General features: G+C 31.4%; 5 protein-coding genes across 11 annotated transcripts in view; 2 read left to right on the forward strand and 3 right to left on the reverse strand.

Moving 5' to 3' along the window:
• Positions 1 to 3,799: 3,799 nt before the first annotated feature.
• Positions 3,800 to 8,290, reverse strand: LOC112012857 (uncharacterized). Of its 7 annotated transcripts, none has more exons than XR_010625862.1 (7): positions 8,100 to 8,286; positions 7,914 to 7,972; positions 7,766 to 7,806; positions 6,180 to 6,216; positions 5,978 to 6,034; positions 4,505 to 4,578; positions 3,800 to 4,006 (listed from the first exon to the last, which is right to left on the reverse strand). XR_010625862.1 is itself a non-coding variant. In XM_065765594.1 (6 exons), the coding sequence occupies exons 1-5, from the start codon at positions 8,181 to 8,183 to the stop codon at positions 6,025 to 6,027; spliced, it is 231 nt and encodes a 76-aa protein (XP_065621666.1). In that variant the 5' UTR covers positions 8,184 to 8,286; the 3' UTR covers positions 4,281 to 4,578; positions 5,978 to 6,024. The 7 variants fall into 7 exon arrangements, 3 of the variants coding, with proteins under 3 accessions (XP_065621666.1, XP_065621665.1, XP_065621667.1); XR_010625860.1 differs by having other exon boundaries at positions 4,505 to 5,006; XR_010625863.1 differs by lacking the exon at positions 3,800 to 4,006 and adding an exon at positions 6,393 to 6,421 and having other exon boundaries at positions 4,281 to 5,006; positions 8,100 to 8,290.
• A 6,880-nt stretch (positions 8,291 to 15,170) lies between these two features.
• Positions 15,171 to 19,017, reverse strand: LOC112012855 (G2/mitotic-specific cyclin-2). Its single transcript, XM_024045231.2, has 12 exons — positions 18,838 to 19,017; positions 18,617 to 18,683; positions 18,297 to 18,432; positions 18,168 to 18,200; positions 18,026 to 18,071; positions 17,786 to 17,935; positions 17,561 to 17,683; positions 16,694 to 16,783; positions 16,160 to 16,381; positions 15,978 to 16,076; positions 15,697 to 15,875; positions 15,171 to 15,585 (listed from the first exon to the last, which is right to left on the reverse strand). Exons 2-12 carry the CDS (start codon positions 18,672 to 18,674, stop codon positions 15,447 to 15,449), a joined length of 1,275 nt encoding a protein of 424 aa, XP_023900999.1. The 5' UTR covers positions 18,675 to 18,683; positions 18,838 to 19,017; the 3' UTR covers positions 15,171 to 15,446.
• A 3,012-nt stretch (positions 19,018 to 22,029) lies between these two features.
• LOC112012852 (U-box domain-containing protein 15) lies at positions 22,030 to 26,304 on the forward strand. The gene is made up of 4 exons (XM_024045227.2): positions 22,030 to 22,588; positions 22,724 to 22,840; positions 24,107 to 24,532; positions 24,954 to 26,304. Exons 1-4 carry the CDS (start codon positions 22,262 to 22,264, stop codon positions 26,007 to 26,009), a joined length of 1,926 nt encoding a protein of 641 aa, XP_023900995.1. The 5' UTR covers positions 22,030 to 22,261; the 3' UTR covers positions 26,010 to 26,304.
• Positions 26,305 to 53,790: 27,486 nt separating this feature from the next.
• Positions 53,791 to 59,017, forward strand: LOC112028133 (probable protein phosphatase 2C 60). Its single transcript, XM_024060789.2, has 5 exons — positions 53,791 to 54,181; positions 54,698 to 55,187; positions 55,783 to 56,150; positions 57,376 to 57,612; positions 58,493 to 59,017. Exons 2-5 carry the CDS (start codon positions 54,869 to 54,871, stop codon positions 58,760 to 58,762), a joined length of 1,194 nt encoding a protein of 397 aa, XP_023916557.2. The 5' UTR covers positions 53,791 to 54,181; positions 54,698 to 54,868; the 3' UTR covers positions 58,763 to 59,017.
• Positions 59,018 to 68,776: 9,759 nt separating this feature from the next.
• LOC112028150 (protein ALTERED PHOSPHATE STARVATION RESPONSE 1) overlaps positions 68,777 to 70,055 on the reverse strand; it is a gene marked incomplete in the record, with an annotated part of 5,952 nt that continues 4,673 nt past the window's right edge. The window contains 3 exon segments of the mRNA XM_065765606.1: positions 68,777 to 69,245; positions 69,248 to 69,337; positions 69,340 to 70,040. Of these exon segments, the coding sequence (XP_065621678.1) occupies positions 69,193 to 69,245; positions 69,248 to 69,337; positions 69,340 to 70,040 (844 nt within the window).

Consider the following 70,055-nt stretch of genomic DNA (forward strand, 5'->3'; position numbering starts at 1 on the left):
CCCAAGGAGCATAGTCCGAATTTTGGTCACTATAAGCTTGGTAACAACCTTATAGATTGAGTTATAGAGACTTATAGGCCAATAGTTACCTAGGGATTTCGGATTGGTACATTTCGGGATAAGGGTGACAAGGGTCCTGTTTAGGTACTCAGGAACCTTCCTTGAAGAGAAGACTGTCTTTACTTCATCCTTGACAGAATTTCCAACCAAATGCCAAAATCTCTGGAAGAAACCCGCATGAAGGCCATCTAGGCTCGGAGCTTTATAGGGCTTTAAGGATCAGAGAGCCGCATGGATTTCAACCTCAGATATTGGGCTATCTAAAGTTGCTATGTCATCTTCCTGAAGGCAAACTCTCCAGAGGGGGGGGGGGGGGACCACGCAATAGCCGGAACACTACACTGGTTGGATGAAAAGAGCTCCATATAGCCAGCTCTAATGAACTCAGCAATTTCACTATCTCCGTTTAGCCAATTTCCCATCCTATCTTTCATACAAGTAATGTGGTTTCTTCTACGACAAACCAGGGCAGAGGCATGATAAAATGTTGTGTTCCTATCCCCTTTTACCAGTCTAGAGATATGGGCTTTCATGGCCTAAAAATCCTCTTCTAGCTTGGACACCTCCAAGAATTCTATTCGGAGAGATTGCTCTAATTTAATGAGGAAGTCATTTGGATGGTTAGCAAGGGATGCTTGAATCCTTCTTAGCCTGGCTCGAATCTTGTTCTTCCTATAAAATATGTTACCAAAGCGAGCCTTATTCCATTCCCTAGCACGGGTAGTGAAACTAGCCACAACTATAGAAAGACCTAGTGCATCTAACCAAGAACTGCTAACCACCTCTGGGAAAGAAAGATCAGATAACCACATGGGTTGGAACCTGAAAGGTTGGTGGGTTCTCTTTCATTATGTGGCAACCCCAAGTAATAAATCAAGCATAATATAAATGGTTGGTGGGTTAGTGGGAATTCCTTAAAAAAGAAGTTATCGTATAAATAAGTGGATGCAGATGAAGTGGGTTGCAGTATGTGGATACGAGTATTAATTAATGAGTAGTTGTGGAGCCTTTATTAATTGCCTTGTTTAGATGAAGCAGAAGGTAAAAAGTTAAAAGAAAGGATGGAAAACAAAACTTTGAGAAGAGAGAAGGGAGAAAGTATAGCATGGGAAGGAGAGAGTAGTTGAGTACAAAGATTCTATGCTGAGAAAGGAGAAGTAATAGAGTTGTGTGAACCAATGCAGTGGTGTTCCAGTTAGGGAATTAATGAGAGAAAAACAAAACTATTCGACTATGCAAGTTGTGCAGATTGAGAAGAGCAGAGACTAAACAAGGAAGCAACCAGAGATGCTTCACAAACACGTTAAAGATGTGATGTGAGAAGCTGATGATGCAAATGAAAACAAAACATTTGTCAAATGCTTATATAGAAAACTTGGCCATTAATTTTAGGGTTGTGTTAACGGGCACTGTAAGGTGCCCGTTAACAACACCTTTTTTACTTTTTTTTTTATACAAAATTTTTGTCCTCTTTTCTTACTTTTTGCAACTTTATACTATTTTTTACACATTTTTATAACTTTTTGCAGCTTTTTGCATGAAAAATACATCCTTAACCAGCACCACATTGGTGCTGGTTAACATTTGCCTTAATTTTAACATGTAAATGCAAATGCAAACAAAACTTTTTTTGCCAAAAAAAAGTGGTCAAGGGGTCACAGAAATAGATGCAGAGCGAAATGCTCCAAGGTAATAGACTCAACTCAAGCCATGTTCTTCAGCTAGTTGCATTAAGGAAAGTGGGAAAAATATCCCACATAAAGTTATCTCTGAATTAAGAGAAAGTCACAATGTGATGATTATGTGAAGCTGTAAATACGATGAAGATTAAGATTAAACTCAACTAGGTTAGGCCATAGGAACAACACTGTGGAAGTCAAAGAGCATTTAGTAGTTAACTCTTTTGTGTGTCTCAAATCTCAACAGTAATGGTCCCAATATNGTGATAGATGGAACTGCCATTAAATGACTTATTAATAGATGAGTAGTTCACTTCTAGCAGATAAAAAGTTCACTGTGGAATGCTATATACATCATGATTAAAGCATGTTACCAGATCCTTATAATTACATAATTATAAGCAAAGTTGAAAAACAAGATATTATTTTTCATAATCATTTGTCTACAACTCTAAAGTCCCTCTTTGCGGCTCCACCCTCGGATGCAAGAGAAATTGGAACAATTTTTAAAATTCATTACATAAGAATTACATGTAAAATTTTGATTAAATTGTATATGTATTATATGTGATCAGAGAATTATACATAAATGAGATATATTTTGTTTAATCTATATATAATTTACAAGAAAATGAAAGTTTTATTTTTTAAGAAATGGAAATGAAAAGATTTAGTATCAAATGAAGTAGTTTTATTTATTTATTTTAATGAGTACTGCATTGAATTTTTATAAATTAAATTTGTTCACCTTATTTTACTATGTTATTGAGCTTTGAGCCATGTCTGGGAGCACCCTTGAATCATAATTGTATTATGAGGCCCCTTTCTTTTCTTTTCTCATTTCTAATCTTTGTCAAGACATGTTCTACTGCTTGGGCCCAATTTGCTGGGTTTTCCCGTGTATGCATTTTTAGTAAATCACAGATTATGAAAGAGCTTATGGAGAATACAGATTTCACACTTAGATTATTGACCTGGAAGATAGCAAAAAAATTCAAATTCTGTTTTACATTGGTTCTTTAATGTCACATTTGCATTGATTATGGGGTGACCAGCTTGAGACATTCTAAATTCCTTCTCATTGAAAATTGGAGTGCCAACACAATGGTATTTGTTGAAGACAAATGTTACACTGGGTGGCCTTAGGTTCATGATACAAACTCAACCATATCATTCCTCATTTTTTCATTATCAAGACTCGTGTTTTTCTTCACGTAGTTCCTATCCTAATTGGTGGAATACGATTACTGACTAGAAGAATAGGCCATAACCCTATTAATGCAATTTTTACTGAGAAAGTGAGAATAGCTGTGGATTAGCTTTAATGTGGCGTCAAGAATGCAACTTGGAGGTGCTAAGCTTCTCCCCCAACCATATTAATTAATGCAATTTTACTGAGCAGATATGGATTCAAATGGAGATTAACTGGTGTTTCTGGGCATCCCGAGACACATCATCGACAACATACTTGGGCTCTTTTAGATAATCTAAGTCAACAAATGGACCTTCCCTGCGTCTTGCTTGGCGACTTTTTACTGTCATCTTTAGAGAAGTATAGGATGAATGAGCGACTGTTTTACGAGATACAAGCATTCAGGGCGGTATTGGATCTTGGACTGGTACTACTTTTAATTGTGTGGCAAAAGTGGGCGAGAGACCACTTACAGCAAGCATATATTTGGATCTTGGACTAAAGACAATTGACAAAAACGAGGTTAAATGCCCAAGCTACTTTGGTACCGATCGGGAAGATAGAGAAGAAAGCCAAATTCTCTTGCACATTGCGGTCTTTAAATGTCTTGTATCAATCATGGGGTGACTAGCTTGAAACAATCTGAATTCCCTGTCATTGAAAATTGGAGTGCCAAGACAAAGCTATTTGTTGAAGTCAAAGGATACACTGAGGTGGCTTTAGGTTCATGATACAAGCTCATCCATATCATTCCTCATTTTTTTCATTATCAAGACTCATGTTTTTCATCATATAGTTCCTATTTTAATGGGTGATACTGTGATAGTAAGATTACTAACTAAAAGAAATATAAATCATACAACACAAAAAAACAAAGACATGAGATGATATACATAGTGGCCATAACTAAAGCAAATCTTGCTTGGCAACATCATTTCAAATAAGCATTTCTCAGTATCAACAACTATATTAAAAGAACTACACAGAGCCAGAAAAATGGAATATAGTATAAACATCAGACAAAAAATGTGTGGAGGCAATGTACCGCAACTGCTAGTCACCTTCGCCTGGTATTCTGGAGTTGATTTCATATTCAAAGATATTACTTAACAATGCATATATCACAAAACTAGGACACTTTAAAGCAATGTTTTGGACTCTTTTTAACAGTTATGGAGAGTTTCAAAATCAAGAAAATCTTTTTTTTTTTTTTGATAAGTAACAAGTTATATTGATATAAAAAAGGAACACCCTAGTACACAAGAAAATCTAGGATGGGATCAATGAGATTGCAGAGTCCCAAACCAACCCTCCTCCCTCACCACAAGAGGCAGGTGATACAAAGAAAATTTGAACGATTTTACAGTGAAAGTCACTAATATATCAAGGTACGAAGTTTATAACAGAGACTTTTTTTAAGGGATGAAATTCTCTTTGGTTTCTTCTCTCACAGAGCTTAATCAGTCTGTGAACACTAAAGGGGTCATGAAAGGTCACAATGAACTAAAAATTAACCATCATAATGAATCAGGGTACTTTTAAATTTCTCTTGTAGAGGAATCAGTGTACTCACTACAAAAGACAAACTGGTTGAGATCAAGAGTCACCCTGCCTTGCTTTGCAGTATCAAATGAACTGAATAAATTCCTGCAACAAACAAGATTAGGAATTCATAGTAGCGCGATAATATTTGAAGACTAGTATATATAGTTTAATGGATATAGCTTATTTATTCCAGATTTGAGGAGTCTCAATTCAGGTAATGTGTCATATGGAGTAGGAGTTTACATGTGCTAGGGCAGACCATTTGTCAGAATCAAACCTAGAAGACTATAACGACTTAATGAGATCCATCAAATATAAGTCCAAAACCAGCCCATGGGCACCATGCATACCCACCAGTCCACCATGCCCTAAACTTGTACTGTTGTCCACATTTCACTAAATCAAAAAGGTACAACATTAAACATGCACTTTTTGCAAGTATAAGGGACATTTACCAGGCAGACTGTAAAAATATACAAAGAGATATGAAGTCATCCAGCCGAAATCTCCCATTCTTCTTTTGATCAAAGCTTTGAGCAACCATGGAAAATCGTATAAGTATTTTCAACTTGATGAAACCAACTGAATACCTCAATATATAGATAATATCATACTACCTCACTATTGGACTTAGCAACATGGAAGATTCTCCCCCACCACCCCCCACCAAAACAATAGACAAGGCAAACAAGGTATTATTCTAACATAAGCATATTAAGATTGCATAACAGCAGAAAGTCTATAATGCAGAGAAACAAAAAGTGGAGCATTAATTACTTAATTGCATGATTGGCAAAAAATAAAAAAGACTCACAGAGGTAGTCACATGTATATTCAACGAGTCAGAATGACAAAAAAAAAAAAAAAGCATTACTAGAAAACAAAACTTTAGCTACAAGTTATTATATGCCTTAAAAAAAATATGAGTACCTCCCTAGTCCTATCTTCTTCATTGAATAAAAGCTTAATATACAGGTCAAGAAAATTTTTATTGAATAACAACCAATTAAGCTTCTGAATTGTGATTAGCTGAACTTAAAAAGCTATTATATAAAGAGACGCCAAACAGGTCAAGAAAATAATTATTGAACTATCACCAATTAAACTACTGAATTGTGATTTTCTGAAATTTAAAAGCTTATAGAAAAAAAGATATGCCACATGAAGCACCAAAAGATGGTGCCCACCAGTTTGAATGCGAGCCACATGCACAAGTCTGTTGTGCAATGACTAATGCCCCACAGACGTGTATTTATGACTTTATCATTCCAAATCCCTAGGTGTTATTAGTCCAAACTTTATGTAACTGAAAACATAAACCTTCCTAATACATTTGCTAGAGCAATTAGGAGAAATTTAGTAACGGAGAAAATCAGCCCTGGAGATCAAAGAACTCTGAACATAATTTTCATAATAAAAGTTTCTGGCACTCATCAAAAAACCAAAAAAAAAAAAAAAAAAAAAAGTTTCTATTCTTATTTGTCAAAAATATAAGCTTTACCTCACAAACTGTGTAAAAAGCAGGAGAGTCCAATGAGAAAACAATCTTCACCAACGCCTGTAACCATCACTCAGAAGTTGAGGAAAAAAAAAGGATACTTAGGGTAATTACATGGTTTCTCATCAATAGTATTGTCAAATAAAAGGAAACCTCATTTATTCATCCAAACATTCTGGATTTTCATATATCTACAGAAAACTACCTCATATACGTCATCCAGAACAATATAGCCACGACCCCTGTAATGATGACAAAACATGAAAAGATAATTAAGGTGAATAAAATACTCAGTTACATCACTTAACAATCACATCATGTGAATTTATGAACATGTAAATACATAAGAGGCTTAGAGTATATAACTGAATAGCTTGTCAAACCAAAAAAAAAAAAAAAAAAAAAAAAACCAAACCACCTCTCTCGGTCAGAGAAAGCCTGTTGAACCTGCAAAGAAATCGAAAGTAGAAAAATGCAAATGAATAAGAAATAATAAAACTTAATGATACAATTGATTCATCTACTCTTCCTAGGGGATTCATCATGGAAGATGAAAAAAAATTGGGTACCCAGAATCTACCTATCAGAAATGTTACATAATATGGCCTGCAATGACATTTACTCAGAGATACATAAAATGCACACGTTTAACCCTTCAGCCAAAACTTGGCAGAAATTGACATTGCAGAAATTGGTCTCTAGCACCAGCTAAATTTACCTCACACAGTTCCCCGAGAACCCAATATTTCATCATAACAATAGTTTTCAAAAACAAAGAGGTACCACCACTATGAAAAACAAGTCAAAATAAAACAACTGCTCCTACATCTCATTGAAGGGCAAAACTACCAACATAATCAGTCTATAGCACCAGCTAAATTCACCTCTAACAATCTATCCCTAACAACTCAATATATCATCATATCAGGATTGTTCAAAAACAATGACCACACCACCACTTGGAAACAAACAAATTTATAATTTTTTTTTAAATGCACATTAAGTCCCTAACATTTTTGGGTAAAGTTCTATTTTAGTCCTATATTTGAATTTTTTTTTTTTTTTTTTGGCTAAAAAATTGTAAACATACCAGGTTTGTCATTCTGTAACCTTAGCATTTATAATGCTCGCTTACATGGCAAAATTCAATAAAGCCAAATGGCGCTCCGTTATAAAAGCAAGGTTACAGAAGGACTAACTTGGCAGGTTTACAATTTTTGAAGAACTCTATTATAGCAGCAAGGTTAATAAACAATAACTCAATAATTCTATTTATAGCTGATAAAGTGATATAAGTGGGACCCAAATGAGCTTGCTAACTCAACCGTTCAGCTTTTTTTTTTTTTTTTACGCGTTTTCAGCCCTTTTTTATTGTAACAGTACCGTAGCGGTTACTGTTTAATAAACAGTAATCGCAATAGTTGACTTGTCAGAACAAATTTCACAGTTTATAGATTACAAATTTCACTTTCAACAATTTTTTCATTAAAAATTAGTCCATTAAAAATAGATCTATGGAACTATTCATACGTTAAAAAAAAATATATATATATATATATATTTTTTTTTTTTCAGTTTTTAGTTTCAGTTTTCAGCTGATGCAAACCGATACTAAATTTGCTCTATTTTACTTTCCTCCCTCTCCCTCAATCTAAACGGATCATAGGAAGGAACTTGTTGAGTGCAACGAATTCTGACAAAAGAAAACAAATTTAACAAAATCATGAACAAGTTTTCTAAGCACCCAAACAATCAAACTCAACCTAAACAACGAATTTGAAAAACAGTTACCATCGAAGCCCAAAGTGCCATTTCTGTCAAAATCGTACATCCTGCAACATGTACCGTACAATACACACATCATCAGGTTATACAGAATATACGTATGTGTATATATATATATATAAATACGTATGGTATACGTATAGACTAGAGAGACCTGATCATTTGCTGGACGACGGAGAGAGAGAATTCGAGGTTTCCAACGGAGAGAGCGCTCTGATCGAGTTGGGAAAAAGGTCAAAAGTTGTCGTTTTTTTTTTAGGGCAAAAGATAGAGAAGAAAGAGGGATTTTTGGAAATTGAAATAGACAAAAAGGAGATTGAAGAAGAAGAAGAAGAAGAACCTTGAGCTGAGGAGCTGTGATGGTTCCGGTTTTCTCCGAGTCGACTCGCTCGAACCAGTCCTTCAGCATCGGTGTGTTCTCCATTTTTTCGATTTCTACTTCCACAAGCTCTGTGCTCTCTGTGACTCAGATCAACTCGTTCGCAAGTGAAACAGTGAAGTGAAAAATGGTGGCAAACTGGCAATTGCCATTTATAGGACTTTATAGACACGGCGTCGTTTTCAATTGTAAATATTTTAGGAAAGAATAATAATATTATTTATTCATCTTAAACTTGAGTTATTACGCGGAGTCTAATTAAATCCATTACTAAAAGTCATTTTACTTGAATAATTAAATATCATATCAAGTCAAAATTACTCATATCTTCAATCATTAGTTTGAAAGTTAGTAGGTAGGTTTCCAAAATAAAAAATAAAAAAAGTTGGTAGGTCAATATTACTTTTGAAATTACTTGTCTAACTAATCTGTAAAAAAATTAAATTGTTTTTTACGGTCTATATAGCAAGTTGAAATTGCTAATATTTTCATTCTTAAATTTAAGAATATGTTTAATTACAGCTTATTTTGCTGAAAACTGAAAACATTATAGTAAATATAATTTTTAAATGTATGAATAATATCGTGAGACATATTTTTAATAAAAATTTTATTGAAAAAAGAAGTTTGTAAGTCTTATAAACAGTGCATGATAGCCCCTAAAAAAGTCATCACAATCACAAAAACGCGCTTCAAAAAAAAAAAAAAAAAGACAGACGCAGATACTAATAATCAGTGTCCAAACGAGTACTATGTGTATTATGCCAAGAGATGTATTGCATTTGACTTTATAAAATTATGCTTTCATTGATTTTACATTGAAAATTTTGTACGTACAAATTACTAATCTGGTGAAATATTCAAACGCCATATGCATCATGCTTGCAAAACAATCATAGACTTTCTAAAAAAAAAGATCTTAGTTTTGACCAATACCTAGCAAATACGTACAAGTATTGCATTATTTTATATTGGGTGAGTACAATTATTTAAAGGTTAACTATACATGCAATTAGCTTGTAACCTCATATATATACATAAATATACTTAAAATATATACATTAAAATATAGTTTAATTCTTACTTATATAATTTAAATATTATTGATAGTCATTCTTATTTTTTTTTTTTAACTTTTTAAAAAGTTTTGTAAGAATATTACTCCATTAGATAGAAAATGTAAATAGTCCAAATTTTTAATAAAATTTATGTTCATTAATTCTAAACTTTTTGGTTTTTTGTATGGTACTTTACTTTCAAAAAATCAAGTACTAGGTAATTTTTTTTTCTTTTGTAAATTTTATATTATTAAGTGGATTATAAATATTTAAAATAGTAATTAATATTTAGATTGTGGATTGTAGGGTGTTTATCTTTTCTTTTCTTTTTTTCTTTTTGTATGGCACTTTACTTTTAAGAAATCAAATAATGGGTAATTTTTTTCACTTTTTTTTTCTTTTGTAAATTTTATATTATTAAGTGGATTATAAATATTTAAGATAGTAATAGTATTTAGAGTGTGGACTGTGGACTGAATTATATTTATCTTTTTTTTTTTTCTTTTTGTATGGTACTTTACTTTCAAAAAAATCAAGTACTGCATATATATATATATATATATTTTGTAAATTTTTTTCATTTTTTCATTTCTAGGAACTATATTTTTCAAATTCTCAACCACTATATTTTTTAAATCTCCCAAGGTTATCATTTTTTGTAATGTTTTAATTTGAAAATTATCGAATCTATGTAATTTGGAATGAAATTATTCATCACTTTTTCCCTACAAAATTCATTAATTTTTTTTGCCTAGTTTTATTTTTTAGGCTATGATTATTATTCATTAACTTATCATTATCCCTTTCTAATTTTTCTTTTAAAAACCTATCAAATTTTAATTTAAGGGATTATTATTATTATTTTGATTGTTAAGTTTGGATTAAAAAAATAATTTTGTTTTAAAAAATGATAATGATGAGTTTGAGTTTAAGTTGGATTGCTTGTTAGAGAGATGGAGTCTCATTCATTGTTAAGTTTGGACTAAACAAAGATAATTTTATTTAAAGATTGTCTAACATGGAAAATTTTGAGAGTTTCAAAGGTTTCAATTTTATATATATACTAGTCGCTACCCCTTGCGATACACGGAAAAACTATTGCCTCTGAAAAAAAAATCCAACAATTTGTAAATAGACATTTTGAAAAGAAAAATATAATTGAAATTGTAGGTGAAGAATTTGTTCCTCCCCACATCTGATTGTATCCTACCGCGGTGCCTGGCGCGGTGCGGTTTTGCCCCTCGTCCCCGAGTGCAAGACCAAGCAAGGGCTAGACCTTGTACTTGTAATCCCACATCGGTTAGAGAGAGCGCCCCACTACCCTTTATAATGCTTCTGGAGCTTGGGTAGTGTACCACTACTCACACGAGTAGTGGTACACTACCCAAGCTCCAGAAGCATTATAAAGGGTAGTGGGGCGCTCTCTCTAACCGATGTGGGATTACAAGTACAAGGTCTAGCCCTTGCTTGGTCTTGCACTCGGGGACGAGGGGCAAAACCGCACCGCGCCAGGCACCGCGGTAGGATACAATCAGATGTGGGGAGGAACAAATTCTTCACCTACAGAAATTAATCTAAACAAATAATTAATCAACCAAAAATATAGCTTTTAATAATAAAACAAAAAATCACATGAACCTAAATAAAAAACATTTAAGGTGAAGAATTAAGATTAACCTACTAAGATGCAAATACCAAAGATCCCAAGACTTAAAACTTCAAAATTTATTGAATCCCTAAATTCTACTTCAGAACCAAACCAAATTCAACAAATTTATATATAACATACCAAATAAAATTTTATCGTTCTCTAGGTTGGAAGACATAGGTTGCATCTTTGATTTTTCTCCAAAAGAATAGAGATGCTTTATCTGCCACGATTATCAACATGAGTTTTTTTTTTTTTTTTTTAGTCTTATCATCAATTTTTTTTTTTTTTTTTTATATATAGATTATCAACATTTGAGTTTGAGTTTAAGTTAAACTTGTTAGAGAGATAGAGTTTCACTCATTATTAAGTTTGGATTAAATAAAAATAATTTTATTTTAAAAATGTGATAATGATGAGTTTGAGTTTAAGTTGAACTTATTAGAGAGATAAAGTTTCACTTCTGGTTAAGTTTGGACTAAAAAAAATAATTTTATTTAAATAAAATGATTTTATTTAAATATTGTACTAACGCGAAAAATTGTGAGCTTCAGAGACTTTGGTTTTTATTTTAAAAAAAATGATAATTGTAGGGTCACAATTTGTAGCCCAAGTCCAAAAGGTATGGGATATGAGGCTAATGAGCCCAATACAATAAATTTGTAGAGAGTGGGTGAAAGAGCTGGACTTTTGATGAATTGGACAACGGTTAATAAGGATTTCAAATATGAACAAGTGTGAAACACACGTAAACCTCAATGAAATGATTGTCCGAGGAGATAGATTATGAATTAATCCAACAGTTCTGAAAGTTAATGCAGTTCTTAGTGCTAAAGTAATTCATTTTCTCTTCTCATTTTCTCTCATCTTTTTCTCTATCCCCACTCTTATGGGAGGTCTTTTACATTATATAGTTAATTTCAGGCCATCCTGATCGTACACTTGTTAATCATCTAAACTTTCACTTGAGTGCATGTCCCATCAAACATCTTCTTTGGCTCTCTGTGAATGGTGGTAGCTGAGACTGCACTGTTCAGGAGTTTTCTCCACATAAATGCGACCAGAAAAGTTGCTGCAGTGCATTTAATGTGGTGGTAGCAGCTTTCTTTTAGATATTTCTGTGTCCTTATCACCTTTGTACGTGCTTAAGGTTCATCCTGATCGTTGAAACTCTCTGGAAGGTCACCTAAAATTTTCAAATGCATGCTTGACCGATATTCATCGTATACGAGAAGGAGGTACTCCTCAGACTATATTCCTCTATTCTTTACTTACATGATTCTCAACTTTGGGACCTCTCCCAATTATTTATTCCTTCTTGGACATATCCACGTTTTCGAATAAGGCCCAAGACCCAATATACAAATTTGGGTTATTATTCCCATAATAATAATGAGTTTGAGTTTGAGTTTAAGTTAGACTTATTAGAGAGATAAAGTTTCACTCTTGGTTAAGTTTGGACTAAAAAAAATAATTTTATTTAAATATTGTACTGTCGTGAAAAATTGTGAGAGTTTTAGAGTCTTCGATTATATATATATATATATATTAGGCATTTGGCCTTATCATAATTTCTTTATTATAAACTTTATCCACATTATCTCTTTCTCTATCTTGCATGATAATTTGAAAGCGATTTCCAATTATTAGATGGTTTAAATATTACGAGGCAATAGCATTATGGATATCAGTATGAGGCTGAGGAGAAGGCAGCTCAGGAATCATTATGGATATCCATAATAGTTCTAAATAAACCAACTTTCATTATGATTGATACGAATCTTTCGGGTTATGTTGACAATTCTATTATATTCTACCTATGTGAAAATATTTTTGTGCTAAAAGCTTTTTGAACCATCAAATTGTGGGTTTCAATTAGCTCAACTGGTAAAGTCTCTGATGGTTGAATAAGAGATCTAGGGTTCAATTTCCGCCTACACCAAAAACCGATTGGTATCTTAGTCTGATGATAAAGAGCATCATCAGGAACGGATGCTATAGGTTGAAACTCTTTAAAAAGAAACCATCAAATTATGTAAGGATAAATTGAAACAAATTAAAAGCTATCTTTATTTAGGGGGTTTATTTTTTTTATAAGTACTGTATCAAACTATTATACTTTATAGTTGAATATTTGTATCAAACTGTTTATACTTTATAGATTAGTATTTGTTAACCTTATTTTCCATTGCGTGGTAGTGTTGTTCCACTTTGGGGGCATCCTTGATTCGATGTGGCAAAAAGGGTTGGAATTCGCTGACCCTACCTGAATTCGAATTTTTTGACATGAAGTAAAAACGGTTTAACATTGCACAACTGAAACTCAATTAAACAAAAGTTAAAAAAAAAAAAAAAAACTTTGGATATTTTTTTTTTTTTAAAAATCACATGATAATGCCATTCAAATACAATGGTTTCAAGAAAAAAAAAATCCATACTTTTAAAAAAAAAAAAACTTTGGATATTTTTTTTTTTTTAAAAATCACATGATAATGCCATTCAAATACAATGGTTTCAAGAAAAAAAAAATCCATACTTTTATCTAGTTGCCTACAAATGAATTGAAAAATGAATTATTGAGCATTCTTCTTACTTGAATAATGCAATATGACAAAGTATATGTCAAGATAATTTGGTTGCAATAAAATTAAAAATATATATTTGAAATTATAGATACATGAGAGAGGAAGAATTTGAATTTTGGTTCACCTCATAAAATGAAACTAGGCCATGTCTTTGAATTACAAGGCTCTTGCCGTTCCATGCTATTTCAAACAATTTACAAATGTGTATCCACCGTCATGGTGAAGAAAGCATCCAACAGGCTTATAGTTGTCCGCATATAAGCATCATTGCTTAGAAGTTTTGTAACAGCACTTATATTGCTTTTGAAGGTGAAATTTCCTTGATTTTTAGACTTCCTCATAATCATGGCAAGAAAAAGTATTCAGGAGGAGGCCAGGGAAGTTCTTGTCATGTGCAGTGGTGAGAGAAGTTGGTCCTGAAATTTCACTATTCAACCAGTTGAAATTCATTGTTGTTTTCTCAGGTCTACCATCTCCGGTGGGTTTTCATACCCTTCCCCACACATTTGAGCAGGCATTGCTGAAGTTGTGGAGGTGGCAGATTGAAGCTTCTGATAGACTGGTCGAGCATATTTATCAGCTCAAAGCTTTTAGGGGCTAGCCAGTAGATATCTATGCTAGTGGATCTCCTTGAGAGGGACAAGTGCTGATGATTTTTTAACAGGAAGAAAGGAGAAGCTGACTGAGATTTTGTTTGGCTTGCCTAAGGTAGCTATCCTCTGATGGTCCTACACCGTGAACTGGATACTATCAAAAATTGGCTAAACTTCAGCTGTTTAAAAGAGGGTTTATAAGGTTTAATGCCTGTCTGATTCAGTAATGGTGATATTAAAAACCAGTTGCCTAGAATTTGATGCTATGGTTGATGTTCTTGCTTTTTAATCATTAATGTGTATTACTGAAATAGGTTGAAGTTTTTTTTTTTTTTAATTTTTTTTAAATTTTATTTTTTTCAATATATGCTTAACGAGTTGTCTACAAATTGATGTTGTGGTTGATGTTCTTGCTGTTTAATGTGGCTACATGAATACATGTGCATGGATTTACACATTTTAGATTATCTTTTTAACTAGTATTTTTGGACTGCTGATCCAGCAATAGTTTAGCAGTAAGTGTTCTTTTCTCCAATTTAAGACTGGATTGTTTTATGTTCTATTTCATTTTTGTGTGTGTGTGTGTGGATAAGATGAACATTTATAAATATAAATTCAAGCTTTTCTTGTGTGGATTTAGAAAGATCGAATCCTGGGAAGTGGGGTTGCAAATGAAGAGTTTATAAGAGGAGAAAAACATCTTTTGGAGAATATTCATTGATGCAGGCCAGCTCATAGTCATTTACATGCAGTATTTCAGCCCCATTAATCGAACAGAAAAACAGTATTTTGAGGTGAAAATTAATAGACTGAAACACAACAACCACTTGCTTCACTTGGACCTACATTTGAGTTTCAATTATGACTTTAGGTGAGAAATTGTGGAATATGGAACAAAAGACAGGCAATATGACTCTACTTATTGGTTGTGGTAATTATGGCATATTATGTTTGTTTACAACTAGGAGTAAGCTAAATTGTTTTATTGATGTAAATGGTGGCAACTATATACTAGATATTCTTGTTTTTACTGATTTAATTTTTTGACATTTGTGCATAGGATATGTTCCTTTTTTTTAAGTGGTTTTCATGCATATACATAATACACACTAAACATTAGCATCAAGTGTGAAGATAAAATACCACAATGAAAAAGATCTAGAAATCAATCATTGACATTAAAAAAAAAAAACCCATTCAAACAAGACTTTAGCATCAACTATTTACATTGAAGCATCACCCATTTACAGAACATTATCCGGAAAGTAACATAATTTTCTAACTAAACGACAGAGTTCTGAGACGTAGAAGCTGGCAACAGAAGAAACAACATGCTTGACTTCTTAAGGCAACTTCTGTTGCTCAGTTGCACACACAGAAAACACAAATACTAACCTAGCTGGTTCAGTTATCCTTGCATTCTGTCAAGGATCCAGAAGAAACCGAGCTGGTTCAGCTTTTGCTGCATATCCAAACTTCCAAGTACTGTACTTTCTATATGCTCCAGTGAGTTTCCCAGTTCCAGCCTTCTGATGGCAAGTAACCATCAATTTGGAGCATTCTCTATTAGCACATATGAACATCATTTCATTGTTAAGCAAAGGGATTAGATTGAATTTCCACAAATAATGTGTCCCAAAGTAAGAAAGTTCAAAGCTAGTAAAAACAACTCACAGAAGCTGATCTTCTGAGTAGTTTGTATACCACTCAATAGTTCTGCTCCATTGCTTAAAGCAGTGAAGACTACATTGAGCTGTGTAAACTGCTGCAGCAGCTAGCAAAGACGGGGGGAACTTGAGCATTTCGTACTCCACTAGGCATAGCTCAATGATAAAGAAGGATAGGAGCTCGAGCTGATTCAGTTTCATAGGTGGAAATCTAACTTATAAGTATCAATTTTGACCATAAAAAATCTAATTTAAATCAAGATGATTCTATGACATTGGATTATTGACCTTTTTGTCAGATTGAGCTGCCTTAAGGAATCTCCTCATAAACACATATGGGGTAGGCACAGACAACTTAAATTGTAATGTGTTCACCATAAATCTCTCCTATAAGCAAGGGAAATCATTAAATTTAATTTAATAGTGAAAGGGAGGAAAGGAAACTAGTGAGAACCAATTAAGGATATTACCATATCAAGTACTTCTTCTCTTGTATAGGCCTTGTCTGATATCATAACAAGATCCTCCACAATAGGGACAGAAACTTCCTCATATTTGCAAGCTAATAGCATGGCTGTCAGCCCAACCAATTGAAGCTTCTTTCTGAGAACTGTTTGATGCTCTAAGAACCTGTCTATAAGGTTGACAGTGAGGAATAAGGTCTCATCCATAAGCTCAAATTTGCAGTGAACCTGTTCATACAACCAATTTCATTAGTCAAATTTCAAGTACAAATTTTCAGCATCACTCAAATGTCCCTACAACTGCCTTAATCAATAAAAAGTAATCCCTTTCCGAAAGGATGGTGAAATTGATATTATTCTGTCTGAAAAGAACATGAATATGAATTCCAAAACACAGAGATTTAGCTCATTATAAACAATTATGCAAAGGCTTTCAAGTGCTATCCAGATCGAATGTAAATTTTTTTATTTCTTTATGATGACCAAAGTACATCCTCAGTATCTCCCTCCACAGAAGCAAATCGGTTTAGAATCATTTACCTCGATAAGCCAGTCAATGAGGATAGCCCTCATTTTCTTGTTGATGTCGAATTGATGAGCCATGTAATTTGGAGAAACACAGCTAGAATTCTGCATGATTGTTTAGAGAATCAACTATGGATGATCTAACCAATTAGCTACATTCTTATGGCATATAATAACTCTCATAAGTTGCTAAACCTCAAGAATGCACGTCTTTGCAAAACACAAGTGATTGGCATGATGACAACAAATAAAGGGAACTTCCACAGAATAAATGGATCCACTTTAGTATACAGTATACCTCAATATTTGAATGTGAGGGAGTAAGTAAAGTTACAAGCCTACAACAGATTCATGGGTTTAAGTCATCCCATAAAACAAGTAGGTGCTTTCATATTCATACTTGTTAATGTCCACAAAATCTTCATTAGTAAGCAAATGCTCAAAAGATTTTACATCATTTAATGACCTGCAAATAATCAAAATAGGACCTTTCTTAAGTTCTGTTGTTTGGTTGAAAGATTTCAATTTAGGACTTGATGCAGAAAATGCTGTCCACCTAATGTTGGTGCTAACATATTTACAACCTCATACCTCTCAATCACATCATATTGTACATCGCACAATCTCTTCTATTTCCAACCCTCAAGAAGAGTGCACTTCTTTTGCAGAAACAAAACTTGTATAATTGATATCTAAGTCTATGATTAATCATTGATCATTAATTCAGAAGACCCTATATGTTGTAGTAATACTACTAGTATAGTCAAATAATTTGAACAATTAGCCAAAAGAATTGAACATATTAGTAGTGTAAAGTGTAAACTATTCGAATATCAATCAACACTTGTACAATTTGTGTGTTTCGATAACAAATAAACTTGCCTCAGTTTCCCTGTAGTAAGCAGTTATATCATCTATGTACTCGGCAACTGCAAGTGGATCTTTCAGATCACTGCTGTCGATATCAATAACTGGTTCCTCCACATCTTCCATGTCAATCTCTTCCTACAGTAATTCAATGTAAAGTTATAGTGATGCTGCTTGGCCAAAAATATACCTTCAATCCATTTCAACAAAAAAGATATGAGGATTACTATATACGCATACCATTCGATCAATTTCATCTAGCATGGCTTCAGTGTGCTTCACAAACATCGGAACTTGACCATCACTAGCATCATCATAGTCCACATCTATTATTGTACAATCTTCCAAGCTAGTTGGGTTTGGAGCCAATGAGGTTACTTTCTTAGCTTCCTAATAGGACAATCAATCTATTAAATACCAATTCAAAATATTTTTTTATAAGTAAAGAGAAATAAAGTTAATTAAAACATCATCTTATACAGATATTTCTCCATGGTAGTGCTGGACCATTTGTGCTGCAAACTTCCTAAACAAATATCAAAAAATAAAATTCAATATTTATGAGAAATATTTCACAATGTAGAAAGCATATCCAATGAAACTGTTAGTTCTAAATTCTAACCTTGTAATTGATTTGTCATACATCACTACTTTCCTGAACATATTATATAATTAAAATCAATTAGAAAGATTTAATAGAAATAGAACCTAATGATAGGCAAAAAGGTTTAAAAGAATAAAAAGATTTTACCCTTTGAATTCTACTTCGTATGCCATATAAGAGTTTAAGCTAGCTCCAACAATATTCTGATTGATGTTACTTAAAGCCTCTCGATGATTATATCCCATTTCCCTCATGAACTTGGAACCCTCCATTCCTGCACCTTCTTTAAAATTTGAAAGAAAAAAAAAGAAAAAAGAAAAAAGATGGGAGATAATAAATTTTAAATTCCAAGTTTCTAACCACACACTTCAAGATAAATTTTGTTAAATTAATTGATTGGTCAAAACTACAAACAAGACTAACAACAAGAATTACAAGAAACCTTCAACTTCAATTTCAATTTCTACCTTCTTGAAAACTTGAGTGGCTAATGAGACTTGGATAGTTCTCCTTTGATTCATCCATTTTACTCACCTTCAAGATTAAACCACAAAAGAGAACTAAACCCAATTAAAAAACCACTAAAACCCCATTATCTAAATTATCAAGAACAAGAAAAAAGAAGAGCAACAAATCCAAAATACCATAAATTTTTTTTTTTTTTACAAAATAAAACAAGCCCACCAACCTTCAAGAAGAAAGTTCCTTAATTTTTCACAAAGAGAGAGAGACTAAACCCAACAATTGAAGGGTGTCAGTGTGTGTAGTATGAATAGATGAAAAGCGAAATTCGAGATTTTCCACAAACATACGTGACACTTCTTTTTTGAAAATAACGGCTACTATAAACTGGCCGTTGGATCTAATAACAATGAAGGGTCGCAATTGTTTTGTGTGAAACGGTAACGTGGCTTTGTTTCGAATTTTTCTATGGCCCAGAAAATAAAGAAAAGTAAAAGCATATTCGATTCGGCAATGTGGGGTTGGGCTTGAAATTAAAGCCCATCAAGGCCATGCCGGTACGCTCTTCTGCACTAAGAAGTGGTGATTGGTGAGCGTTCCTGGAAGCTTCTTTAGTTGTCACATGGTACACTGTACTGTATTTCCATTGTCAAAGAAGAACTTGACAAAAGTCACAAAACTCATAATTATGTTTTTTTTTTTTTTTTTTTGCAAAAAAACTTAGTTACAATGGGATTTAATTAGTTCAATTAATAAAAGTTATTATTGTCAAATAAGTAATTTGAATCTAACCCGACCCAAAAAAGAAGAGAAGAAGAATTAATCCGTTAATATATTGATCTGATAATAAAGAATAACTATTTTGAAGCGTAAATAATAAATGTTAATGTATAAATATTTGAAAAGAAAATACAACTAACTTTTACTCATTGCTAAAGCCGCTATTAAAAGGTCTTTAATTTGATGTGGTTGGTGATACTTCAATGACATAAAATTTTATAAAAAGTTTAATAAAAAAAAATGTTAAAATTGTTAAACTGATAAGACTATAATTTGTAATTTTAGAAAATTATGAAAAAGATTGTGAAAGATGATAAAGTTGTGATGTGTGTATGCATGTGAGATGTTACTCAAGTCACACGTGCTAAAAAAAGTAATGTTAATCTAGGGATGGATTAACCCTTTTCCTATTCATTCAAGCCTCTCCCATATTATAGCAACTTGCCACCCTTGTCATTATTTTCTGATGGAACTTTGGGAGAGATCATTCATATTTTTTTGTCTTGCAGAAAAAGAAAAGGGAATATTTTTGTCAAATAAAATCAAAAGGCCGCTGTCAAGAACAAGAAAAGCATTTTGTAATTCTAACATTAACACTAAGTAATAAGAGTATAAGACAGTAATTTAATGGCTTGTCTGGTTTGTTGGCATGCCGTCCCTTTATTTTATTTTATTTTTTTTTCAAAAAATCGATAGAAACCGTCCCCTTATTACTTGGTCCTTCCTAATTGTGCTTAGCCAAAAAAAAAAAAAAAAAAAAATTCAGTTTTTTTAAAATTATAAATTTGAAAACTACATTAATTAATTAATTTATGCATGCCAAAATAATTGAAATTTATTTTCTATAATTTTCTTTGAAAATCCAGAATTAACAAACTATAAAACATATCTTGTGGATGTTAGTAAACCTTTTTTTTTTGGGATAAGTTAGCTAACTTAATTACTAAGATTTTATTGGGATTGAATCCCATCTATATCAAGAAATATTGGACTAGTATCATCATATAGCTCATAGATTCAACAATATTTTAGTAAAAAGATACTATAAAATAAAATAAAACCCTTTCTTCACTCTTTGTTTTTGCTAGTCAAAAAGGTAATGAAGTGGTGGAAGATAATAGGAAGCTGATGGAGCTTGGTGGATTCATGCATTGCGCACCGAATGGACATTATGGACTTGACCTGGTAAACAAATTCATTTGAGTTGTAAGTCATTAATCTGTTTGGTTTTTTTTCTTCTTTCATTGCTGGCCCAACAAAGACTTCAATTACATACGTAATGCTTTATGCTTTGCCTTGCCTCTGAGTCAAGGTCAAGTTGAAGGCCAGCCCCTTGGACGGTGCATGTGAAAAGATTGTATCATGCAAGCATTCACATTAGTTCGTACAAATAATTTCTATGATATACTTACTTTTTAAAAATATCTCATTTCAAATTATTTATTTTACACTTCATTTAACTGAAATATCAAAATTTTAAAATATTTCTCTTTGTTCACACACAACAACCACCACCCACCAAATGAATAATATCAGTGTAAATTTATATGATTACTGTAGTGAATTAGTAAATTTAAACTTGATGCGGGTCATTTTTAGATAAAAATATGTAAATTTTACACATTTCTTTAATTATACACCCATTGCTGTGGATGCTATCCTTTCTCAAACATGTCGGTTATAGATGTGAAAATCTCACAACACGTATATAGTAGTTACATGATATAACTGCTCTTGCATATGATTAAGTGTTTCATGCCGGTAGTTTGTTTTGATGCTGACTTAACAAGATGCAAATTATCTTTATCGTTTTGATGAGTTGTGATTGCGAGATATACGGTAATTATTGGAAATCTTTTGCACTTTTATCATTGTTTCACGAAGCTATTATTATTTTAATGAGAAAGAGAATAAAGAGTCTATAATCTTTTGTAACTCCACTTATTACTTTTTTAATGGAAATCCACTTCTTATTTAATTGAAAAAAGAAAGATTTTATTAGCAGATCTTTATCGATTAATAAATGTTTTAATATTTTATACTGGAAGTGTTAAAATTCGTTCACAATCAAATGTTTTAATATTTTATACTGGAAGTGTTAAAATTCTTTGACAATCAATAATCTCGAGAAAAAAAAAAAATCTTATGTGACCCTTTCGCAGTCTCATATGAGTCTTAACATATAAGACGGATCAAAGACAAGATAATTTTTCTTAATCTAATCCCAAGCTACATTTGCAAGACTTTAACAACCAATATAGCATAACTTTGAATCGATGAAAACAGAGGCTCCACCCTAGATTTCTTGTCCCAAAATTGATACAAAAACCTATAAAAGTGGAAGAAAGATGAGAAAAAGGGACCCATAACCCAAAAAAATCAAAGGAAGAACTAAGAATTGACTAGGAAGCTTAAAAAAAAAAAAAAAAAAAAAAACCAAAATAAAGAAAAAGAAAAACAAAAGCAAACAGTGGGTGGGACCTTGTATACAACACAAACGTAGAACAATGAAGAAGTGCAGCACGTGAAGACGCGTTAAGATTTGTCAAACAAGGTTTGAGGAAAACCGCGTGAAACAGTCCCTACGTAAAACATTTAACTGTTTTTCAAACACTATTCTATTTTCAGTAACCACAATACCCGCCAAACTAATTATCCAAAAAAAATATATAAAACTCCTATTTATACAACCGAGCTGAGAAAACGACACCCTTTTTATCAATGGCTTTTTAAAATTGCCCCTACCAATTTTTTTTTTTGCTTTTCTTGGGAAAGTCACAATCTTTCCGGGAAAATCAAAGATATTTGCTAATACCCCTTTTAAGAACTTGAGCTAGTTGGCTGGTTGGTAGTGAGAGAATTTGAGAAAAATGGACAGCCAGATGGTGATGGAGGGAGGGAATAATGTTCTTGTTTCTGTATCATCTAGTGGTGGTGATGAAAGTGATGTGGTTAAGGAATTGATGGAGGTGATTGAGAGCGTTGGATTGTATAGTGGGTACAGGAAAACACAGAGGAAGGAGTGCTTGAGTTTGGTTAGGAGGTTGAAGCTGTTGGTACCTTTTTTAGAGGAGTTAAGGGAGCTTGGTACATCGGTTTCCGGTGAGGCTTTAAATTGTTTGGCTAAACTGAGGAAAGCACTTGTTTTGGCAATGAAATTGCTGAAGCATTGCAACTATGGAAGCAAGATTTATCTGGTCAGTTTGCTCTCTCTCTCTCTCTCTCTATCTGTCTGTCTTTGTTTGTCTTTTTGTCTTTTCCAATTTGTCAAGTGGGTTGTGTTTTTATCTGAGTTTAATTTAACTTTGGCTGTATTGATGAATCTTAATTAGGCATTGGAAAGTGAGGCAGTTATGAGCAGATTTCTTGGTGTTTATGACAAATTACATCAGGCTTTGGATGGTATGCCTTACGATGAGCTCGGGATCTCAGTCGAAGTGAAAGAGCAAGTAATTCCTCTCATTTCCCATCATTTCTAGTTTTTTTGGTTCTTTCCCACATGTATTTTAGGGTCTTGATTATTGCTGGTGAGGTGAGATATACTTCTTGATTAGAAGTATAATGTCAGTTTGCCGCAATGTGGCCATCTTTAGCTCTTATTAAGGATCTATAACAGTCCTATCTTTTCTCTCTCTCAAAAAAAAAAAAAAAAAAAAAATCTATCACAGTATATCTCATATCTGCTTGCCTTAAACTAAGTTAGGAGTTGAGGTACTCACTTTAATTAAGTATCTTTACTTATGATAGTGATCTACTGAGTAGGAAGCTATGAAGTTTAAGGATGATCCCATTGACTTAAATTGACTAGATAATAAGTACTATCATTCATGTTTGCTTCTTATAGCGTATAGATAATGTGGTACTAAGAATTTTTCTTTCATGACTTGGTTGATCAATAAATCATTTTGTTTGAATAATCAACCTAATGATTAAGTGCCAGTTTGGTTGAGATCCTGCTGCTTAATTAGATAGGAATAGGATGCCATTTAGAATATAATTCTTAAAAAGTATAAAAAGTTTTGTGGGATTATTGTAGAATATTCTGTTTAAATTTGACGAAATGAATATTGTCTGAATGTGTTTGTTGGTGTGTCTGTGTGAAAATTACATTAACTACCAGTCTACCATGAAAAGATCGAGACTCATTTGTCTCTGAATCTCTGATAATAATAAAAACGTGTATATACTTTAGAATATACAAATAGGATTTGTTTTACATGTGAATGAATATTTGGTGGTTGAATCACGTGAAAGTTCTTAGAGAAAAAGTCGTCTATAGTTTCCTTGTAGCAGAAATAATTGAAAAACCTTTTTCAGCATTTTTTTTTTTCCTGGGTGTTTCCAGTCCTCCTTTCTTACACATATTAAGTAAGTACTGGGAAAAATCCTTTCGGCAACCCCAAGGTGTTGACTAGGAGAGGACCTTATGGGTCACAAAAGGCATGGGGAACCATTAGACCAACCTTAGGGTAATACTTTACTCAGTTTGTTGCTTAATAATTTTAGAGAAGAAGAGTAGAAATAATATTAGTAGAAGTAATAAAAAATGACATGTCAATTAAGGAAGTAACAAAGAGCAATACGTGTAATGGACCCTAACTAATTTGTTGAGGATCCATAGCCAACTCCAAAGTTTTGGTACTAAGGCTTTGTGGTGGTTGTTGCTTAATAATTTCAGAACCATTCCTCATCTTTGCATTATTTATGTGCTCTAGGTTGAGCTAATGCGTATGCAACTTAAAAGAGCAAAGAAAAGAACAGATACAATAGACATGGAGCTAGCAATGGACATGATGGTTGTTTTCTCTAATATGGATGACACGAATGCAGACACTGCAATACTAGAAAGACTAGCTATCAAGTTGGAACTACGAACTGTTACAGACTTGAATCAGGAGACATTGGCTGTTCAAAAACTAGTTAAAAAGAGAGGTGGACACAATGCTGAGAACATCCAGCAAATCGTAGATCTTTTGGGGAAAATAAAACAAGTTTCAGGGCTAGAAGAGACAACTGCACTTGATGGTCCTGTTTCATCTAAAATTCTTCAGAGGTGTAAGTCCTCATTAGTCCCTCATGAATTCCTCTGTCCAATTACGCTAGAGATCATGACGGATCCAGTTATTGTGTCTACCGGACAGGTAATCTTACCTTGATGATATCCATTTCAATTACATGCATAATAATACTTAAAAGTGGCAATCATTATTAATCACAAAGTAATGCTACGGTACTAGCTATTTTAATTTCTGATATGTAGTTTAATAGATCATATGTAAAACTGATCACTGAATAGAAGTAGTTCTTGGATATGAGTTCTTGACATGTTTCATCAAGAGTAGTCAAAATTGCTTGATAGCAAACTATAGTTTTAGGAATTGCAATTTTTATCCCTCATGTTAAAAAGTGTTCTCTTAATAGTACAACATCACCATATATGAAAACACTCCGGAGCCAGTTTTTGTTATACATTTGAGAAGAACTTAATGTAGAGGCAAAACTTAAGCTATATGCCAATCATGCATGCTCTGGAACTGAGAAAGTTTTCCTTCTGTTTTGAAGACATATGAAAGAGAAAGCATACAGAAATGGCTGGATTCTAATCATAGGACCTGTCCAAAGACTGGACAAAGTTTGCTTCATTTGTCACTAGCACCAAATGTTGCTCTCAAGAACCTTATTCAGCAATGGTGTGAGAAGAATAATCTTGAGCTGCCCAAGAAAGATCCTTACATTGGCCCTGATGGCTCTTCTACTGTGCTCATAAAGGAAATCTCTTTCTTGGTTGAAAATCTATCATCTTGTCAGTTGGATGTGCAAAGAGAGGCCGTTTTGAAGATCCGTATGCTCTCCAAAGAGAACCCCGACAACAGAATTTTGATTGCCAATAGTGGTGGAATCCCTCCTTTGGTTCAGCTCCTTTACCACCCAAATTCCAAGGTTCAAGAACACACCGTGACAGCTCTTTTGAACTTGTCAATTGATGAAGCAAACAAAAGACTTATAGCAAGAGAAGGAGCTGTTCCTGCTATAATCCAAATTCTGCAGAATGGAACAGATGAGGCAAGAGAAAATTCTGCTGCAGCCTTATTTAGCTTGTGCACACTTGATGACAACAAAGTATTGGTGGGCACATTGAATGGAATCCCTCCCTTGGTAGAACTTTTGCAACATGGAACAATCAGAGGTAAAAAGGATGCTGCTACTGCACTTTTTAATCTGTCTTTAAACCAAGCTAACAAGTCCAGGGCCATTCAGGCAGGTATCATACCCCCATTGCTCCAAGTGCTTGAGGATAAGAACTTGGGCATGATTGATGAAGCCCTCTCAATCTTGTTACTCCTTGCATCACATCCAGAGGGCCACAATGAGATTGGAAAGCTATCTTTTGTTGAAACACTTGTTGAAATCATTAGACATGGTACACCCAAGAACAAGGAATGTGCTACATCTGTTTTGCTAGAGTTGGGGTTGAATAATTCTTCTTTGGTTTTGGCTGCACTTCAGTATGGTGTGTATGAGCATTTGGTAGAGATTGCAAGGAATGGAACCAATAGAGCTCAAAGAAAAGCAAATTCCCTTTTGAATCACATGAGCAAGTGTGAACACCTCCCCTGAAATTTCAACAAGTTCTTCTTGATTGGCACCTAGCTACATGAACATGGGGAGCATACATCGAATTTCAGTTTGTGGTTTCTTTTTTGTGATTTTATGCCTTGTCTTCAAACCTTTTTAAGAATAGTAAAATTTTGTCTTTGTAGTCTGTACATAGTTTAGATCTGACTATGTTACAAGCGAAACAAATCTTTGTATAAAGATTTTTAGTTTTAAGGTGAGTTTGGACTTTACTTATCAAGAAAGAAAAAAAAAATAATACTAATCGTGGTCTTGTAAAAACCACATGTTTGACCCACTTCTATTCTATCTCTTTCTTATATGAATTTATTAATTTTGAACAAAAACATGTAGGGCATCCAATTTCAATAGGTATGTACCTTGGCCAAATAATAGCCTGTCATCTTTGTCAATTGACCAATCACGTGTTTATACAGTCTAATCACAGAAGATTTTATTTGTATTGTACAATCATTCATCCATTTCCACGGCGTGGAAATATATTGGCCCCCAAACCTATTGATATGTTCAAAATTTCCTTAATATTTTAAATACATTTTTTAGCAAAACAATGAAACATATACATGATCCTGCCAATATTCATTAATTACGCATATAATCATTATATAATATAATATATGTAACTATATATAAATATATAATTTTTCTAAATCAGTCTCCTAGTTTTAAAACTAGTTTTTCTCAAAAAAAAGTTCTATAAAACCAGTTTCACCCTTATTTATAATATCCTCTTTCAAGCAAATTGAAAAAAATATTATTTTTTTCAAACCATAGACATCGAATACTACAACAAATATTATTATTAACTAGCATGTAAGTTTGTAACCCCATGATATGCATGAATATACTTAAAATATATACATTAAAATGTATAGTATAATTCTTACATATATAATTTAAATATTATTGATAGTCATTCTTATATATTTTTTTTAACTCTTTAAAAAGTCTTGTAAGAATATTATTAAGTAGAAAATGTAAGTTGTCCATATTTTTAAAATTTTTTTATGTTCATTAATTCTAAACTTTTTGATTTTTGTATGGTACTTTACTTTCAAGAAATCAAGTATTGGGTAGATTTTTTTTTTTTCACTTTTTGTTTCTTTTGTAAATTTTATATTATTAAGTGGATTATAAATATTTAATATAGTAATTAATATTTAAATTGTGGACTGTGTAGTAATTTATCTTTTTTTTTTCTTTTTGTATGGTACTTTACTTTCAAGAAATCAAGTGCTAAGTAATTTTTTTTTCACTTTTTTTTTCTTTTGTAAATTTTATATTATTAAGTGGATTATAAATATTTAAGATAGTAATTAGCATTTAGAGTGTGGACTATGGAGTGATTTATCTTCTTTCTTTTTTTTTTTCTTTTTTTTTTTGCAAATTACTCTGATTCTTTAATTTTTTTTGGTCTTTCAGAAGTTTTAATTCTAAATTTTTGAGTTATTTTTTTGCAGTATCTGAAAATGTTTGACAATTTTTTGTAAGCCATTGCACGTTCAAGCAATACTTATTCATCAAATTGTAACACAAATTGAAGTATACAAGAGCAAATCATGCAATGATGTAGTTTCTTAAATTTTTTATAAAATTATTTTAGCCTACCTCATAAATAAGTAGGTTCCTGTGCATAGCAACTAGTTATTATTATTATTATTATTTTAATGATGAGATTGCACTATTGAAGATTACTAGATTATGATCTGAGTATATTTCTAATAAATAATAATAATATAATCCCTTAAGTTAAAATTTGATAGGTTTTTTAAAAGAAAAATTACAAAGGAATAATGATAAGTTAATGAATAATAATCATAACCAAAAAAAAAACTAGGCAAAAAAATTAATGAATTTTGTAGGGAAAGAGTAATGAATAATTTCATTTCAAATTAAATAGATTTGATAATTTCAAATTAAAATGTTACCAAAATGATAACCTTGGAGATTTAAAAAATATAGCGGTTGAGAATTTTAAAAATATAGTTGCTAGAAATGAATAAATGAAAAAAANTTTTTTACAAGATAAAAAAACTTGCAATAATTGAAATTATTCTTTCGAATGTAATCCATCTTTCTCTTATATTTCTCTATTGTTTAGTCATATATATTTTTTTTTTCAATAATTTCTAAGAAGAGAATCATCTAATTCTTTAATTTTTTTTGGTCTTTCAGAAGTTTTAATATCTAAATTTTTGAGTTATTTTTTTGCAGTATCTGAAAATGTTTGACAATTTTTTGTAAGCCATTGCACGTTCAAGCAATAACTTATTCATCAAATTGTAACACAAATTGAAGTTATACAAGAGCAAATCATGCAATGATGTAGTTTCTTAAATTTTTTATAAAATTATTTTAGCCTACCTCATAAATAAGTAGGTTCCTGTGCATAGCAACTAGTTATTATTATTATTATTTTTTGGTTGAAAAATCATGAACCAATGTTATACACACGTCTCTTTTTGGTATTTAAACTTTGATTACTTACATAAGTGTGTGGTTAAAGTAATATTTGTACAATGTGAAAATGATAGGAATGATCGATGCATATATAAAAATACATAAAATAATGTATTATTATTGTTCATAGTGACCCAACACTTCCTTGAAAGTATTTAATTGTAATTATTGAACTAACTGCATTATTGTCTTAAAAAAAAAATATATATATATATATATTATATATTATTGTACTTATGGCTGGCATGCATGGATGAAAATAGACACGAAGTCACAAACAGATAAAGTTGGATAAAAGGCAGTGAAGATTTGTCCCTTTACCTAACAAATTATGAATTAAAATTTTATCATCAAAATACAAAAGAGACAGTTCAGTATATCTGATTGGTATCTTCGATCCTTTGCTTAAAATTCACAGAGCTTCTGGGCCTGCATATGTACATAGAGGCAGAGAGCAAAGGTGGTGGGGACATTGGATTTCCGTACAACCCCCTTTCTACATTATTGGCATTTTTTTTTGAAGCTTAAAATTTGCCACGAGAACAGAACAAGACATAAATTGTCATATCTCCAAGGCTAATATAATAGAAAGAGTGGATAATTCCAAATAAAAATAATGGAGAAACAATTAATTCAAACAAAAAGAAAAGGGAAAAAAGTGACAATAGCAAGCAAACAATTTAGGGACCTATCTGTGATATCTATTTGGTATCACAAAAGAGCATGTTATTGCTTCGTATTTGGGACCACTATATTATATTGTCCTCTTCTCAATGCACAATCTTCTAGCAGTGGTCTCTTTTTTCTCTTTTTCCTGCTAATATTAGAAGAAAAAAAAAAAAAAAGTCGGTGCATTATATTTATTTGGATAAGTTACATTTTAGATCTAATACTTTAGATGATTCATAATGTTTAAACTAAAACTCAAAGTTTAAGATTGGTATAAATTAAATTGTTTTTTTATTAGTTGTAAATTCAATCATGAACTTTTAAAATCGTATTAATTAAAATTTCTAAGTCAGCAAACTATGAAAAATCAAAGATTTAACGAAAAAAACAAATTTAATTTATAATGGTCTTAAAGTTCAAGTGATTTAAAAGGTTTGAAATTATAACATTTAATTTTAAGATACCTCTCCCAAATATCGGGTGTGAGTTTGAATCCGAGAATTAACATCTTCAACAACAACAAAAATTTAGGGTTAAGCCTGTTTACCTACAAAAGGTAAGAATTTTGTATACTGGGCACGACATTTTAATTTAAATAAAATTTATGTACAGTATCTAAGGTACTATTTTTTAGGTTTATCTCTTAAAATTTAGTTATGTGGCCTCTTAATTAAAAAATCTACTTTATGTTCATGAGAAAAAATTCACATGACAGAATTTTAAGAGAAGAATCTAAAAAACAATACCTAAATTTTGTACTAAGTCTTGCATTTTTAATTTTATAATACCTCTAAAAACCTGTATATAATTTCTTTGGGCAACACATAGGAGTTAGAGTAAGAATGAAGTTATTCATTGCTCTCTCTCTCTCTCTCTCTCTCTCTCTCTCTCTCAAAACAAGTTAATTTAATGTGAATGAGTGATGTTCATTTTCTTTGGCCAATAAATTAGTAGAAGTCGTCATTCTAATATCTCAATTTTGCCCATCACCATCCCCCCAAGCGCGCCGATCTTGCTGTTGGGTCATTGATTACAACTTATGCATGTAGGAGCCAGATCCTCGAGATCTTTAATTGACGTATACAATTACTATTTGCAAAGTATCATTACTACAGTAATAAATTCGAGCATTATATTCGAAGACTACCAATTGATCTCATTAATTGAGCATAATTTTTAATTTTTCCTTGAAAAAGGAAAACAGCAACTGTATGAGTATGTATATAATATATAGGTCATATTAATGGATGCCTTAGAGTAATTGTTAATAAACTATAATAGAAAAATTTTGACACCACTTTCATGGGAAATATAAACAGTTATCAACAATATTTATTGTTTTATCATTCTCTCTATAAAATGTTTCAAAAAATAGTTCCTAAACTTAAGGTATCGGTTAACATTTCCCATAATATATATAAAATTTTTTCCAAAATTTTTTTCATAGCTAAATGGTGAGTTGTAAATGATAGACAATAAAATTTTAAATAATTTGACATTGAAAATATATATATATATATATTAAATTTTACAATATTTAATGTGAATAATGAATAATGAAATTTTTTAGTCAATTGATATAATGAGCTACCTACCCTTGGTGAATGGTGTTGGATCCCAAATAATATTATCACAAAGGGCAAAACTTAGGTACAGTACCTTATGTGCTGTTCTTTAGATTTCCCACTTAAATTTTAGCCACGTGTCCAACTAATCAAACTAGTAAACACCGTTAAATCCATCCGTTAGACTGATACCTTCTAGGCACAAACGGTGTAAAACACTTTAACATCAAAAGAGAGAAGAAGAAAAAAAAACTTCAATTCTCTCATTTTCATTTCAAAAAAAAAAAAAAAAAAAAAAGGCTCTTGTTCTCAATCTCCTCTCATCTATTGAAGACCATGGCTGAGAGCTCTAAGCTTTGTCGTTCACCACTCATCACTGCCAATGATAGTGCCTAAGCTTTATCTCAACCTCTCTTCTCCCTTCTCTCCCTTTTTCTCTCTCTCCATCACTCTCTATCTGTCTTGATCTAAATAATCCTAAATTCCAAGACCGATTCAGATCTGCCACCACCACCAGATTTGCCACCGCTACAACCGGCGGTGATTCCTGAAGTGAACTAGTGGCGAGGTTGATAGCGAATGCCTTTAAGTTTTCTTTCCAAACCCATAAGAATGGGAGAAGAGGCCAGCCATGAATGATGTGCTTAAGATAAAGATACAAGCAAATCCTTGTTGGCCTTTTTCCAAATCTAACTTGGATTTGTTTGCAAGTTTTTTTATCTTGTAAAAAATGGTTAAAGAGAGTTTGGTGGTTCATGTACAAAAATTAATTTTTTAAAAAATACATTAAAAACCATAAAACAATTTTTTTTTTTTTTTAACAAAGTAGAGGAGAAGAAAATAACATAAGAAGAGCTCATATATCTTTACTTTTATAGTGTTCATGATTAACCTCACAAATTTGAATTTAAATTATCAATGTTTGAGTTTGAGTTTAAGTTGGACTTGTTATAGAGATAGAGTTTCACTTCCTGTTAAGTTTGGATTAAACAAAAATAATTTTTTTTTTAAAATATGATAATGATGAGTTTAAATTTAAGTTGGACTTGTTAAAAATATAGAGTTTCACTCTTTTTTAAGTTTGGACTAAACAAAAATAATTTTATTTAAATAAAATGATAATTTTATTTAAATATTGTGTTGATGTGGAAAATTACAATAAAATACTTTCAAGGAAGTGTTGGGTCACTATGAACAATAATAATACATTATTTTATATATTTTTATACATGCATTGATCTTGTGTATCACAAAGTTTAATAGTTAATTATTTTTTTTTTTTATGAAAATCAATAACAAAATATGATACAAAAGTGAGAACATGTAAATCGATTATCTCTAAGACTAACTAATATACCCCTTTAATCTTTAATCTAATTCATGATTTTCAAAAAAGCATATAGAACCAATGGAACCTTGTATAATAGAGAGTTTAAACTTTAGAGTATACTTTTTGATTTGGTTAGACCTATATATTTCACAAACTATTGTCAAGTTGGTGTACAATACAAGTACAATTATCCAATATGTACATAAGTACAACATAAAATAGACACGCAATTTGTTTTCATGAAAGCAAATTGCGTATCTATTTTCATCTCGTAAATCTGTCCAATATCTTTGTCTTGTTTACTTACTTTCATTGAAAATAAAATTTTGGAAACTTTTATTGCAAAGTTACATCATCTAGAGTCTAGACTATGAAGTATCATCAACATATTTCTCTTCCCGGCAACCATCAGAGTCAAAATTTAAAATATTACAGTGATTCAGAGTTTTCTTTTGTTAGGAATTGACAGAGTCCACAATTACCTGAAACTGAAAGGTAAAAGTCTTGAGGGACAATGTCACAAACAAGGAGGCAATTTGCAACTTATACTTGTTATGGAATTGATTCGTTCTTACAAGCAAGCTTTCCTAGAGGTGGGAAAAAAACGTACGGACTGAACATTTTATGTGTTTGGTCACGTTATGTGGTAGATTCATCCACAACCATCTCTCTCACTCTCTCTCTCTCTTTCTTGATAGCAGACCGGTCAGAAACTCAGAATCCATGACTTCGTTGTATTTGTGGTGAAAATAAATATCCACAATGATAATAACGTGAAAATTGACTCAAGCAATTAGATGGTATACATTAATTCAGTGAACGAATAGGTGCATGCCGGTATGCCCTCAAAAATTGACAATCACTCCCGTATGGGAATTGGCAAAGATGCCCAAGAAATAGACTTTTTGTACTTATTTTGACACAGAAACACAAAATTTGACAAAATCTTTTATAATTGCGTGCTGATATGACTCTTTTATAATAGCGTGCTGATATGGCATATAATGATAGACAAAAATGTGATGTTAGTGATACTAATAGGTCAAGATAAAAACGTAAAAAAAGTATCAACTCAATTGCTTTTAAAAATTTGTAAATCTTTTTGTGGACGTGATATTACTCTAATTTGATTTGGTCATAAACTGTGTCAATTGTCAACAACACGTGAATCTTTGATAGGGGTGACAATTCTTGTTCGCATATCGAGTTCGTATCGTGTCAACTCATGAATATTCACCGATATAAGTCAACACTAATCCAATATGTTTATTAAATGGGTCAAGATTTCTCAATCCTAACATAACCCATTTATTAAACGGGTCAGTCGTGTCGACCTGTTTATTAGATTTTATCAAAATGAAGAAAAAAAATTTATGAAAAAACAAACAAATAAATATTTTTAATATAAAATTCAGAACTAACGAGTAATTGCATCATAAATAATCATTCAAAACTGAAGCATATCTTAATATCACAAATAATCAATCACAAAATGTCAAAGAAAATAAACCACAACAACTAATAAGTTTATATACCTAGAGTTTGAAGGATATATTGGTAAAACGTCATTTAATTAAACGGGTCAGACGGGTTCTATGTGTTCAATACTAACTCAACCCGTTTATTAAATGGGTTAGCCATGTCAACCTAAATATGACACGAACCCGTTAAGCCTCAACCCATAACCTGCTAATTTCGTGTTGTGTCATGTCAGATTCGCAAGTCGTGTCCAATTTTGCCACCCCTAATATTTGATTTCGTAATTTCACTTCGTTTCTAAAAACTAGTGTGGGTGGCACGTGCAAGACACATGCTATCTCTTGAGAGAGAAAATATATTAAGGAAAAATTTTTATTTGAAGAAGTATGAAACTAAATACATAAAAAAAATGTATGCCATACAAAATTAATCTCATTTGTATTAGAATTTTGATACTTATTTGTTAATGACGATATTTACTCATTAAAAACTTCTAAGAATAATAACAAATATCATCGTATTCTAACAATAAGCAACTGAGTTTTGCTAAAACATTGTCACAATATTTAAATTTTCATTATAAATGATGTCATATGCTACAATTAAAACTTTTTATCAAATACCTTCAACCATACACAATGAAAATTTTGTCATTCATACTTTCGTCTATATCATTCTATATGAGTCTAGGTGCAATTTTTAGCTTAATTAGTTTTTAATGAACACCCATTTTAGGCAAGAAAAGGAAAAAAAAAAAAAAACAAAAGGCATGTATCATCGAATTTTTCACTAGATAAATTATAAATTTTGAAAATCTAAACCTAGAAAATTGATGTTCTCTAAGTAACAAATAAAAAAAACTTATATTACCATTTCGATTTTCTAAGCATTACTACCATCTAAAACTTAAAATACGTGAAATTTTTTTAGAATGTTAAAATTTAGTACGAATATTTTAGACATTACACAATGGAATATTTTAAAAATCATAAGCTTTCATTTGGGTTTAATTGAGAAAATATGACATATTTTGCTCTTTTCCAAAATATTAAGTGGGAAATTACTTGATTTTAAAGTTTAAGGAGGAATTGTGAACTACCCCAAACATAAAAAGATGAAAAGTGTTTTAATCCTAAGTTTTTGTTTTTGTTTTTTTTTGTTTGTTGTGTGTGTGTGTGTAAAACTATGTGTTCTTACTTAAAATTGTGCATAAAGAAAAAAAAAATTAATACAAATATTCTACTTAAGAAAACTGTATATGAAATAGTGAATTTTGGTTTAACAAAAATTGACTAATAAAAAAAATCTAGAAACACAAAGAATGACACAACATTTTCATAATATTTTTATAAATTTGTTATATTTTACTTTGACTTGTAAATAATTGACATCTTAAAAGTTGTGAAAATATTATGATGACAACTAAATGTTTTAACATTTTCACAGAAGAAATGCTATATCACAACATTTTCATTACAAATCATAAGTAGTAGGTTGTTATGAATTGTTATTGGTGGGCAAAAAAGTAATTTCATTGGTAAGTTTAAATTAGAATAACAATTTACCAACTTAAAATTTGTTATAAATATTGTGAAAAATGTTGTGGATATAACAATTTTTTTTTCACAATACTTTTATTTTTAGTTGTAGTTGGTTCCATATGATATTTTATTATTTTATTTTAACATATAAAGAATTAACACTAATAATTTGAAAATATTATGAATTTTTTTTAAATTTTATTATTATTATATAAGAATTCAACGGATGATATTACCACAAAAAAAGGAGAAGAAGGCAAGTGTAACTGGAGATTGAACAACTTTAAACCAAACACTCTATCACTATCACCACATATAAATATTTAAAAAGGAAAAAGCAAAATGAAAGAAAACTGGTTGAATGGTGATACTTTAAAAAATAATTTTAAAAAAAAATGGCCGGCTCCCGAAAGGTGAGTTTATGCTCATCAGAGGCCAAAAATACTGAGAAATTCTCTTGCTCTATATAAGTTTTGTTTTGTTAAATTTGACTTTCTGCTTTTTCAAAACAAAGCATGATTTTGGTTAGAAAAAAAGACAAAAATTGACTAAACCAAACCAAATCATGTAGATATGGTGATAGATAAAAATATGATATTAATGATACTAATAGGTCAAGATAAACACATTAAAAAACTAATCAACTCAACTGCTTTGAAAAAAATTGTACATTTTTTGTGTACGTGACATAACTCTATTTTGATTTGGTCACAAATTGTGTCAATTGTCGACAACACGTGAATCTTTGAATCTTTGATTTTCGTAATTTGACTTTGTTTTTAAAAACTAGTATGGCTGTGCTACCTCTCGAGTGAGAAAATTAAGGTAGAATTTTTATTTGAAGAAGTATGAAACTATATACATAAAAAAAATGTATGTTATACAAAGTTAATCTCATTCGTAAAAATATTTTGATACCTATTTGCTAAGGAAGATATTCACTCATTAAAAACTTCTAAGAATGATAACGAATATTATCATCTTCCAACATAAGCAACTGAGTTTCACTAAAACCTTGTCACAATATTTAAATTTTTGTAATGAATGATGGCATATGCTACAATTGAAACTCTTCATCAAATACCTTCAACCATACACAATGAAAATTTTGTCATTCATACTTTCTTTTTTATCATTCTACATGAGCCTAGGTGCAATCTTTAACTTACAAAATTATATTTCAACTGCGTTTGGCGTTTTTTGAGTCCCATGGCACTGTTCAAGGGACCACCAAACTCAGCAAAACACACATACCGATGTATTTTTGGGTCCCACAACACTACCTTTAAAAACTATTTTGCTACAATGTTTTCAACAATAAATTTTCAATTTTCAGCAAATAAACGGTATCCAAACCCTTAATTACTTTTTAATGAACGCCCATTTTAGGCAAGAAAAGGGAAAAAAAAAAAAGGCATGTGTCATCGAATTTTCCATTTGATAAATTATAAATTTGAAGATTCAAACATAGAAAATCAATGTCCTCTAAGTAACAAATAAAAACCTTATATTACCATTCAACTTTCTAAGCATTATTACCATCTAAAACTCAAAATACGTGAAGATGAAATTACTTTACGAAAAATGTCGTGGATGTAATACTTTTTTTTCACAATACCTTTATTTTTAGTTGTGATTAATTCCAATATGATATTTTATTATTTTATTTTGACATATAAGTAATTAAAACTTCAATAATTGTGAAAATATATATTGTGGCAATTTGTTGTGTTAATATTTATTTATTATTATATAAGCAAGTTCAAAGGATGATATTACCCCACACACACACACACAAAAAGAAAGAAGAAGAAGAAGAAGAAGAAGAAGAAGGCAAGTGTAACAGTGGAGATTGAACAACTCTTAAACCACATATAAATATTTTAAAAAGGAAAAACTGAAATGAGCAAGAAAACTGGTATGAATGGTGATACGTTTAAAAAAATCATATAAAGAAAAAAAGGCCAACTCCCGTGAAACGGTGAGTTTATGCTCACCAAAGGCCAAGGATACAATAGAAATGTCTTTACTCTATATCAAGTTTTGTTTGTTAAATTGTGACTTTTGAATAACTCTTAATCCACATATAAATATTTTAAAAAGGAAAAACTGAAATGAGCAAGAAAACTGGTATGAATGATATGTTAATGAAAAAAAAAAAAAAAAAAAAAAAAAAAAAAAAAAAAAAAAAAGGGCCAGCTCCCGTGAAACGGTGAGTTTATGCTCATCAAAGGCCAAAAATACTGTAGAAATGTCTTTACTCTATATCAAGTTTTGTTTTGTTATATTGTGACTTTTTGCTTTTTCAAAACAAAGCACACTGTTTTGGCTTATAAAAAAGACAAAAACTAAACTAAACCAAACCAAAGCACCGTAGATATAGGCATTGATACTTTTTATATAGCTCATAGAAATAGAAATAGAAGTTAATTGATTTGAATCTACGAAGAGGACTTATTTCCTTTTTATCGGGAGTGATTTTTGTTTTTGGTTTATTAATAAGAGTAACTAGGCACGCTAATTGTAATGGCAATACAAAATAACAACAGCTAAATTGAAGAAGATAAATATTCAACTACTCTACAGTACTAGATACAGTTAAGAAACTACAACTAACTATATATGCTACAGTGTAAAGAAAATCAATCTATTAACACTAACTTTTAAATAGAAAGTGTAGTTATGAGAACATGGTAATTACAGATTTAACTAAGATTCAAACCTAATTACTAGCATCAATGCCTTAGAAATACTATATAAAACCCTAAACTAATGAAATATAAGTAAGATAACAAAAAATGATTGATATAGGATGTGTGTTTTGCTTGGGGTGTGAGTTATACTTGAGGTTTCGACAATTATTGACAATTATTGTCGAGATGTGAAGGACTGTCCTTAATATTATAGGGTACTTGTTCATTGTATTATCATTAGGTTTAGGTATTTTCTTCTTTTTAAAAAAATATATATTGTAACTGGGAACTGCCACCTCATCATTACGTGCTAATCATGTTATTGTATTAGTGTTGTAATCTTCTAAGATTACACACATTGTTTCTCCTTAATGTCATTTGTTCTTTTATAATGACACAAACAAGAGAGGGAAAGAATATCAAATCTATTGCATGTTATTGTGACTTTTTTGTCTTGGTTTGAAGGTACATTCAAATCAAGGGTTAAGATTTAAGATTCTTATGAATTAAGCTTTATAGTTTTGCTAGTGTCAAATCAGTTTGAATTTTTAGAATCATATCAATTTAAAACCTCGTCGGTACAAGTTTGATTTGGGGTTATATTTATGGATTGGATTGAGAGTTTTTTTATTTATTTAAATAATGATTTGATTGAGAGTTAAAATTTATATGAATTCAAAAATCCAAAGTTTGATTTGAATCTAACAAATTTTGAGGGTTTAATTTGTAATAATTTAAAATTTTGAGGCTTAAATTGGAACAACACCTAAAATAATAGGTTTAAAATGAAAATAATCTTTTTTTTTAAGTGAAAGATAAGGAATTCAACTACTAAATTACCAATTCTCCTAAAAGTTTAAGTTATAAAGAAATGATGAATTTAATCTCTTAACTATAATTCTAATACTTTCCCTCACGCGTGAGCCTAAACTTCTTCTTAATAAGTGAAATCCAACATGTGGGAATTTTTAACATTTTAAATGAGTAGTAGAATAAAGATAAAGATTGAATTTCTGATCTCTTATTGTAATATCATGTTAAATTATCAATTCTCGCAAAATTTTAATGAACCCTAAATAAGGATGAGATGCAACTATGTAAGTAGACCATATGACTATTAGCAAATACATTCGAACCTTGACGTTCCTTACTATTTACTGTTCCTGTTCAATGTGCACTTAATTAGAATTAGAAACAGTGTGCAAAAGAATGTAGAAAAAAGAAACATTAGACTTCTTAATAGTGAAGGTATGATTTGCTTAATTGATAGAGCTTCGATCTTGATGTCATATCAAACATGTACAAGACCTCATATTCATTTAGGATTTTAGGGTGTGTTAGAGACGGGTAGGGAATGCATAACTAGCAAGCAGTGTAGCTCAATCTATATATAATCCATAGATAATTCTTTTAAATTAAAGCTTTGGGCTTGGATAGAGACTGCTTTTGATAACACCTGGTAGAAGTTACTACATTGAGCACACAAAAAAATAATTAATTTTAAAGTGTTAGTTTTTGTAGCAAATATAAAAAGCTTCAGCTTAATTAACTAATAATGTAATTAACCCATAGGCCCTATTAACGGCTCTATACATCTGCATCCTATCAACATGAAGATTACAATTAAATAAATCAAGGCTTTATTGTTTATTTTGGAATTTCACATCTTGCTTTGTCATCTTAGTAAAAGGTCATTTCAATATTTAAGTGGCAAAACGAAAAATAAGATTTTATGAGCTTTTTCTAAAGATGCAGTGTATAGTAATAAGGATTTGGATTGTAAGTTATTGTGCAAGTGCGTGCGTCTAGCATCATCTTATTTAGTCCTTTTTTTTTTTGTTGAAAGTGTGTTAAAATACATTTATACTTTGAAAAAATGAGGAAAATTTTTATAAAAAAAAAAAATTGTACATAAAGGTTAAAAATTAAAAGCTGAACAAAAAACTGATGCCAAATATAGTTAATTAATTTATTATTCGCAAGTCGTGAGATGCGGTGTTTTGAATCTCTCTTGAGAGAGAGAAGATTACTAAGGTTTAGATGTTCTGCTTAAATGCCTCTACACTTCTCCAAATATACAAAGCAATTGTCCATTACTAGTGATAAAAAGGTAACTTTGTTGCTAATGAAGTACTAATCCTACTTTTTTTTTTTTTTGATAAAGTACTAATCCTACTGATGGCCTAATTCCAAAACATAAATAAAATACAAAACCGTCATAAGATACAAATTAAGGCAAATGTGACTAATGAATCCATCCCCAAGTTATGGAAGACAGTGATCTATTTGAGAGACAATTAATTAGCAACTTCTTAATGAGTTTAAAATAAATTTGATGATTAAGGTTTGAAACTTCAAATGCTTTACTTAAATGCCGATGAACTTCTCTCCAAACGTACAAACTATACTTGTCCATTTACGGATGAGCATATTATTACAAGGATATAAATTGAAAAAGGTGAAATTACTAGCACCAATCATGATGGATATATGTGGAGCATAATCTACAGTTTAGTCATTCCAAGGATTAGAGGACTCCGATCGAACAAAATTGGGTTCCTACAATTATTGAGGATATTTCCCTATTTAAGTACACTTTTAATGGTGTAAAGTAGTTTGTATCAATACTAGGGCTACGTCCATGTAATTTTTGAATATTTGTGTGTGTTAATCTAGAAACACAAAGAATTACACAACATTTTCATAATACCTTTATAAATTTGTTATATTTTACTTTGACTTGTAAATAATTGATATCTTAGCAGTTGTGAAATATTGTGATGACAACTAGATGTCTTAACATTCACAGAAGAAATGTTATATCCACAACATTTTCATTACAAATCATAAGTAGTAGATTGTTACGGGTTGTTATTAGTGGGCAAAAAAGTAATTTAATTGGTAAGTTTAAATTAGAATAACAATTTAATACTTAAGATTTGTTATAAATATTGTGAAAACTGTTGTGGATATAATACTTTATTTTCACAATACTTTTATTTTTAGTTGTGGTTGGTTCCAGTATGATATTTTATTATTTTATTTAGACATATATAGAATTAACACCTCAATAATTGTGAAAATATTGTAACAATTTGTTATGTGAATATTTTATTATTATTATTATTATAAGCAAGTTCAACGGATGATATTACCACCAAAAAAAAGGGGGAGAAGGCAAGTATAACAGTGGAGATTGAACAATCTTAAACCAAAACACTCTATCACCATCACCACATATAAATATTTTAAAAAGGAAAAAGTGAAATGAGCAAGAAAACTGGTATGTGAATGGTGGTACGTTTTTTTTTAAAAAAAAAAAAAAAAAAAAAAAGGCCAGCTCCCACAAAACGGTGAGTTTATGCTCACCAAAGGCCAAAAATACTGTAGAAATATCTCTTCTCTCTATCAAGTTTTGTTTTGTAAAATTATGACCTTTTGCTTTTTCAAAACAAAGCACACTGTTTTGGCTTAGAAAAAAAGACAAAAACTAGACTAAACCAAACCAAATCATTGTAGATATTATGATAGATAAAAACATGATATTAGTGATACTAATAGGTCAAGATAAAAATATAAGAAAACTTATCAACTCAACTCCTTTGAAAAAATTGTAAATTTTTTGTATACGTGACATTGCTCTATTTTGATTTGGTCACAAATTGTGTCAATTGTCGACAACGCATGAATCTTTGAATATTTGATTTCGTAATTCGACTTTGTTTCTAAAAACTAGTATCGGTGGCACGTGCATGCAAGGCACATGGTGCTACCTCTTGAGTGAGAAAATTAAGATAGAATTTTTATTTGAAGAAGTATGAAACTATATACATAAAAAATGTATGTCATACAAAGTTAATCTCATTTGTAAAAATATTTTGATACCTATTTGCTTAGGACGATATTCACTCATTAAAAACTTCTAAGAATGATAACGAATATCATCATCTTCCAATATAAGCAATTGAGTTTCGCTAAAACCTTTTCACAATATTTAAATTTTCATAATGAATGATGGCATATGCTACAATTGAAACTCTTCGTCAAATACCTTCAACCATACACAATGAAAAATTTGTCATTCATACTTTCTTTTTATCATTCTACATGAGCCTAGATGCAATCTTTAACTCACTGTGCGTTTGCCAACAGCTGAAATTATATTTCAGCTGCGTTTGGCCTTTTTTGGATCCCATGGCACTGTTCATGGGACTATCAAACTCAACAAAACACGCATACCAATGTATTTTTGGGTCCTGGACCTACAACACTACCTTTAAAATTTATTTTACTACAGTATTTTCAGCAATAAGTTTTTAGTTTTCAATAAATAAGATGTATCCAAACAGATCTTTAATTAGTTTTTAATGAATGCCCGTTTTAGGCAAGAAAAAAAAAAACTAAAAAAAAAGGCATGTGCCATCGAATTTTCCATTTGATAAATTATAAATTTTGAAGATTCAAACCTAGAAAATCAATGTCCTCTAAGTAACAAATAAAAAACCTTATATTACTATTCAACTTTCTAAGTATTATTACTATTTAAAACTCAAAATACGTGAAAATTAAATTATTTTGTGAAAAATGTTGTGGATGTAATACTTTTTTTTCACAATACTTTTATTTTTAGTTGTGGTTAGTTGACTTAGTTCCAGTATGATATTTTCTTATTTTATTTTGACATATAAATAATTAACACCTCAATAATTGTAAAAATATATATTGTGGCAATTTGTTGTGTTAATATTTTATTATTATTATATAAGCAAGTTCAAATGATGATATTACCACCAAAAAAAAAAAAAAAAAAGAAGAAGGAGGCAAGTGTAACGGTGGAGATTGAACAACTCTTAAACCACATATGAATATTTTAAAAAGGAAAAACTGAAATGAAGCTCCCGTGAAACGGTGAGTTTATGCTCACCAAAGGCCAAAAATACTGTGGAAATGTCTTTACTCTATATCAAGTTTTGTTTGGTTAAATTGTGACTTTTTGCTTTTTCAAAACAAAGCACACTGTTTTGGCTTATAAAAAAAGACAAAAACTTAATTAAACCAAACCAAAGCGCATTGATACTTTTTATATAGCTCATAGAAATAGAAATAGAAGTTGATTGATTTGAATCAACGAAGAGGACTTATTTCCTTTTTATCGGGAGTGATTTTTTTTTTTTTTTGGTTTATTAATAAGAGTAACTAGGCACGCTAATTGTAATGGCAATACAAAATAACAACAGCTAAATTGATGAAGATAAATATTCAACTACTCTACGCTAGATACAATTAAGAAACTACAACTAACTATACATGCTACAGAGTAAAGAAAATCAATCTATCAACAGTCAACACTAACTTTTAAATAGAAAGCATAGTTATGAGAACATGGTAATTACAGATTTAACTAGGATTCAAACCTAATTACTAGCATCGATGCCTTGGAAATACTATATAAAACCCTAAACTAAAGAAATATAAGTAAGATAACAAGAAATGATCGATATAAGATGTGTTTTGCTTGGGGTGTGAGTTATACTTGAGGTTTCAACAGTTATTGACAATTATTGTCGAGATGTGGAAGACAATCCTTAATATTATAGGGTACTTGTTCATTGTATTATCATTAGGTTTAGGTATTTTCTTCTTTTTAAAAGAATTATTGTAACTGGGAACTGCCACCTCATCATTACGTGTTAATCATGTTATTGTATTAGTGTTGTAATCTTCTAAGATTACACGCATTGTTTCTCCTTAATGCCATTTGTTCTTTTATAATGACACTAACAAGAGAGGGAAAGAGTATCTAATCCATTGAATATTATTGTGACTTTTTTGTTTGGGTTTGAAGGTACTTTCAAATCAAGGGCTAAGATTTAAGATTCTTACGAATTAAGCTTTATAGTTTTGCTAGTGTCAAATCAAAGTTTGAATTTTTAGAATCATATCAATTTAAAACCTTGTCGGTACAAGTTTGATTTGGGGTTATATTTATGGATTGGATTGAGAGTTTTTATTTTTATTTTTATAATGATTTGATTGAGAGTTAAAATTTATATGAATTCAAAAATCCAAGGTTTGATTTGAATCTAACAAATTTTGAGGGTTTAATTTGTAATAATTTTAAAATTTAAGGCTTAAATTGGAACCACACCTAAAATATTAGGTTTAAAATGAAAATAATCTTTTTTTTTTTAAGTGAAGGCTAAGGGATTCAACTCTAAATTACCAATTCTCCTAAAAGTTTATGTTATAAAAAAAATGATAAATTTAATCTCCTAACTATAATTCTAATACTTTCCCTCACGCGTGGACCTAAACTTCTTCTTAATAAGTGAAATTGTTAACATTTTAAATGAGTTGTGGAATAGAGATAGAGATTGAATTTATGATATCTTATTGTAATCTAATCCATTGAATATTATTCTAACTTTTTTGTTTGGGTTTGAAGGTACTTTCAAATCAAGGGCTAAGATTTAAGATTCTTACGATTTAAGCTTTATAGTTTTGCTAGTGTCAAATCAAAGTTTGAATTTTTAGAATCATATCAATTTAAAACCTTGTCGGTACAAGTTTGATTTGGGGTTATATTTATGGATTGGATTGAGAGTTTTTATTTTTATTTTTATAATGATTTGATTGAGAGTTAAAATTTATATGAATTCAAAAATCCAAGGTTTGATTTGAATCTAACAAATTTTGAGGGTTTAATTTGTAATAATTTTAAAATTTAAGGCTTAAATTGGAACCACACCTAAAATATTAGGTTTAAAATGAAAATAATCTTTTTTTTTTAAGTGAAGGCTAAGGGATTCAACTGTTAAATTACCAATTCTCCTAAAAGTTTATGTTATAAAAAAAATGATAAATTTAATCTCCTAACTATAATTCTAATACTTTCCCCCACACATAGACCTAAACTTCTTCTTAATAAGTGAAATTGTTAACATTTTAAATGAGTTGTAGAATAAAGATAGAGATTGAATTTATGATATCTTATTGTAATACCATGTTAAATTATCAATTCATGCAAAAGTTTAATGAACTCTAAATGCGGATGAGATGCAACTATGTAAGTAAACCATATGGCTATTAGCAAATACATTCGAACCTTGACGTTCCTTACTATTTATTGTTCCTGTTCAATGTGCACGTAGAATTAGAACCAGTGTGCAAAAGAATGTAGAAAAAAGAAACATTAGACCTCTTAATAGTGAAGGTATGATTTGCTTAATTGATAGAGCTTCGATCTTGATGTCATATCAAACATGTACAAGACCTCATATTCATTTAGGATTTTGGGGTGTGTTAGAGACGGGTGGGAATGCCTAACTAGCAAGCAGTGTAGCTCAATATATATATGATCCATAGATAATTCTTCTAAATTAAAGCTTTGGGCTTGGATAGAGACTGCTTTTGATAACACCTGGTAGAAGTTACTACATTGAGCACACACAAAAATAATTAATTTTAAAGAGTTAGGTTTTGTAGCAAATATAAAAAGCTGCGGCTTAATTAACTAATAATGTAATTAACCCATATGCGCTATTAATGGCTCCATGCATCTGCTTCCTATCAACTTAAACATTACAATTAAATAAATCAAGGCTTTATTGTTAATTTTGGAATTTCACATCTTGCTTTGTCATCTTAGTAAAAGGACATTTCAATATTTAAGTGGCAAAACGAAAAATAAGATTTTATGAGCTTTTTCTAAAGATGCAGTGTATGGTATTAAGGATTTGGATTGTAAGTTATTGTGGAAGTGCGCGCGTCTAGCATCATCTTATTTAGTCTTTTTTTTTTTTTTTTAAACTGTGCTAAAATACATTTATACTTTGAAAAAATGAGGAAAAAAATTTAAAAAAATTGTACATAAAAGTTAAAAGCTGAACAAAAAAATGATGCCAAATATAGTTAATTAATTTATTATTAGCAAGTCGTGAGATGCGGTGTTTCGAATCTCTCTTGAGAGAGAGAAGATCACTAAGGTTTAGATGTTCTGCTTAAATGCCTCTACACTTTTCCAAATATACAAAGCAATTGTCCATTACTAGTGATAAAAAGGTAACTTTGTTACTAATGAAGTACTAATCCTACTATGGCCTAATTCCAAAACATAAATAAAATACAAAACCGTCATAAGATACAAATTAAGGCAAATGTGACTAATGAATCCACCCCCAAGTTATGGAAGACAGTGATCTATTTGAGAGACAATCAATTAGCAACTTCTTAATGAGTTTAAAATAAATTTGATGATTAAGGTTTGAAATTTCGAATGCTTTACTTAAATGCCGATGAACTTGTCTCTAAACGTACAAACTATACTTGTCCATTTACGGATGAGCATATTATTACAAGGATATAAATTGAGAAAGGTGAAATTACTAGCACCAATCATGATGGGATATAGGTGGAGCATAATCGACAGTTTAGTCATTCCAAGGATTAGAGGATTCCGATCGAACAAAATTGGGTTCCTACAATTATTGAGGATGTCTCCCTATTTAAGTACACTTTTAATGGTGTAAAATAGTTTGTATCAATCCTAGGGCTATCTCCATGTAATTTTTGAATATTTGTGTGTGTTAATCTTTTCTATAAATTGCAACTAATAAATATAGGTTGTTTCTTAAAAAAAGAAGGGGGGGGGTGTAACTTTCCTATTTATTATTAATGCCATGAACATGATCCAACAAAATGAATAAAACATTCCCTCAAGTTTCATCTTTCTATCGCATAAACAAAGATATATTTACACTTTTTTACCGCCCTAAAATCTAAATTATATCTCATATGACACTTTGCATCCTAATGGTCCATTTAAATTAAGGGGGAGAGAGGATGGAGTAGAGTAGAGTTGGCCCAAAATTAGTCTATTTTTAGCCAACTTTACTCTACTCCACTTTACTCCTCCTCCCTTCGCCCTCAATTCAAACGGGAGCCCTAAATTTTCAAAATGTACGATTAGTGCTCTAAACTATAACACATGTTACACTTTACACTTTACCATTAATTTTGCTCTTATCTTGGACAAAATACCTAACCACGTGTGAACCATGTGACTCTTGCTTAAGTGGCACAAATTCAAAAGACCCAAATGAGTCACTCATGATTGAGCTTTCCTTCCAAAAGAATAGCAGAATTGGCACAAGGGTACAAAGTGTAACACGAATTATAGTTTAAGGTGCTAATCATACATTCGAAAATTTTATGATGCAAAGTATTATAAGAGGTATAGCTTAAGATAATAAAATATAATTACCCCAATAAACAAATGTTTTTTCACCCAATTGATCCATATCGTATATCCCATAACTCCCCACAAAATTCTACACCCATGGTGGATGGAACTTGACATCCTTTATTGAAAAGTGAGGAGAATTTGAATACAAAAATTAGTTAATTAAAACAATTAGATAAGCACTAGCAATAACATCGAATTGCATACCACTCGAGTAGAATGTGAAAGCTCGCACGTGTAGGTCGTGCATAACCCAATCTTAAAAGGAAAATAGATGGTGACATTTTTCTGGTCGTACAGTATCAACTTCCTAATTTCCATCAAAGATTGAGAACTTTATTAGTGACCTTCAAGATGGACCTGTTTACCAAAAAAAACCTTTAAGATGGACCCACCAATTCCTCTAATGGTGACCAAACTCTTGTATAATTAGTGGATTATGTCCTCATCCAATTACCTGAAATGGTTAAGCATCTATTAAGACTATTATGACTTTGAGGCAAAAAAAAAAAGGATTATTATGACTTCTATTATATCTGTTAGTGCCTTAACCCTTAGTGCCTTGTTGTGGTGATTGACTTCTAATTTCATTTACTTATTTGTTTGTTAGTTTCTCTTGGTGTGGCTTTTATTTTGCCACCAATTGTCCTAGATCACAAAAACAACAATGAACATCTAAATACACTTGTAAAGTTTGATCTAGAGCATGCATACTTTTTATTATTATTTTATTTTATGGAGAAAGTTTGACTATAAACTTGATTATAATTAGTGGTTACAACTTCTGCTAAAAAATTTAATATGGATATATATTTTAAAATTTTAAATTGTTGAATTGTATTTCTTTATATTTTTAATACGCATGTCAAATTTTGTGTTATTCAGATATATTTCTTTATTTTGCCACCAATTGTCCTAGATCACAAAAACAACAATGAACATCTAAATACACCTGTAAAGTTTGATCTATAGCATGCATACTTTTTATTATTATTTTAATTTATGCAGAAAGTTTGACTATAAACTTGATTATAATTAATGGTTACAACTTTTGCTAAAAAATTTAATATGGATATATATTTTAAAATTTTAAATTGTTGGATTGTATTTCTTTATATTTTTAATACGTATGTCAAATTTTGTGTCATTCTGATGTAATTTACTATTCGATCTGTTAGGTTCTAAAGACTTAGGATTTTATGTATTTAGAACTCTAATGTGTATTGTTGGCAAACCATGATCAAAACTGGTTGTTAGTCTTGTTTAGACTTGCTCAAAGTGTGGGCGTTTTATGTAAAGTTGGAATCAAGTGGCTGTAGAAGTATTAGTGACTTTTGGCCTGGCTCGATTGATCGAAAGTTAGACTCGATCGATCGAATCTCGGGTAGAATGTTTTTTCTACAGAATTTCCAACTCAGCCCAAGCCCATTAAGAATTAGGGTTTTAGATCTAATTCTCCCACTATATAAAGGAAACCCTAAACCACGTTTTTTAGAGCTTTGAGAGATAGAAAAGAGTGTGCCTCTTTTGTATCTAGGGTTTTGTACCCAAACCTCTCCAAGGTCTTTGTTGCTCATATTTGCTGTTTTGTGTAAATTTTTTGTGAGATCTAGAGGAGCTTTCCTTTACACAAAACTTAAGATTTTCAAGGTAGAGATTACTTCAACATCTTGATGATCAACTCAGTTGCTGCTATTAGAGCTTAAAGAATAACTAGCGTGGGTGCTTGTAGCTGATTGGAGAATCTAAGAAAGAAGGAATTCGTGGATTCGGAGCTTGCACGTGGTCGTGTCAGTAAGTTCTACTGGTGGGTAGCATTAGGAAGTCAAGCGGGGAGCTTGTAAGTCCTTTTGTATGAACTTCGATTCTTTCATATAGTGGATTCAAGTTTACCTTGAGTATAGCTAGGTCAAATCCTCCCTAGGTTTTCTACCGGTTTGGTTTTCCTAGGTGATCATATCTTGTGTTATTTATTTTTCCGCTGCTTTATATTCTTGATATGATTATTTGATTGTGTTAACCTAAATTTGCATAATTTGACTAAGTCAATCACTTGGCTAATAAACTAGGTTAATCTAATTGTTGTGTTTTAAGGGGTCTAAATTTCTATCACGATCATAAATTTATTTTTTATGCATACTTTTAGACTTCAAAATTTTGAAATTTAAATATTTGATGAATGATATAACTATTGATTTTTTAATCTTCTGAAAATTTTGCAGGTATAAAAAATATAAAAAAAAAAATGGATAAGGAGGTGAGAATTGGAGGTGGTTGTGGGACCAAGGTGGAGATGGTGGGGTTCACAACGGTGGTGGTGGTTGGGAAGGAGAAGGTCGTGGTGGCTAATTGTTAAGACTCAATGTGGTGATGTGTCACGGCGGTGTTGTCGTGCCATTGTCACGTGATCATAAGGATAAAAGCTATAGAAAACAAATTAAATACCTTTAAACTAAACCCTATAGTTTTAAAAGTTTCAAATTAAATAATGACATTTATGATTGTTATAGATTAAACCTTATAATTTTGTTATTTCTAAATTAAATCCTAAACTTATAAAATTTGTATCAATTTGAACTCTTAATCAAATCAAACAAAAAATAATTATAGAGTTTAATATGAAAGTAGTCAAAGAAGAGGATTTATTTAGATCATTTTAAAATTATAGATGCCTTTCGTGTGTGGAGCTTTATTTATATTATATGCTGCATAAAAATACCAAACTATGTAAAGGGTTTCCAAATCCAAAGTTTGGAGCGTTGCCTAAGTTGGCAGGTTAAATTCTTGCAATAGGAACCTCTCGTGTCATTATGTGCCTGTATGGATAAGGTGCATAACAGTCAAACCCTTGCGTTTACTGAAAGGGCCTTTTACTGAAATTTGACAATAGAGGTCATATTAGCTTATTAATTCCCTATAGAACCCGATTGTTACATTCAATCTTAGCATGCCAAATCGTTTTTCTTGGTTTTGGATAAGATGTACATGACAAATAGTTAAAAGTTAAAACTATAGAGATTATCAAGAGCATTATCGCACCTCTTATTGTTTTCAAGTGAGATATTCACCCAACTGTAACATTCAATTTTAGAATTTTAGCATGTCAATCGTTCTTTTGACTTTGGATTAGAGGTACATTAAAGATAGTTAAAAGTTAAAACTATAGAGACATCTAATCTAATTATGTTGACTTGGTATTAGAAGGAATTATCAAGAGTATTATAGCAACTCTTAGTGTTTTTAAAGGAAATATCCTCCCGATTGTAACATTCAATCTTAGCTTGCCAATCGTTTTTATGATTTTGGATTAGAGGTAAATGAAAAATAGTTAAAAGTTAAATCTATAGAGATGTTTAATCTAATTATGTTGACTTAGTACTAGAAGTGATTATCAAGAGTATTATAGCTCCTCTTAGTTTGTTCAACGGAGATATCGAGGACTCAAATATCTCACCATTTATTGATAACCATTGAATATATATATATATATATAAAGTATTAGAATGAATAAAAAATTTAATATAATTTTGTAAGGTGATCATATCTTGTGTTATTTATTTTTCCGCTGCTTTATATTCTTGATATGATTATTTGATTGTGTTAACCTAAATTTGCATAATTTGACTAAGTCAATCACTTGGCTAATAAACTAGGTTAATCTAATTGTTGTGTTTTAAGGGGTCTAAATTTCTATCACGATCATAAATTTATTTTTTATGCATACTTTTAGACTTCAAAATTTTGAAATTTAAATATTTGATGAATGATATAACTATTGATTTTTTAATCTTCTGAAAATTTTGCAGGTATAAAAAATATAAAAAAAAAAATGGATAAGGAGGTGAGAATTGGAGGTGGTTGTGGGACCAAGGTGGAGATGGTGGGGTTCACAACGGTGGTGGTGGTTGGGAAGGAGAAGGTCGTGGTGGCTAATTGTTAAGACTCAATGTGGTGATGTGTCACGGCGGTGTTGTCGTGCCATTGTCACGTGATCATAAGGATAAAAGCTATAGAAAACAAATTAAATACCTTTAAACTAAACCCTATAGTTTTAAAAGTTTCAAATTAAATAATGACATTTATGATTGTTATAGATTAAACCTTATAATTTTGTTATTTCTAAATTAAATCCTAAACTTATAAAATTTGTATCAATTTGAACTCTTAATCAAATCAAACAAAAAATAATTATAGAGTTTAATATGAAAGTAGTCAAAGAAGAGGATTTATTTAGATCATTTTAAAATTATAGATGCCTTTCGTGTGTGGAGCTTTATTTATATTATATGCTGCATAAAAATACCAAACTATGTAAAGGGTTTCCAAATCCAAAGTTTGGAGCGTTGCCTAAGTTGGCAGGTTAAATTCTTGCAATAGGAACCTCTCGTGTCATTATGTGCCTGTATGGATAAGGTGCATAACAGTCAAACCCTTGCGTTTACTGAAAGGGCCTTTTACTGAAATTTGACAATAGAGGTCATATTAGCTTATTAATTCCCTATAGAACCCGATTGTTACATTCAATCTTAGCATGCCAAATCGTTTTTCTTGGTTTTGGATAAGATGTACATGACAAATAGTTAAAAGTTAAAACTATAGAGATTATCAAGAGCATTATCGCACCTCTTATTGTTTTCAAGTGAGATATTCACCCAACTGTAACATTCAATTTTAGAATTTTAGCATGTCAATCGTTCTTTTGACTTTGGATTAGAGGTACATTAAAGATAGTTAAAAGTTAAAACTATAGAGACATCTAATCTAATTATGTTGACTTGGTATTAGAAGGAATTATCAAGAGTATTATAGCAACTCTTAGTGTTTTTAAAGGAAATATCCTCCCGATTGTAACATTCAATCTTAGCTTGCCAATCGTTTTTATGATTTTGGATTAGAGGTAAATGAAAAATAGTTAAAAGTTAAATCTATAGAGATGTTTAATCTAATTATGTTGACTTAGTACTAGAAGTGATTATCAAGAGTATTATAGCTCCTCTTAGTTTGTTCAACGGAGATATCGAGGACTCAAATATCTCACCATTTATTGATAACCATTGAATATATATATATATATATATAAAGTATTAGAATGAATAAAAAATTTAATATAATTTTGTAAAAAATTACTTTTCATGGCAAGATAAATCTGAATTAATTCATTAAATACAATAGCCAATGAGCATGTTCAAACTCCGAACACTTAATAAATTATGTTTAGTTGTAGGTTCCAAATCAATTAGTTTTTTTTTTTAAATGAATTAAATATTGCTTACTTTGTAAAATAAATTTATTATTATTTTGATTCAATAATAAAGAGTAATCATTATATACAAGCGTCATACATTTAAAACCTGCCTGAGCTAAAAAAAAGGGAAAAAGAAAAAGTTTGTTTTTGAAATTTGTATTTTTAATATTTTTATTATATCAAAAAAGAAGTTGTGTTTAGGCTAATTGATTGAATCTAGAAAAATTCACAACCTCTAAAGTAAAAGTCATATTGTTTGACTAGAAGGACAAGCCAATAATCAACACCCACGTCATTAGGACCATTAATTGACACCGTAGAAGAACAAAAACTCATTTTGGTTAAAATTTTGTGGGCGAGACTTTGCTCTGTCTAAAAAACTCACTGACCTGTAAGAAACGTTTACATGCAGAGGCACAACATTTTCGTGCTACTACTCCCAATATGAGACATGCACAAAGTGACAATATTTCTACTTGCAATTAATTAATTAATTCGAATGGACAATTAGAACATAATATATATATATATATTAATCGTACTAACAAAAAAACTACATGTAAAATAATAGCATGAAGGAAGTGCTAAATATAGGAACATAGCCCCACTTTGTTTTAACTTTGTACTAATAATGGATAATAGATGTTTCACATTATTAAATATGAAAATGTTAAAAGAATTATTACAAGAAAATAATGTAAGAGGAATTTGGATTTGGAGTGATGATTTTCATTATATTTAATGTAGAAGTTTTTTTAAAAAAAATTATTTTGCATCAAAAGTGGACGTGCACTTTGAACAAAACCAAAGTACTTTTAATGATACTTTTATTACTATCAATCAATTTTTTTTTTTTAATAAAAAAGATCCTTGTTACTAAAACAAGGAAAAAAATTATAAAAGGCATATAATTTTTTTTTTGTCTCATTTTCCCTTTTGATGATAAATATCTATTACTATGAGCGAAAGCCATAAATTAAAACTCTCTAAAAAATAATAATAATTGTATCATCAATTCTCTATCTTTTCTACACAAAAAAGTGTAAGGAATTATACACTTATCCACATACAATTTTATAATTTGTCAATTAATGTCTAGAAAATTTGTCTAAATTACGAGTTATGTAGAAGTAATGTTACAATAATAACAACTTATCACATCAATAAATTATATTATAAAAATGTATGAAAATTGTATGTATGTTACAGCTAGATTAGTATAAATAAAGAGGTTTGTTTTATTGCTCTATCTATTTAAAAAAAGAGTAATTATTCACTATTTGGGAAACAATTTTCAATATTCTCATATAATAATAGTATGTTCATTAAACAATTATATAGTGTTGGTCTCGTGTCAATTGTCAAGAACCCCACAAGATACCACGTGTCTTTGTGTGAACCCCATTTGATGGAATCCCTATGATATCACCATGCACATTATCTTTGTCCAAATAACTTCATTGACTCTCTCTCTCTCTCTCTAACTCTATAAGCTACAGTGTGTGTGGAGCCCATAGCTACACCTCTGCTTTGCTGGCTTCAAGCTCTCCATTGTTGGCCTTTTATGGGGCTTGTCTGCTGAGAGAAATAGAGAGACAGTGAGAGGAAGTTTCAGTTGGGCCAATCTTTTTAAACATATAGACCCTGGTTTTTTGACAAGTCCCATTTCACTTTGTGCTGCTCTTTCTCAACTACTATATCAATATCATCTTCCACACACCACTAGAAAAGAATAGAAAAAGCAAAAACAAAAAAAAAAAACCCACTTCTTGTTTTTGTTTTTATTTTTTGTTCCTCTCTTTGATTTGTTGGATCCACAGATCTAATGCTTTGGCACAAAACCCACATGAACTTTTCCTTGTTCTCTCCAGATCCTCCTCTTGTTCAACTCTAGCACACAGTAGCTTTCAGGAAATAGCCAGTTTATTTTGGTAAGTGTTTTTACTTCAACTTAAAAAAAAAAAAAAAAAAAAAAGAAAAAAAAAAGCAGCTTTTATTTTGTTATAGTTATTGTTTAACATGGTGTGTGTTTTATTGTATATATTATATGGTTGAAAAGGAAGTTGAATTTTGTGTTTGATGGTTTCTTGGAGGGCTTTAATTTTTCAATGTGAAGGGGTAGACCTTCTGGATTTTCAAGTGGCTGACCAAACACCTGTCTGAGAAAAAAGTAACTTTGACTACTCTTTTGTTCAAACACCACCCTTTTGTCTGTGTGTTGAATTTTCAATCTTTAGCGGCTGTATGTGTTACTGTGGTCATGAATTTTCTGCTTTAAAAGAAAAACACAAGATGGGTTTCAGATTACAGTATTCCTCATGTTTTTGGTGTTATCCTATAACTGAATTTAACTGTAAAGGCAGCTTCTTCATGCCACTTATCTGATATTGTTGGGTTCTAAGGTTTCAGTTATTGATTCTATTTGTACTTTGTTGTTGATCTTGTAGGTTTCTGATTGAACAAGTATTGATTTTTATGGTGTTTTGTTGTTGAAGCTGTTATAGTGTATGGTTATTGGTGTGGAGTTGAGGAAAAGATAATTCACAATTGGGAATTTTGGGTTAGAGTGGTTTTTGATGTTGATGAGAATTTGGAGGGTTGTTTGGATGAGATGAGGGATGTTATCGGAGTTGATGAACTTTTTCAGGGCCTGTTTTCGGCCCAGGTCCAATCGATATGTTCATAGAGGCTCAGATGCAGGGGGTCGCCAAGAGGGGTTATTGTGGTATAAAGACAGTGGACAGCACTTGAATGGTGACTTCTCTATGGCTGTAGTCCAAGCCAACAATTTGCTTGAGGACCAGAGCCAGATTGAGTCAGGCAGTTTGAGTTTGAACGAGACCGGCCCCTTTGGCACCTTTATTGGGGTCTACGATGGGCACGGGGGGCCTGAGACGTCACGCTATGTCAATAATAACCTGTTTCAACATCTCAAGAGTAAGAGACTCAACTTTGATAGATTATTATGGTCCCAAGTATATATTTTTATTTACTTACTTTTTTATTCGTTTTGATCAGTGAGTTTGGCCCTTAGGCGAGGGAAAAGGGAGATCCTAATTGGTGATCTCCATTTTATAATCCCTTGGGTTTACTATTGTCCCAGCTTTGATTGCTTGTTATTTGGCTGCTTAGAAAATTTTGTTAACTAAATATATGATGGAGGGTAATATTTTAGATGGCTGAATGGCAAAGAAACAGTAGCGAACTTCAAGCTTGGTTGAATTGGAAAGGCTTATTGTGTTAATGTTCTGAAATAAAGGAATGACCTCAAATAACATGCATAGACTTTTTTTAGGAAAAATTGGGGCCACAAAGAATGAAAATTTTAAGATTTAAATTGAATTTTCTGTTCTTTGTCTACCTCATCCTCCCTGCACCTCCCTTCTTAGCCACTAACTGCGAACACTAAAATTGTGATCTTCAAATTTATGCTATTACTCAAAGTAATTTTATACTTGTGGGTAATATATATTTACAGTAGCGAGTTTTTGAGTTTTAAGATCATCCCTATTCTGAATCTTCTGTTATGCAGGGTTTACTGCAGAGCAACAATCGATGTCAGTGGATGTGATAAGGAAAGCATATCAAGCAACAGAAGATGGGTTCATGTCTCTTGTTACCAAACAATGGCCATTGAAACCGCAGATTGCAGCAGTTGGGTCATGCTGTCTTGTTGGTGTTATTTGTAATGGAACCCTCTACATTGCCAACCTCGGTGATTCCCGTGCTGTCCTGGGAAGAGTTATGAAAGCAACAGGGGAGGTTCTAGCCATCCAATTGTCAGCAGAGCACAATGTTTGTATAGAGTCTGTCAGACAAGAGTTGCATTCTTTGCATCCCGAGGACCCACAGATTGTAGTTTTGAAGCATAATGTATGGCGTGTAAAGGGCCTTATACAGGTAAGTTTCATACAATGTGAAAAATTGGTTCCTAGTACTACTTTTGTTTCTGCTGAAACAAGAAAAGAAAATTTGTGCGTTCCTATTTTATGGGTTGTGTTCCTATTAATTGTCTGTCAATTACAGTTCCTATTTTACAGAGTATTTCCATTTAGTTGATTCTCTGATATGCTCATACTCTTTTTTTCTTTCATATTTAAGAGTGCTAGAGTATTTAGTAAAACAAGAGGAGTTGAGAGTTTATCACAGTGGAGTACCCCCCCCCCCTCTTCTCCTTTTTTAGTGGAAAATTGTTAAAAATTGAAGAGAATGTTAGTTTCATTTATTTTTCAGGATGATTCCATCTTTGATGTGAGCATAGGCCAAGGATGAGGCACCCTTTTTGGTGTGTTAACTCTTAAAGTGGTTTAGAGGAAAGTGGGATATGGTCCTGCCTATACATCCATCAAAATCTCTCTACCTTTTTCTTGATTCCTTTTTACTAATTACCAAGTGAGAATGAACATGATTCTTAAATTTTCAACTTTCAATTTTATTCTGCTGTTTGAAGAGTTATTTAAGCAGCACATACTTCAGATGGCGTCAACTACAAATCATGCTGATCTTGCAATATTATTGATTGGATTTTGATATAGAGGCTGATTTTGGAGGAATTAACTCAATTAAGTTTGAATATGTAGCAGGAAATCATGGTAGTTGGTACAAATATGTTACATCAACTACCAGCGGGGTGGCTCTTGTAGTTTATTACTGCATCTACGTGGAGGTTCTGTTGGGGCAGACTACCATAGGAGTCATTTAATGTTAGATTCTTGAATTTTGATTAATTGAAGTAGATGCCACTTTACTGGAGACAAGGCAATCAGGGATCAAACTTTTACTTCTTTTTAAGCATTGCATTATGTGGTTGTTTTGTGTTTGATGTCTGAAGTTTACATGTTATAATTTTTTATTTTATAATTTAGAGGTCTCCCCACCTAAACAGTATCCTAAGAGAAAGAGGCACATGTTATCTTTCACTCCCCCCCTGCCATGTAAATGTATATAATGTAATCTAATTTCTGAATGCATGTTTCACCGACGTATGGAATTCAACTATATCTGATTGCCAAATAGGATAGTAATATGATGACGCTATACAAGACTTTGTTTCTTGTGGGTATATGTTGGCTTGATGCATCTCCTTTTTTGAGTGCTTTTGTAATTGTCAGAATCTATCTTGCAGATTTCTAGATCTATTGGTGATGTGTATTTAAAAAAGGCTGAGTTCAACAGGGAGCCTTTATATGCTAAGTTTCGCCTTCGTGAACCTTTTAAAAAGCCAATACTAAGCGCTGAACCAACAATTTCGATGCACCAATTGCAACCCCATGATCAATTTATTATATTTGCATCTGATGGGCTTTGGGAGCACCTTACCAATCAGGAAGCTGTTGACATGGTTCAAAATCATCCACACAGCGTAAGATTTATAATCTCTTAAACACTAAATATTGGTACTTTACTGATAGATATTTTTTCTTGTTTATTTCTTACCATTCTTAAGTCTGAAATTATGGTAGAGCAATATCCAGTTCAGCGTTGATTTGACTTGGTCTCATGCACTATATCTAGAAATTTGAATTTGAATTGTTCATGTATGGATATACTAGTTCTTTTGAGATTGTTGAATGTTTTTCCATTAGGATTTGTAACAATATTTCCTAGAAGAGCCATTGCTTGAATGTGATCATCATCATTATCACCTTCTCCATAGTAATTCGTAGCTGTACAAAACTGAATAATTTGACTATGAGGTTAAAATCTTAACGTGTTCCGATAGGTTTTATATATCATTCGACATAAAAACCCATCCACAACTTACTATGGATGAGCAGTGGAAATGTGTCATTTCCATGGGACATTCAAATGTATTCTACATGTCTACACTTTCCTGACTTTTCTTACTCTAGCCAGGGAAATATTTGCTTGTATCTGCTCCTGTTCTCCTTCACAGGGTTTTATGTATGTATACGCATGGTGCACTCAATATAATGTACTGTCCAATATACGTCTTAGATTCCATAAAGCACTAACTGAATTTTAGCTGTCATGTTACTGAAATATGTCTGCTTAGTGCTGACTGCTGAATGTAGTACGATCCCATCAAGCAGGATAGACAATTAACTTACACACTTATTATTTTCCTTTTCATCTTTTTTTAACACATGCTTTATTGAAAATTTTTAAATTTGACCCTGGTTACTTGCCACATAAGTGGCAGATTCATGTTATACAACAAACCTCATTAGTTAGCGGGCAAAAACAGAAGAGAATTTACTTTTTCCCCTAACTTTATGCAGGGAAGTGCTAGAAGGCTGATAAAAGCTGCTTTGCAAGAAGCAGCAAAGAAGAGAGAAATGAGATATTCGGACTTGAAGAAGATAGACCGTGGGGTCCGTCGCCATTTCCACGATGACATTACAGTGATTGTTGTATTTCTTGACTCAAATCTCGTGAGCAGGGCTAGCTCAGTCAAGTGCCCGAGTATATCCGTGAAGGGGGGTGGAATAAACCTGCCTCATAACACACTTGCTCCTCTTACTACGCCAATGGAAGCTGGCAGTACCTAATTAAGCTTTATCTCATATTTGTCTGTTGTATTATTCTCTATGTGAATACCAGGTAGCTTCCAGAAGAGATCAGAGGAGCAGGCCTTCTTCAATTCTTTAGTGTAAACTGTAACTTTTAACTCGAAACTAATACTTGCATTTAGCTCTTGTGCCAAAAGTTAAAAGAACTGGAGAAAGAGAACTTAATAGGCGACAGTTATTATAGTTATTTCCTCGGCACAGTTCTTGCCCTCTATTAATTTTTTTTTCCCCTTACTCCATTGCTTTCTCTCTCTCTTTATGCTGGCATCCTTGAGTTTGTAAATTGCATGACTTTGTCACATCAAGTTTTCCTTCCTGTTGCTTGCTTGTTTGCTCTTCTAATTTACTCTAAATTTGCAACGAGAAAAGTTTCAGCTTTAGAGTGATTTGCAGACACAGTTCTGCTACAATACAAGATGGATAAAAGAGTTCAAAACATTGATAGTGGTCAGGTAAATTCAAAATATGCTCATTGATATTGTGAACTCTCCTAATATTATTCTCATCTTATGAAATATATCAAAAGAATTTTACATTTTATGTGACTTTCTTTTGAAAAAAAAAAAGTTTCAGTTTCATTGTTCAGGGGTCATCATAGTGCAGTAACCAACAATATTTTGCCGGTAGAAAAAGCACATTGGATTATAAAGACTAAGGTGCCTTAGTTTAATATTTTTTGAATATTAAACAGGAATCACGTTTTGGATGTTTCATTGGTTTGGTTTTTTGTTTACCATCATATTTCCAAACTAATTTTTTGTTCTTCTCCCATGAGATGGTAGTGTATTTTTGAATTTTGCATGAAAAAAAAGCAAGATTTTGTGCTTGGTCCGTGAGAAAATCTGTAATTCTTTGAAAGTAAATGGAAAGTAAACCATTGTCTGTATTATCCGTACTTTTATCAACTGAAGTGAATTTCTCCATATCTGTCAAGCTAGGAGTTATGAGGTTTGGCTTGAGTAAGTACTCAGTACACTAGACAGGACACATGTCCAAAATTAGCTGTGTCCATATTTGTGGGTCGTCATTCTCGTCTAGGGCATTGGAGCATTGAATATAAACTTGCCAAAGATTATGTTGGGCTTCATTTTAATGGTAGTGATATCTCATACAATGAGATTTTAGGCAAATGACTCATGATTAAAAAAGGTTATATTTGGTGGAGAATATTGGATTAGAATTTATTAGTTTTAAAATCATCTGTCCATTCATTTTGATTGGATTTCATCTTGATTTAGTTACCAAAAGATATAAATGATCCTGGCCTAGATAACATCAACAATTGGTTAGGAAGATTGTGAAATCTATTGTGTTACTAAATTTTAAAGGTAAAAAAAATTAACGAGGACATAGAAAAGAGAGAGTAGACAAGTAGTGAGTTACGAGGTAGGAGAAAGGCTGAGTATTCACTCTCAGTTGTCAGAGGTTCTGTTGGAAGCATATTCTCGCTAACCCACAAAAGACCTTGTTTTTATGCTTGTATTTTATTGCTACTCCTTGTTCTAAACCCCACCTAAATAAATGCACATTCCTCAATGCCTCTGTGTCTCTATTTTCTCTCAGATCCTCAAATTCCCCTCTTTAGTACTTCTCTAATTGTCAAAGTTCCTGTGTAAATTGGGGGATTTAAAAAAATAATAATGTTTAACTAAGGTTGCACAAAGCTAATTTGCACACAACTTGTGAAAATATAATCAATGACCAGGATTTGTTAACGTGTGTTCTTAGGCATATATTAATAAATTATTTTAAAAGAAATTTATGAAAAAATAATTAACTGTTTTAATAATTTTGTCAATTCTTCAAAAAATTATTAAAATTGTTTTTCAAATTTGATAGTTAATGTATGCCCTTAAGGTTATACATTAACCGGATCCTTGATAAAATCATGGTTTAGAAGACGATTTCAATTTATGGGATGTAATCTGACATTTGTCTCACACTCTGTATAACTATTACTACTTTAAAAAAAAAAAATTTAAAAAAAAAAAAAATCTAAGAATGGGTCTTATGCTCATACTCATGTGTTCATATTTTATTATCTTAATTATATTATACATTAGAAACTTAATAAATGTTTGTATGGACGCTGGAGTGACAAGATTAGGCCTATATGTTTTCACTTTTGTGTTGTTGGTAACAAAATTGGCCCAATATATGATATTGAGCGAAGACTGTACAATACTATTGCATATAGATTGTCAACAAAGCCTGAGCAACCGTATTAACCATGGTTGCGCTTTCAGGATTCAAATCAAGACAAGCATTCTCTCCATTCTACTAGCTTCAACTCTAGCTCTAGCTTTTCTTGCAAAATTTGAAGTCTATGTTCTTTTTCATCAACAGATAAATAGGGATTCTAAATTTTTTGAGCCTCGGCTGAACTTTTGGCATCCTAGCCTATTAAACTGTTTAGTTATATAACTTGATTGTTGCAGTGAGAAGATTTGAACGCTGATATCTTTGTTAAAAATACTAAGATGTGTCAACCAATTATCTACCAGCTAAATCGTTAAAACACTTCACTACTTTTTTTTTTTTTTATATAACGATTCTATGTGCCACTTTTGCTTCCCCTGTGCTAGAGAATAATCCTAAATTGTTAAATGGCCTTAAATTCCTAATTTTATTGTTTTGATCTTCTTAATATAAAAAGAAAAGTTGTTTATTATATATGTAATTAGGTATTCTTTATCCGTAAAGGAATATAATTAGAGCCTTTGTAAAAAATAATATTGTAAAGAGTTTAGTGACTTTTACCCAAATGTCTTTCAACATAGGAAGATGAGAAGATTCTTACAAAAAAAAAAAATGCAAGTGTGTTTCGTCGATGAGTAGTTTGATATATTTTTAGGGTTGAAAGATACATATGTATGTGTGTTTAGTCATTGTTTATTTTTGTTTGCGTGGGAGACTAGGTGGGTGTATTGGGGTTTTGAGATTATGAAATTGTGGTGTGTGTAGTATTATGGTTCGTGAGAGAGATTTTGTTTATGTTTGTGTAAATATCTTAAAAAAATAAGCCAATTTTTTTAGTTTATTTTTATGGATTCCATTCCACGCACAAAAAAAATAAATAATAATAATAATAATTAAAAAAAATCCCTCTCCCGTTTTTACTATACTTGGAATAAGCAACAAACAAAGCACATCTAAATGCACTCTTAATGAAGGCTACAATAAGAAAATTTCCGTTTTGGGTGAAATAATAGAAGGATTTCATATTCTAGTCTTTAAAAAAATGTTCAACAAGTTGTCATAGAAGTTTTGACCCTTCATGAAATCATTGATTATCTAACACAAGTTGGGTGTTATATAACTTTCAATGCCAAATGAAACCAGTTTCCAAATTGGCTTAAGGATTTTTTTTTTTTTTTTTTTTGGTTGTTGGTGCCAAGTGACTGAACTTGGCTGAGTTGTTGGAATCTTGTGGAAGATTGAATGGAGTGGTAGTCGTACATATAGAATCATAGATAAGGTTTAGTTCAGAGTTGAGACTGTTAAGTTACTTGAGTAGTTTGACCCATCATAATCTATAATCAAATGTGACAGTACAAACTCTGAGGTCCTCTAGATCCTACCGTCCTTTTTCAGCCTAGTTGGATAGTTTTTTTTTTGTTTTTCTTAAAACTTTACAATTTTTCATTAATGTAGTTTGGAGTCGGGACATTGGAGACAAGATTTTCTATCCACTTGTTTAAAAAAAAAAAAAAAAAAAAGTTAAAGAGGGGAAGGATGTTTAATTAATGGTTTTAAAGTTGTCAAAATCAGATCTATATAAGATCGTTAGAGGTATGTGATATTGTAAATTGTAAGATCGAATTATGAATCGTAAGATTCTATATATTTTCATATTTAAACAAAAAACACATTAATAATGACTTTATATGTTGAATAATCACGTAAATTATAAATTCATCTATAAAAAATAAAAAAAAAAAAAAATAAGATTTGCCATCATATGATGTAATTTGCATGTCATACATCGCTATATCTATACTAACGAAACAAATATATTTAAGTTTTGACTCAATGTATTTAAAAATTCAATAAATATTTAATTAGCAACCAAATACCAAAATATTTATCAAAACATATAGAAAATATTTTCCAAATTCTAAGTTCCAATTTTGAAATCCAAAATAAGTTAGAAAATGGAAACTAGCTAACTACAATATGAAATCCAAAAGCAAGATGAATATTAATGTAAAGTAAACATTTAATTATTCACATTCTAAGATTCTTATAACCACCGTCCTAAATTCCTAACCATTATCATCCATTTTATAATCTATGTAGATATTATATATTTGTATACTAGAGCTGAAAAAGACATCAAGATACAATTTCACACCCAACTATTCAAGTTATACTACTCAACAATAATTAAAGAGCATGCTCAAAACAATCAATCACTCAATATACAAATATAAGCATAGCTGATAAAATTATATATTTAAAAAATATTTTAGTAATATTAGAACACAAATTAGTATATTGATTAAACAAATTTAACAACATTATAGCTTAAAAGGAAGCAAAGCCAACATCAAATTCTTCATTTATAAATAATGAGGCATTCCTTCATTTTAATTACAAGTGAACTAGAAATTAGAAGACATTTGCTTAGGTTAACATAATTTTATAAAAAAAAATAAAAATGAAAAGTCATACCATCGCAACATGAAAAAATAAAAACCCTTAAAACTTCATCAAAACAAAAAAATTATCCATAAAAAAATAAAAAATAAAAAACCAAAAATTTATGTTTTTGGTAGGATCGATAAGATCGATAGGATCTCATACGATCCTATACAATCCTACATGATCCTACGTTCGATCCTACCATTTTTACGATCCTAGTGTGATCCTAAACGTTTTGGTGAGGTGGGATTGTAAAATCGTGCGATCCTACAATCCAAATTGCGATTTTGACAACCATGAATGGTTTAATTAGTAACTCTGATCTCTGAATATGATTCTTATTATTTACTAATTGAGCCATGGGACAATCCTATTAGAAATAAGGATGAAAATTTTGTCGCCGCCCCGCTTAACCCACCCCTCTCCACAAAGGTGGTGGGTGGGGACAGGGCAAGATTTTAACTGTGCACCACGGGGCAAGGTGGGGATGGATTTAGATTTTTTAGACTTACCCCACCCCGCCCCGTGTTGCTAAGGGTTATAATTGTAAATTTTTCATACCCTAAAACCTTATTATTTAAACAAACATATTAATAATAGTTTATTTTATTCTACCCAATGTGGTTCTCTACCTTTATTTTGTCATGTGTATGAGATTTTTTTATTTATTTTTATGATTGTCTTGTTAAACACTTGGATATATTATTCAATTTTTTCAAAAAATTGATTTGATTGGATGGGATAAATTTAGTTGCAATTTCAAGTATATTTTTATTAATTAAATAGGTTTCATTTAAAAAAAAAAATGTACTAGTTGTAGGGCAAATTAACAAAAAGTAGAATTTTACGGGTGGGATGGGGCTTCGCAGGGCCCCAAGGGGCAGGGATGGGACAAGAAAATTTTCTCGGTTATGCGAGGTGGGGCGAGGCAGGGAAGGGGCAAGACAAAATCTTGCGGGGCGGGGCGAAAACCCCATCCTTTGGACCCATCTTGCCTCGCTCCACCCCATTGCCATCCCTAATTAGAAATTTTGGGTGGGTTTGATTGCTATTATTTAACTGGATGAGTCTAAACTGCCCATCCCTCAAAGAGAAAATTTAGAAAACAAGGGTAGTGGGAGTAGGAAGGCCAATAATTAAGAATTTAATAGAAAATAAAACGCTCTAAATACAACAGATGTTACTTTTTTTATATATACAATTTTTTTATTTATGAATACATACAATTTGTTGAAGTAATAGATTATAATTAATACAATATCACTTAAGTTAAATTATCTCAACTTATGGCATCTGCTCCTAATGATAGCTCTTTATCGTAGGCGAAGATTGAACCCCAAATCTCTTATACAACCATCAGAAACTTTACCAGTTGAGCTAATTGGAATCCACATCATATTAGCAGTTAGTGACAAATATTGTATATTGAATAATGTTAGAGATACAAACTATTTTATAAAAAAAACTTACAAACTGCTGATGTAGTAAGTGATTATTGATAAATGAAAAAGTGATATTAATTGTGCGTCTAAATAAAAACCAATAAAAGGTTGGCTACATCAACATTTTGTAAAAATGTTGTAAAATAATTTGTAGTTGTAGCATTATTCTTGTAAATTAAGACATTGTAGTAAAAAAAAAGTTATAATGGGCAACATCTGCGTGTTTGGTATGACTTGTTTTTATTAAGTTTAAATTGCAAAAAAATGTGTGTTTGGTAGGATTTATGTTTTATTTTTTCATTTTATTTAAAATAAATTATGTAAAGGTATAGCTATAACATATATCAAAAAATAAAATATTTTGAAAAGTTATATTTAACAAAATAAGCTGAGTTTTAAATGTATACTTGTCCCGCATTGTTAAGGAGAGGGAGAGAGAGTTAAATAGTACTCATTATGGGGTGAAGTTGCAGTTTCTGGCCATAAAGCCCTCATTTACTTTTCTCATTCCAATTAAATTAATTTTGAAAAAACTATAAAATTTTACTAAAATCTTTTTTTTTTTTTACTGCTGTATTTTGAAACCACAACAAAGTACATTTCTTCCCGTTTTCTAAACAAAATTGCTAAATTTTCACCAAAATGATTCGCTTATTACACTCTCACATTGGCTCCTCACTTGAACCTACCAAACACAGATATTTCAGAAAAGAAAAGGGGGGGGGGGTATGCGAATTTTTTGGTGGAAGTTTGATACCTATGGATTTATTGTGTTCCAAATCAATAATGTTAGAGAAAAAAACACATAATTATTATAAATAGTTTATCAAGATATTAAGCTTTTTTTTAGTAAGGTATTAAGTAATAAATTATAATTAGATGATCAAATAAGTGTCAATTTTTATTAAGTACCACTGTACCAGTGTACCTACCTCATCTGCAAAAAAGAGTGATTTTTATTTATTTTATTTATTTTTTTCTGAATGTCACAAGAAATACTTGATGCTAATGGTACCATCAGTCCATCACCAGACTCATAAACGGACAATACAGGACCAACTTCTTTTTCCTATGCCACACCCACACTCCTATACGTGTATCTATATATGCTAGGAAAATCTATTGCCATTGCCAAAAGAAGCATTATGATCTCACTCTCATGAAGGCACGGACTTGTCCTTGCTCCGTAAGCAGTTAAAGCCTTAATGGCATTATGATACTCTCACAAACACAGTAATTAATGACTTTTTTTTTAAGTCTCAAACCCATTGTTTAATCTCCATAAACAAAACTAAAAAAGCACAATAATGCTCTGATTATTAGTATTCCACCGGGGTTGAGAAGTACTATGAGAAACAAACAATAAATAATACATCTCTACCCAACAATGGCAGAGCTCTCTCTCTTTCTTTGTGCAACTTTCGCCAGTAATTTGCCAAGTTTGACTCCTCTTTTTACTCACCAGTCCCCGCCTGTCTCTCTCTGGGACTCTGGTCAGTGGGCACCACGTCTAAGCTAATAACAAGCATGCATTGTTCTAAATGCTTATCATGACCTAATATAGCTTATTGTTTTTATTGATTTATTTTATTAAGCAAGTATAATAATTATACTTACAAACAAGGATGAGTACGATACATCAACAGGAGTTTTTTTTTTTTATGAGAACACGAGTTTTTTTTTTTTTTTTTTTAATTATAACATGACCTCGTTAATATGACACAAATACAATGTAAGTATAGTGCTTTAAATAAGATATACGTGCTTTTTAGTAATTATATTTAGAAGAACATATAATATTTTTTAAAAATGTTAAATTATTAATATTATAATCTGATTTGACAATTCATATAATTAGCGTAACACTAATAACATAATAAATAAAATTTTAACTTTTTTATATAAAGGTGGCGTTTGGGTATCGATGAAACTAGATGCATTTGCGTTTGCGTTTTCTTTTTTTGCTCGTTGAGAAGCGCATTTCAGCTGGAAAGTGGTCTATTACAAAGGTGGCGTTTGGGTATTGATGAAACTAGATGCATTTGCGTTTCTTTTTTTGCTCGTTGAGAAGCGCATTTCAGCTGGAAAGTGGTCTGTTAGTGGGTCTCGTGTACTGTTCACGAGACTTATAAGTCTTTTTATTCAGTAACTTTTTTATTAAAATGGGTCCCACGATATTATTCATACATTTAAAAATTATTTTGCTACAGTATTTTCAGCAAAATAAACGGTATACAAACGAATCCTAAGTTGACGTATCACTTTAAAGGGTTTATATAATAAAACTTATGTGTATAATCACTCTACTCTTTTAGTAGTTTAACTAGTTTAAAATCTCAATCAAATATGAATGGCATAAAATAAACAATAAGTTTAACGTAACAAACTTTACAATATTTTTAGTAAGTGTTAAAATGATTAGTTATAATTATGGTACAATAAAAATGATGTCAATAATGATTCTAACGAATGAAAATGATGTTTCATTAGTAATAATTTGTTCTTATAATAAATTATGAAAGTATTTTAAAATTGATTGTATCCATAATATTATTATAAACTCAACAAACATATTATAAGCAATCTAAGTGGGGTGGCTATGGAGTCTATGGACAATGGAGTATAAACAAGTGTATATTCCACGCACATGTAAACAAAAGTGTAATTTATATGCGTTTTCCTTACATGTGAGTTGTGACAAAAAAAAAAGGATGTCGCATGCACTGTTGCGCAAGCTCAACAAGTAGTATCTTTCTATGTTTGTTTTCTGGCATTCATCAACCTTTTTAAGAATAAAAAATGCTAGATCTTTCTCTAATTCTCTCTAAATGCTCTGCTGAAATTTTATTTTATTTGAACTTTTTTATTATTTTTTTTTTGAGAAAAACTTTTTTATTATTTAAAAGCAGAGAATAGATTGCAATGGTCGTACGCCAATTCATTTGAGTACAAAATGCAAATTACCAAACACAAGGATGCCTCTTCTCTCTCTTTCTCGAGCCCCTTGCCTTCTTTACGCCCTATGGTTCTGCCTGCTCTTTACTGTCATCTACTTGCTCTCTCTCTCTCTCTCTCTGTGCGCTAATCTTTGGTCTGTTTTGCTTGAACTCTGCTAATCTCTCTAGCCAGTTTTATAGTATTAAAAAATAAAGTCACCACTAATATTTCTGCTAACATAGTAGCATTTTTTTTCAGAAAGTGAAAATAATAATAATAATAATAAATAATGCCTTAAAAGGAGCAAACGCCCAAGAAAGCAGGCAGAAGGAAAAAAAAAAAAACGACAATGGGACGAAAGTAGCGCAGAGGGCAATTTTGTCATTTAGCGATAAAACTCTTCCCACATTATTTTCTTTCCATTTTGGAGAGACAAGTTTTAGGTGAGTCCGAGTGAAAAATGCTTGGGCCCCACCAAAAATTTTCCTCTCCCTCCCTCCTTACCAAACAACACCCTTTCTCATTTTCTCTCCAACTTTTTCATCCTTCCTAAAATCCACCCACAAACATAGTGTAAAAGTCATTGAAACGAAGGAAGTCAAAGAGGCAGAGAAACCATCATGGATGCTGCCAACCTCAGGGCAGAATGTTGCTTAAATTCTCACAATTAAGGCTAACATCTGGGGCTTTTTTTTCCCCACCTTTCACAGGGGCTAGTAGAGGTAGTTTTGAGCACATATGGCCCATCTCAAAAGTCATGAATATTTGTGTCTCATAGCACGTAGTTTGGCAAATTTTGTTAGAACTTTAAAGGGATCCTTGAATTTGAAAACAGTTTTGCAATTAAAGCCATAATTTAGAGTTTCTTTTCCCCAAAAAAAGCTCTAAATTTCATTTTTCATATTTTATATAAGTTCATAACTTCAAAACACTATTCATACCTTATCAAACTCTGCAAACATTGAAGAGCTTTCCGATTAAAGCTCTATAATACAAAAAACACAATTACCAAAGCTTTACCGCTTTACTTCCAAAAGCAATGCTAAACGGGCATTTTTTTTCTCCAAACACTTTATATAATTCCCCTGTCCAAGACCACAAAGTTCTATACTTACAACAATTGCCCACTTGAATTTCCCCTCTCTACACTTCTTGGAATTCTTGCCAAGAAAGACAAGCAAAAAGGAAATTCACAGGTTTTGCAATAAAAACCACGGACAAGCATAAACAACTATTAATAATAACAATAATTAGTTCATGCTGCAAAAACTTCCTAAAAATATTAATAAATGTCTCAGCGAGCTGCTTTGACACAATATAATATACAAATACCTTACAGAATCCATGAATCATAGATCCTCAAAGCCCCTTTTTTAGCTTCATGCATCATCTGCTGCCATTATCTTCAATCTTGGAGTCCTCTATGTATGATAGGTTCCAGCTTTCTCAGCATTTTCTTTGCAATTTACAAGGTCATTGTATATATTTTGAGAAACTTTGGAGAACTCCACTAAGGACTCAAAAATTGTAGAAAACCAGTTTGAAATCCGTTTAATGTAATCCTTTGTGTTTCTTGCATGTAATTATGGTGTTTCTCCTTCTCAGTATCCAACTTACTTCTCAATGTGTCCAAGTGATCCTTCTTGTCGGTCAAGTAGTCATCTGGATGTTCCACTTCGGATTCTGACTTCTGTTCTGTAAGCTTCGACTCAAGAAACCAGCTTTCCACCTTCTGGAATGATAGAATCCTTCTGTCGAGATCTTTTGCTAGACTGTCAACTTTCCTCTTCTGTTGCTGTTCCTTCCCTTGCTGATGCCACAGAGCCCTCACATCCTTTGCAAAGCTTTTCAATGCAAAAGCTACTGCTTTATCTGGTAATTTATCCATGGAGGCCAACCAATCATGGCAGATCACGAGCAATGGGGGTCCATTGACTCGAAAAGGCACAGCTGAATTCCTGCTCCTACTGCCCCTAGAGTAGACTTCAACTTCAGGCGCTATGAACTTTGATAGCCAACCATGGAGAGCTTCAACATACCCTTTCTGTGCTGCAACATAATCCATGAAGCATGCATGCCAATTCTGAAGCTCAGCCTCAAGCTGAAGTGTAGCTAGTCGGTGAGTGTCATTGCAGAATTTTCCAAATGTTGGGCAGGTAAAAGACCTTACTTCAAAGAGGATCTTATTCTGGGTTTCATGGGATTCCAACATAATTTTCCAGGTTCTTGTTAGGCTGCACTAGCAAAAA

This window comes from Quercus suber, unplaced genomic scaffold (assembly GCF_002906115.3).
Source record: "Quercus suber isolate HL8 unplaced genomic scaffold, Cork oak 2.0 scaffold_642, whole genome shotgun sequence".
Classification (NCBI taxonomy): Eukaryota; Viridiplantae; Streptophyta; class Magnoliopsida; order Fagales; family Fagaceae; genus Quercus; species Quercus suber.

Bases quoted from the DNA above. Each gene is read 5' to 3' on its own strand.
- LOC112012852 (XM_024045227.2), top strand. From the start codon at position 22,262: ATGGACAGCCAGATGGTGATGGAGGGAGGGAATAATGTTCTTGTTTCT. The intron at 22,841-24,106 runs GTAATTCCTCTC...TATGTGCTCTAG, and splicing joins CAGTCGAAGTGAAAGAGCAA to GTTGAGCTAATGCGTATGCA. The intron at 24,533-24,953 runs GTAATCTTACCT...TCTGTTTTGAAG, and splicing joins TTATTGTGTCTACCGGACAG to ACATATGAAAGAGAAAGCAT.
- LOC112028133 (XM_024060789.2), top strand. From the start codon at position 54,869: ATGTTATCGGAGTTGATGAACTTTTTCAGGGCCTGTTTTCGGCCCAGG. The intron at 55,188-55,782 runs GTAAGAGACTCA...TCTGTTATGCAG, and splicing joins CCTGTTTCAACATCTCAAGA to GGTTTACTGCAGAGCAACAA. The intron at 56,151-57,375 runs GTAAGTTTCATA...TCTATCTTGCAG, and splicing joins GTGTAAAGGGCCTTATACAG to ATTTCTAGATCTATTGGTGA.
- LOC112012857 (XM_065765594.1), bottom strand. From the start codon at position 8,183: ATGGAGAACACACCGATGCTGAAGGACTGGTTCGAGCGAGTCGACTCG. The intron at 7,973-8,099 runs GTTCTTCTTCTT...CAACTCGATCAG, and splicing joins TCACAGCTCCTCAGCTCAAG to AGCGCTCTCTCCGTTGGAAA. The intron at 6,217-7,765 runs GTAACTGTTTTT...TCATCATTACAG, and splicing joins TGGCACTTTGGGCTTCGATG to GGGTCGTGGCTATATTGTTC.
- LOC112012855 (XM_024045231.2), bottom strand. From the start codon at position 18,674: ATGGATGAATCAAAGGAGAACTATCCAAGTCTCATTAGCCACTCAAGT. The intron at 17,936-18,025 runs GTATAAGATGAT...TTGTCCTATTAG, and splicing joins ACTACCATGGAGAAATATCT to GAAGCTAAGAAAGTAACCTC. The intron at 16,382-16,693 runs GTAAATGATTCT...TTGTATGAACAG, and splicing joins TCATTGACTGGCTTATCGAG to GTTCACTGCAAATTTGAGCT.